Source organism: Heterodontus francisci, chromosome 15 (genome assembly GCF_036365525.1).
Source record: "Heterodontus francisci isolate sHetFra1 chromosome 15, sHetFra1.hap1, whole genome shotgun sequence".
Taxonomy (NCBI): Eukaryota; Metazoa; Chordata; class Chondrichthyes; order Heterodontiformes; family Heterodontidae; genus Heterodontus; species Heterodontus francisci.
Window position 1 is genome coordinate 84,715,284 of NC_090385.1, and position 72,089 is coordinate 84,787,372.

General features: G+C 44.1%; 1 protein-coding gene and 1 long non-coding RNA gene across 7 annotated transcripts; one reads left to right on the top strand and one right to left on the bottom strand.

The window, feature by feature from the left end:
- Nucleotides 1–2,452: 2,452 nt before the first annotated feature.
- On the bottom strand, nucleotides 2,453–27,515 carry LOC137377934 (uncharacterized). 2 transcript variants are annotated; one of them, XR_010976521.1, is made up of 5 exons: nucleotides 27,444–27,515; nucleotides 26,999–27,118; nucleotides 15,496–15,732; nucleotides 9,151–9,261; nucleotides 2,453–2,991 (listed from the first exon to the last, which is right to left on the bottom strand). It is a non-coding gene; the product is annotated as an uncharacterized lncRNA (long non-coding RNA). The 2 variants fall into 2 exon arrangements; XR_010976520.1 differs by lacking the exon at nucleotides 27,444–27,515 and adding an exon at nucleotides 27,382–27,440.
- Nucleotides 27,516–33,712: 6,197 nt separating this feature from the next.
- LOC137377763 (TLR adapter interacting with SLC15A4 on the lysosome-like) lies at nucleotides 33,713–42,092 on the top strand. 5 transcript variants are annotated; one of them, XM_068047779.1, is made up of 4 exons: nucleotides 33,713–33,955; nucleotides 37,343–37,409; nucleotides 39,417–39,485; nucleotides 39,571–42,092. In XM_068047779.1, the coding sequence occupies exon 4, from the start codon at nucleotides 39,579–39,581 to the stop codon at nucleotides 40,500–40,502; it is 924 nt and encodes a 307-aa protein (XP_067903880.1). In that variant the 5' UTR covers nucleotides 33,713–33,955; nucleotides 37,343–37,409; nucleotides 39,417–39,485; nucleotides 39,571–39,578; the 3' UTR covers nucleotides 40,503–42,092. The 5 variants fall into 5 exon arrangements, with proteins under 5 accessions (XP_067903880.1, XP_067903879.1, XP_067903881.1 ...); XM_068047778.1 differs by lacking the exon at nucleotides 39,417–39,485 and adding an exon at nucleotides 36,367–36,441 and having other exon boundaries at nucleotides 33,714–33,955; XM_068047780.1 differs by lacking the exon at nucleotides 39,417–39,485 and adding an exon at nucleotides 36,370–36,441 and having other exon boundaries at nucleotides 33,714–33,955.
- Nucleotides 42,093–72,089: the final 29,997 nt, after the last annotated feature.

Consider the following 72,089-nt stretch of genomic DNA (forward strand, 5'->3'; position numbering starts at 1 on the left):
ACTCTCTCGCGCTCATTAATAAAATGTCTCTGAAACCTACAGGTGGTCTGCTGACTCAATCTGATCTTGTAACTGTGAAACTTGTTGAGACTTGGGGTTGTCAATTCTTATCCTATGACTTGTAGGTTTGGACTGACAATCATCTTTGATTTGAATGTGGCCTGTGTCATTTTTCTGAGCTACACTCTTAGGACTAGACATGTTCTTAATGCTATAGGAGTGTCAGGCCTGATGTTGCTAGATAATTCCCTCAGCTGACATCTGTTCCTTCTCAGCATTGCTTTGTTCAGGGTAGTAACTTCATATGATCGTGGATTGTTACAGGTCTTTGCCACTTCTGCAGGAAATCATCTTGCAGATGGATCACTCTGACATTTTGTCCAATCTGTAGAGAGGTAATTCCACATCTGCATGCTTGTCATGCGTGACTTTCATCTTTCACTGTCTCCCCAGTAGTTTGTCTTGAAGTGATAACTTGGAAGAGTTGCCCTAACTTGCCTTCCGAGCATGATCCCTGCTTTTAGCTTGTCCTTGATATGGACACTGCACTTCCATAGTGAATCTATGGAGGGAATTGTGTAGTCCTTTAAATGAAGAACAGCATCTCCTCTAAAACTGCCCTTGGTATCAAATCTGTCTGGATACTTTGTTGCAAATCCTGAATAGACTCAATGGGGTCACATTTCTCTTAATTGTGTTCCATTGGCGCATCACTAATCATCATGATCCAGAGTTCATTGCATGCTGGTAATGCTGGTAGTCCTGTTACCACTGGACCATTTGTGTCAACAATGTAGAAGACTTGTGGTGACCATGCAGAATTTCCGTATCTAAACTCCAACATCAGTGCTCCCACGCAGCATATTGATGAATTATTATATACAGTGAGTATGGTTCTCATTGGCTGCAGTATAGATTCACATTTTGCCAGGTACATATCCTTTAGTATCCGAAGTGGCACAATGTTGGCGCTTGACCTAATATCAACCTGTAGTTGCAGCTTGTGCTTGCCACTCTTATTTGGGCACATGATTTTGATTGTAGTGATGCGCAACTGTTACCATGTGAAAGGCTTGTTCCCCTTCGGTGCCTTTTTCACAGACAATGTCCTTTCCTCTCTCATGGACATGTTTATGTTTAAACAGGTATTCGGCAAACTCTTTCCTGTTTTTTCCACTAGGTAGTGCCTGTTTCTTATTAACCTGTGGCTTCTGGCTGTTTCCTCATTGCCAGACCCATGGTACAGTCTTGCCCAGTGCTCCATTAGAGCACACGCCTTGCAGGTATCCCTGAATGCAGGACAATTTTTTGGCTGGTATATCAGACCACACTTGCCACACGCCTTGCTCTGTCGAGGTGTCTTTGCTACCTTGCCTATGGTTGTAGCTGCCCGAAGCGCTTATATGCACTGCCTGCTTGCAGCTATGACTTTGCACTTCTTGCATTCCCTAAGGAGACTTTCGGTGTCGTATCCTTTATCTTTATCCAACAGGTCTTTTTGAAACTACTCTATTGGGGTTGACGCAATCACTAACTCCTTTATCCTTTCAGCATTTGAAAAATCACACTTTTTCATTCTCATGGCATCTGCTTACAAATTGATCAATGGTTTCCTTGGGCATTTGCCTGTATGCCATCAGCTCCAATCAATGGATCCTGAAATTAACCTTGACCTTCAGTTGGTCTTCTAACATTGTCCACAGTTTTGATGGGTCCTTCTGGTTTGCTTCTGACAGTCCAGAAGTGTTGATGCGATGGAGTCCTTCGTTGCCAATCGCAATTTTTATCTTAATCGCTTGCATGTCAAGCTCTGTGACAGCAAGATCCAAAAAGCACAATTTCATGCATTGTTTGACAAGTTGGAACTCGTGGAACCTTCCAGTTCATCACTGGGTATTTTGTGGTCATGGTGCCAAACGTCTTGTGTACAAGAATTCTCTGATGCAGCTTTTCCCTTTTATTGCTTTCTTTTTAAGACCTCTCCTTGCGATCGGGGAGATTCTGCCCACAAAGCACTTTCAGTAGCAAAAACGCGACACGCAATGGCGATGCCGTACCACAGCCCCAACTCGAACTGACTCTCTTTCCATTTTGGAGCTTGATTCTGCCCGATTACTGCCTTTTCTGCTGGCTGCTGTTCGAACAAACTAATCCTTCATCTACTGACACTTTCCCGAAATACCAATTTTTGAGGATGGTGGTCAAATCTGACCTTGTTGCATCACTGCCGCTTCCTCCAACAATCCGTAATGTTGTACCAAGCTTTATAGCTTTTCACCGGAGAAACCACCATCTTTGATATCGTGCTGGTGATCTCTGCCCTGCTTCTAGCATGCTGAGCACCTCTGCATCACTGCTATTCTTTTGTGTTCCACTGTCACCATTACTGATTTCTAAACACAAACGGACCAAACAATCTGAGGCTGAATGGTACGTTGAATGAGGAGTTCTTTATTACAAAATAACAGACTTACAGAATAGCTCTGAAACATGTTGGCTTACATTACTTCCTGTGATAATGTATGTTAGATTATTTACATCTTCAACAGTTAAAGCAATATCATAACAATTGCACCTTGTCTTACTTCTCGACCTGTCTGCCGCCTTTAACATGTGTTACAACCAAGGTTGCAGGAATGTATTGTCTTTCTCTAGTTCCACTGCTCCACTGGTCACAACATATATTTAAATGTTTTACCCAGTTACCAATACGGCCAATTATATACTTTATCTATATTAGTTTCAGAATAAAAATCTGCCAACCAGGTTTCTTTAACAAATAACAACGCTGTCATTGGGATCTTTCTGGAGCAGTTCTGTTCAGGAGACGTCGAGGAGTAGTCTTGCAGGCTTTTCAGGAGGATTACTACATCAGTGGTTTCAGCTATCATACTGGATTCTCAGCAGATTTTTCAAATCAGGTGGAAAAAGGATGAGCTGGTTGGCTTCTCAGCAGGCTGCACATCAACTGAGCATTCAAACAGTCCAGCCCTAAAACAGAAAGCCAAAAATTCCTGATAGCCATAAATCTAGACATGTGGCTTCTCTGTAAACAACTCCAATAGCCAACAAGGCTCCTTATGTTTATTTAACCTTCATTGTCTCTTCCAATAAGTGTTTTTAAAAAAATCCAAAGTCTCCTTCCAGTATCCTTTTAAAAAAACAAATCCAGCATCTCCTCAGTCTTTCAAATGAACCAATTTTCAAAATCTTTTAAACACGAGTCCTCAAAAAATGTTAATATTGAGCACCTTCATGACACATGGTTGACTATACCATCCTCCAGCATCACCTCTCTTCCATTGTCCTGTTGGGTGGGACTGCCCTCACCTCATATCTATCCAGTCATAGCCAGCGAATTACCTGCAATGGATTTTCTTCATGCTTCCCCATCACTATCTCTAAATGCCTCAAGGGTCTATGTTTGGTACCCTCCTATTTCTCATTTATATGCTGGCCCTCAGTGATATCACCCGTAAACCATATGTATGCACACAATTAGGAACATAAGGGCAGGAGTAGGCCATTCAGCCCATCGAGCCTGCTCTGCCATTCAATAAGATCATGGCTGATCATCCACGTCAATGCCTTTTTCCCACACTATCCTCATATCCCCTTATGTCATTTGTACGTAGAAATCTGTCAATCTCAGCTTTAAACACTCAATGACTGAGCTTCCACAGCCCTCTGTGGTAGAGAATTCCAAAGATTCACAACCCTCTGAGTAAATAAATTTCTCCTCATCTCTGTCCTAAGTGGTTTCCCCCTTATTTTGAAATTGTGTCCCCTGGTTCTAGACTCCCCAACCAGGGGAAACATCTTACCTGCATCTACCCTGTCTATCCCTTGAAGTATTTTGTAGGTTTCAATGAGATCACCTCTCATTCATCAAAACTCTAGAGAATACAGGCCCAGTTTCCCCAATCCCTCTTCATAGGACTGTCCCACCATCCCGAGAACAAGTCTGGTGAACCTTCGTTGCACTCCCTCTACGGCAATAATATCCTTCCTAAGGTAAGGGACCAAAACTGCACACAGTACTCCAAGTGCGTTCTAACCAAGGTTCTATACAATTGAAGCAAGACTTCACTACTCCGGTACTCAAATCCTTTTGCGATAAAGGCTAACTTTCCTAATTTTTTGCTGCACCTGCATATTAGCTTTCAGTGACTTATTGACAGGGACACCCAGGTCCCTTTGTACATCTACACTTTCTAATCTCTTACCATTTAAGAAATACACTGCACATCTATTCCTCCTACCAAAGTGGATAACCTCACACTTTTCTACATTATATTCCATCTGCCTCGTTCTTGCCCACTCACTAAGTCTGTCCAAATCCCCTTGAAGCCGCTTTGCATCTTCCTCACGACACACGTTCCCACCTAGTTTTGTGTCATCTGCGAGTTCTAACTCACTACCACCTTAATTGACTCCTCCACGATCTGATTTCTCATACTGCTTGCCTGATATCTAATATTGGATAAGCCAAAATTTCCTTAAATTAAATATTGGGAAGACCAAAGATATTGTTTTTGCTCCCCGCCACAACCTCCATTCCCTAGCCACCCACGGCAATCCTGTCCCTGGCGACTGTCTGAGAGTAAACCATACTGTTCATACTTGGGGATCCCATTTGACTCGTGCTGAGCTTCCAATCTCGTCCTTTCCATCACCAGGATGCCTGCTTAACATTTGTAACATCACCTGTCTCCTCCCCTGCCTCAGGTCATCTGCTACTGAAATCTTCATCCGTGCCTTTGTTACCTTGAGACTTGATTATTTCAACACTCTCTGGCCGACCTCCCACATTCTACCCTCCCATAAATTTGAGTTCAGCCGAAACTCTGCTGCCAACATCCTAACTTGCACCAAGTCCTGTTCACCCATTACCCCTGTACTCACTGACCTCTTATGGCTCCTGGTACTGTAACACCTTGATTTTAAAATTCTCATTCGTGTTTTTAAATGCCTCCATAGCTGTTCCCTTCCTATATCTGTAACCTCCCTGCCCACTTGTGCATCCCAGATTTTCATCACTCCACCATTGGTGGCCATGCCTTCAGCTGCCAAGGTCCTAAACGCTGAAATTCCCCCCTTAAAGCATTCCACCTCTCTATGTCTCTCCTTCCTTAAGATGCTCCATAAAACCTACCTCTTTGACCAAGCTTTTGGTTGCCTTTCCTAATATCGCTTTATGTGGCTCAATGTCAAAGTTTGTTTGACAACTGCTCCTGTGCAGCTTTTACCACATTGAAAGCATTATACAAATGCAAGCCTTATTTTTTTCAATTTACCTGTCCCTTTTTCATATTCTCTCTTTTTTTCACTCTTCCTTTTCTGCTGAGGTTGTCTATATGCTTCAAGTTATCTTTTTGTGAATTAACAGACAACATCAGGTAGACAAGGTTGCACATTAACATTAGCTACTGCGATGAATAAAAAATATTCTCACAAAAAGTCTACCAAAAATCAGTTCTAAAACCGATGTGTACAAATAATGTTGAAATAATAATATACTGTAAAACTACAAATTTGCAAGAAAGAAAACAAAATGCTTCTGAAAAGTCTATAAGATCACAATCATATATGGAGCTACCATTTGGTTCAGTGTAGAGGATGGGGATATTGTGCTATGCTTGCCTGTGTTGCCAATAGCATTATAGATGGTGAGATCTTTGCCTCGGTTTGGGCCCCTCTATTGCACATTCTGGCTGCTAACTCCAGCCACATGCAGTGGAACCTGATAGTATTGCCTTTCAAAACTGTTGTGTCGAGTTTTTAGGGTGGGAAGTGGGAAAAGTTTCAAAGCTCACAATCTTACACTGAAATAAATGTTCTTAATGATTCTTTGATTTTATAGATAACTGTGATGAAAAGATTATCACTTTCATTGAGTTATAAAGTCATAGGACAGGATTTTGCCCTTTGTTGGGGTCAAATTACCCCAAGGACTGCAACAATTCAAGAAGGCATCTCACCACCATTAGGGATGGGTAATAAATGCTGACCTAGCCAGCTATGCCCACATCCCATGAACAAATTAAAAAAATATGGGCCACAACCCTGCAATGTGAGGGAAACAGACACCTGGCAGTGACTTTCCCTGAATTAGCCAATCAGTAGCCAGAGGGTGGGCTTGCCGTCCAATTAAGGATAGCAGGCAGACTCTTGAAGCTGGAGGGCCAATAGGTGTCCCTCCAGCACTGAAGAAACAACAGCCTGCAGTTCAGGTAAGAGAGGGAGAGAGTGCCTCCATTTTTTAAATTTAAAAATGCCCTCAGCCTCCGGACCACAATTATGGGGGCGGGATGGGGAACCCCTCCACAGCATGGCCCATGGCTGCAGCTGAGGCCAGGCACATGGGGAGGGCCTCAAAGCCTGCAAGGAGCATCAGTCCACCAGTCTGCTGCCAGGAGGCCGGCTCCACCAGTAGGCCTTAAGTGACCTTTAAATACCTTTACTCTTGAACACCCTTGCAAGCGGGTAGCCCTGCTCGCCCTATCCCGTTTCTGGGAAAATGGTTCGGGGGCAGGTTGGTGTAGGCATGCTGGCCAGCAGTACAAATTTTTGTACCCGCCCACCTCCACACATGCCCCTATCAGGGCCTAAAAATCCTGCCCATTATGGCATTCCTGATTGATATTAAAAATAGGGGCCCAAAATTTCATATATGTTTGAATAATTCATTCATTGAGGTTTGCAATATTGCCTGCAGTCAGGTTATAATTTTCAGCAAACTGAAAAGCAGGAGCCCTTCCTTCACCCAGCTGAATTGACATTCAACAGCATTACCATCACTGAACCCCCACCATCAACATCCTGGGGGTCACCATTGACGAGAAACGTAATTGGACCAGCCATAGAAATACTGTGGCAACAAGAGCAGGTCGGAGGCTGGGACTTTTGTGGCAAGTAACTCATCTTCCGACTCCCTGAAGACTGTCTGCCAAATACAAGGCACAATCAGCAATGTGATCAAATACTCTCCACTTGCCTGGATGAGTGTAGCTGCAACAACACGCGAGAAGTTCAACACCATCCAGGACAAAGCAGCCCAGTTGATTCATACCACATCCACAACTTCAAACATTCACTCCCTGCACCACTGACGCATCGTGGCAGCAGTGTATGCCATCGAGAAATGCACTGCAGCAACTCACCAAGGCTCCTTCAACAGCACCTCCCAAACCTGTGACCTTTACCACCTAGAAGGACAAGGGCAGCAAACTCGTAGGAATACCACCACCTGCAAGTACCCCTCCAAGCCACACACCATCCTGACTTGGAACTATATTGCCATTCCTTTACTGTCGCTGGGTCAAAATCCTGGGACTTCCTAACAGCACTGTGGGTGTACCTACCCCACATGGACTGCAGCGGTTCAAGAAGGCGTTGCACTACCATTGTCTCATGGGCAATTAGGGATGACAATTATTGCTGGTTTTGCCAACAATGCCCACATCCCATGAATGAATATCTTTAAAAAAAGCTAAATTGAAGATTCATCATTCATCTGATCATGTTTGGCTGAATTTGTTTGGATTTCTGCTGCTGACACTTGTGCAAATCCTGTTTGGGAAGCAGTAGGTGGTGCTGTTTCACTGGAATCCGGAGCTTTGCTACCTCATCCATCCGTATAGAGTCAACAGATAGATTGTAGTATTTATGCTTACTTAGTGAATTATTTCTTATTTTTCCCTTGCGTTATGGTTCTCTGTTAGCTGGGAGGATGAGTCAGAGATCTGCAAGCAACAGCACTCGAAAGCTGTTTTTACATTGGCCTTGTTTTGCTTCAGATTCCAGCAGACCATGTCCATCAGCCAGATTTTGTCACTAAATACATCTCCCTTATTCTGACAGACTTGCAGACCCAGATTTTTATGAGACCATCTGTTTGCAGGAATCATCAGTACATAGGTACCAGACTTAAAGCAGAGAAGAATCAAGGAGAATTAATAGAAGTGTTTGAAATCATGAAGGGTTTTGATCAAATAAATAAGGAGAAACTGTTACCACCAGCCTAAGGATCAGTAACCAGAAGTTGCAAATTTAAGATAATTGTCAAAAGAACCAGAGGAAAGAGGAGGAGAATCCTTTTTATATTGTAAGTTATCATTATGTGTAATGTACTGACTGAAAGGGTGGTGGAAACAGATTCCATAGTAACTTTCAAAATGGAACTTCTTTTTATTCGATCATGGGATGTGGGCAGTGCTGGCCAGGCCAGCATTTATTGCCCATTGCTAATTGCCTTTGAGAAGGGGATGATGAGTCACCTTCTTGAACCGCTGCAATCCATGTGGCATAGATACATCCACAGTTTTATTAGGGAGGGAGTTCCAAGATTTTGACCAAGCAATGGTGGAGGAACAGTGATATAGTTCCTAGTCAGGATGGTCTGTGACTTGGAGGGGAACTTGTAGGTGGTGGTAGAGTCGTGGGTTTGGAAGGTGCTATTGAAGATTCCCTGGCGAGTTGCTGCATTGCATCTTGTAGGTGGTACACACTGCTGCCACTGTGTGCCAGTGATGAAGAGAATGAATGTTTAAGGTTGTGGATTGGTTGCCAATCAAACAGTCTATATTGTCAAGGATGGTGTTGAGCTTCTTGTGTGTTGTTGGAGCTGCCCTCATCCAGACGAATGCAGCACATTCCGTCAGACTCCTGACTTGTGCCTTATCAATGGTGGACAGGCTTTGAGGAGTCAGGAGGTGAGTCACTCGCTGCAGAATTCCTAGCCTCTGACCTGCTCTTGTAGCCACAGTATTTATATGGCTGGTCCCGTTAAGCTTCTAGTTAATGGCAACCCCCAGGAGTTTGATGATGGGGGATTCAGCGATGGTAATGTTGAATATTAAAGGGAAATATACTCTCTTTTTGGAATAAAAACAGAAAGCGCTGGAAATACTCAGCAGGTCTGGCAGTGTTGGTGGAGAGATAAGCAAAGTTAACAGGCTGGATTCTATAGGGGCCTCGACATTGGGATCTGTGGTGGGGGCGGGGGGCAAGAAAACTGCCCTGGATGAAGCCCCCCACCAACCTCGACGCCGGCAGGGTCCGTCCCGATCTTGCTGGTGGCGGCACCACCCACCCCCCCGCCTCTTGGCGACAGGACCTCAATTTAAATATTCAAATGAATTAATTTACCTGCATTCATGAAGTTCCCGTCGCCTCCTGAAGTGCCACCGCGATTTACATCCCGGCGGCCAGCACTGCCGCACCTTCGAATCCCCATCCGGGGAAAACAAAGCGCAACACCTGTGGGGAAGGGGGAGGAGGTACATTTCTTAGTACAGGATGGTAGGAGCAGGGTCAAACTCTTTGGATTGGTGAGGGGGATGGTGGGAAGAGGTTGAGGGTTAAAGTCATTAAAGGTCGGGTGGGAAAGGCTGGGATCTGCATAAAAGTTTTTTGGGGGGGGAATATCCAATTAATGAATCAATTCCTCCTTGGGGGTGTGGGTGAGAGGATTGAAAATGTAATTCCATGTTTAACTGCACTTTTCCACAATCTTTGACTTTAAAAATGCAAATACACCTAAAGGGCTTGAAGCCCTTTAAAAATGGCGCCGGCTCCTGCGCAGTGGCGCTGGACACTGTTGCCGGCGATGGATCGCTCGCCCCCTCCACATCATCGGGAGCTGGGCGGGGAGCGGTCAGCCCCGGCCATGTTAATGAGCTGCCGTGAATAAGATCGCGGCAGCTCTGTGGAGTAAAACCCGTGCTTGCGGGTGGCTATCCTTCATGGCCGCCGTCGTAATTGGCAGCGGCAACATAGCATGCAGCCTAATGTTTCAGGTCGATCTAAAATGTTAACTCTGTTTCTTTCAGCCCAAGCCAGAATGATGTCCAGGTCTTGCTGCATGCAGCAAGGAATGCTTCATCATCTGAGGAGTTGTGAATGGAATTGACCATTGTGCAATCATCAGCAAACATCCCCACATCTGACCATATGATGGATGGAAGGTCATGGATGAAGCAGCTGAAGATGGTTGGGCCGAGGACACTGTCCTGGGGCTGAGATGATTGACCTCCCACAACCATAACTATCTTCTTTTATGCTAGGGATGACTCCAACCAGTGGAGGATTTTCCCCCGATTCCCATTGACATCAATTTTGCTGGGGCTCCTTCATGCCACACTTGGTCAAATTCTGCCTTGATGTCAAGAGCAGTCACTTTCACCACAGCTCTGGAATTCAGCTCTTGTTCACCTTTTGACCAATCTGTAATGAGGTCTGGAGCCGGGTGGTCCTGGCAGAACCCGAACTGAGCATCGGTGAGCAGGCTATTGGTGAGTAAGTACTGCTTGATAGCACTGTTGACGACACCACATCATTTGCTGATGATTGAGGGGAGAGTGATGGGGTAGTAATTGGACAGATTGGATTCGTCCTGCTTTTTGTGAACAGGACATACCTGGGAAATTTTCCACTTTGTCATGTACCTGGATATTTGGACAATTAACTGAAAAGGAAGTTTTGTGGGACTATTGGGAAAGACTGAGATTCAATCGACACAGGCATGATGAGCTTCTGTGCTGTATGATTTTATGAGTCTAAGGGTGCAGAAATATGTTTACCTATAGGGGACAGTTTTGGTGTGTAGCGGGTGATGTAACCACAATGCACTTGAATCAGGAGGCTCAGATTAGGCCTCAGACCTCATTAATATTTCCGTATAGACTTGTGTAAAAATCAAATTTTTGAGACCAATCTTATAAGCTAAAATTAGGGGGGTCAAATTTTACATGAGAAATATTTTTGAGGTGTCGAAATCCATGCTCATTTTGAGCTCATAAACATGAAACAAAAGCCCAGTTGATAGCAAAGAGTGAGGGGTACATATTGGGGGCAGGGTGAGAGTTGGGTATGCGACTATAGACAAGGCAGAACTCACAACAGAAGGCCTACTTCCCCCTCCCTCCTTTAACATGACCTCCCTCCTCCTCTCTCCACCAATGTCCATGGGATTGTTGACTGCCATTTTCTTTTCTTTTTTTCTCGTTTTTATTATTGAAATTTTATTAACAAAATAATAGCCACCATGGAGATAGATATAATTAGTGTACACTTATTTTTTTTCTGCAACTTTATTATGTAATTGTGGTTACTTGCTAGGTTTTCCTCTGATGGCACATTTACTCTTTGGCACCTTCATGATCTGTGTGGAAAGCTTTCTCCAATCACTGACATTCTTCTCTGATATTTTGAATTCTCTTGCTTCCGCGCAATTATTTGTCTTCTCTGCAAATGCACCAACTTCCAGTTTAATATAAAATAAAAGCAAGAAATGCTGGAAATACTCAGCAGGTCTGGCAGCATCCGTGGAGAAGCAGAGTTAACGTTTCAGGTCAGTGACCCTTCTTCAGAACTGACAAATATTAGAAATGTGAAAGGTTTTAAGCAAGTAAAGCAGGGGTGGGGCAAGAGATAACAAAGGAGAAGGTTTTGATAGGGCAAAGTCACAGAGAATAACTGACCAGAAGGTCATGGAGCAAAGGCAAACAATATGTTAATGTTGTGTTGAAAGACAAAGCATTCGTACAGATAGGGTGTTAACGGACTGAAAACTGAACAGCCACAAGTACAAACATGAAATAAAACAGTGGGTAAGCAAACTGAGCAAACTAAGATGAAATTAAATAAAGCAAACACAAAAAAAAAGAAAAAAGAAAAAATAACGATAAAAAAGTAAAATGGGGGGCCCGTCATGCTCTGAAATGATTGAACTCAATGTTCAGTCCAGCAGGCTGTAGTGTGCCTAATCGGTAAATGAGATGCTGTTCCTCGAGCTTGCGTTGATGTTCACTGGAACACTGCAGCAATCGCAGGACAGAGATGTGAGCATGAGGGCCGGGCAAGGGGGGGGGGGGGGGGGGGGGTGGCGGGTAGTGTTGAAATGGCAAGCAACCGTAAGCTCACGGACTGAGCGGAGGTATTCCACAAAGTGGTCACCCAGTCTGCATTTGGTCACCCAGTGAAGAAGAGACCACATTGTGAGCAGCGAATACAGCATACTGCATTGAAAGAAGTACAAGTAAATCGCTGCTTCACCTGAAAGGAGTGTTTGGGGCCTGGGATAGTGAGGAGAGAGGAGGTAAATGGGTAGGTATTACACCTCCTGTGATTGCAGTTTAAACTGTGCTGTCTATTTGTTGTTCTTCCTTGACGTCATATTGACAAAATGTGGGGGCCCTAGTTGAACGTTTGGGTGATAGAATATTCTGTCTGTGTTCTGAAAGTATTGGGCTACTATCCCTGAAAAGCTAAAGTCGACTTTTACATGAGATATATGAAAAATTAAAGACTTTTTTGGTCAAAAGTCATGGGTCAACTTTTATCTGAGATCGGCTTTACTCGAGTATATATGGTAATTTAATATTGGCCAAAACACTGGGGGAAATCCCCCGTTTTTGCTTGAATAGTGCTATGGAATCTTTTCCATCCACTTGAGAGGGCAGATGAGGCCTCAGTTTAACATCTCATTTGAATTGTTACACTCCTGGATATTCTTGGAGTGTGAGTCTGGATTTTATGTTCAAGTCTCTGGAGTAGGATTCAGATGTGAGACTGCTACCAACTGAACCATGGTGATGCCTACCAACAGCTGAACACAACATAGCTCAAATTTACATTATATCGAGAAAGAAATCTTGGGGAAACTTCCTAATGTATCTTTATCTGTGACTTTTACTACAAAATAAATAATTTTTGAAGCACAATCTTTATCACAGCTTCATACAGAACAGATAGAGGCCAATTGGCCCATCGTGACTGCCCTTTATGAGCAATCTGCACTGTGGTTTGCTGGAGCTGTATCCAGAAGCAAAGTTTCATCTGTCCTCCCTGATATTATGAATGTGAAACCTGAAATCCCATCACCTTAAACAGTACCAACCATCATTTTCAATATAATTTGGATGCAATTGAGTCCAATTCATGGCAAAAGATGGATTTTTTAAAATAAAAAGAGCACCTCCGGTATGGGAAAGCTCACCTGTTATTTAGTTTACCATTACACTATGTGACATTTTTTGAATACTGCTTTCTTGGAAGAGGTATAAGTGTGATATGATCTTAATATTACAATCCCCACCATGGATAGCGAGCGTGTTGGTGTTAATGCGATTTGTCTGCTTTACATAGTAAAAGTAAACTAAACAGGTGAGTACCAAACATATGAAAAAACAGGTAATCTCCACTTTGCCTCTAATTGTTAGCAGCTGGATCCAGAATCTCACTTTTTTTATTCATTCATGGGATGTGGGCATCATTGGCATTTAATTACTTATACCTAACTTCCCATGAAAAGCTGGTGGTGAGTTGCCTTCTTGAATATAACTGAATGGCTTGCTAGGCCATTTCAGAGAGCAGTTATGAGTTAACCACATTGCTGTGGGTCTGGAGTGACATGTAGGGCAGACTGGGTAAGGATGGCAGATTTTCTTTCCTAAAGGACATTGGTGAACCAGATGGGACTTTATGACAGTCCAATAGTTTCATTGCCACCATTAGCTTTTTATTTTAGATTTATTTAATTAGTTGATTTTAAATTCCCCTTACTGCTGTGGTGAGATTTGAACTCATGTCTCCAAATCATTGGGCCGAAACCTTTTGATTAACATAAACACTATGCTCCCACAGCCACTAAGATAATTGCACTTTAACCAGGTGCAAACAGTTGATTGAAACAGTTTGAAGTCTCAACTTTACCTGAAGTCGGTCAAGCTTTTTAAATGGGTAAGTATAGGATAAGTACTGACTAACCTGCCTGAAATAGTTAGCCTGCTGAACACATTATAAGAGGCGCCTTTGTAAGTGGCTCCTATGGTGATGGCAAATGGTCAGCGCTACTGGCTGATTTGGACAGTTGCCCATGATAGGTAATATCCGATAACGTGTTGCAGTTTCAGATTGATAGAGTTTCAGGACTTTCCCTGATTGATATGTAGTTAGTTGGGGACTTCACCATGCTGTATTACAAAGTAGTTACAGCAAAAAGTAGTCCATTCGGCCCAACTGGCCTATACTTGTGTTTATGTTCCTCACAAGCCTCTTCCTGCCCTCAGTCATCGAATACAATTAATATTATTTTCCATACCTTTCTCCCTCATGTGTTTATCTAGTTTCTCCTTAAATGCATCTAAGCTAGCATCTCAGCTTCGCCTTAGTGTAGCGAGTTCCATATTCTCACCACTCTCTGTGTAAAGAAGTTTCTCCTGAATTTCTTATCAGTGACTATCTTATATTTATAGCCGCTAGTTCAGGTTTTCCCAGCAAGTGGAATCACATCTACTTTTGCACTTTCAAAACCTTTCATAATCTTAAAGATCTATATGAGGCCTGAACTGTCAATCTTTCCTGATAGGTATTACCTTTCAGTTCTGATATCATTCCAGTAAATCTTTTTTGCACCATCTCCAAGTGTCTCTGTATCCTTTTTATAATATGGAAACCAGAACTGTTCACAGTACTCCAAGTATGGTCTAACCAAGGTCCAATACAAGTTTAACATAACTTCACTGCTTTTCAATTCTATCCCTTTAGAAATGAACCCCAGTGCTTTGTTTTATTCATGGCCTTATTAACCTGCTTTGCTACTTTTAGTGATTTGTATATCTGTACCCTACCCTGCTGTTCTCCTATTCCCCACTTAGATACTTATTTTCGAAGGAGTACATGGCCTCCTTATTCTTCCTCCCAAAATGTACCACCTCACACTCGTCTATGTTGAAGTTCATTTGCCAATTCCACATCCATTCTACAAGTTTATTCACGTCTTCCTGTATTTTGTCATAGTCCTCCTCTGTATTAACTACACCCCCTAATTTGGTGTTGTTTGCATACTGGGAGTCATTTCTGATTGACCTTTATTTCTTTTAGAGACTTTTTAAGGCTACACCGTCTTGGGCTTTCTGATATTTTACACAATTTATTAAAGCTGTACCCCTATATAGCAAATATAGAGCTCTCAAAAGTCTGTGGCTCACATGTCGTTCCTCTCTCAGTCTGTTACGTATCCCTGCCCCCGCCAGCAAAGAGTCAGGGGCTTGAGCACGTACTGTCGCAAGACATTTGGGAGAGGCATCTGCATTCCCATGCACCGTAGGAAGCGTAGGTAATTTCTATGGGTCACAAAGATAACCCTGGCCTTTAAAATTACCAGTGATACATCCGAAATTCTTCTCTTCCATATTTTATAGCAGTGTTCTCCAAGAGAGATGAGATTTGTAATAATCTGCGAAATAATGTTTCTCTGTGGACTCATGGCGTAGAGGGAGCTGCCAAGAGTTGGCATTCAGTCTCAAACAGTTAGCGGTCTTTTTGTCCTATAAGTGGTATTGATGATGTGGGTTGAACTGAGAGAACAGAGCAATGCAAGTTCACAGGGAGATAGATTAGGGTGACAAAAGGGAGCACAGAGATTAAGGTGTCAGTGGCAGAAACTAAGAAGCTCAGGTTTTAGCCTTGGCTCAGTTGTGGCACACTTACCTCTGAATTTGTTGGGTTGTGGGTTCAAGTTCTACTCCAGAGACTTGAGTAAAGAATCTAGGCTGACACTTCAGTGCAGCATTGAGGGTGTTCTGCACTGTTGGAGGTGCACTTTCAGATGAAACATTAAATCGAGACCATGTCTGCACTCTTAGGTGGATGTGAAAGATCCACAGCAGTATTCAAAGAAGAATTCTCCGTGGTGTCCTGGCGAACATTCTATCCATCAACAAACACCTAAAACAGATTATTTATTTATTTTTATTTATTTAGAGATACAGCACCAAAACAGGCCCTTTGGCCCACTGAGTCTGTGCCGACCAACAACCACCCATTTATACTAACCCTACAGTAATCCCATTTTCCCTACCACCTACCTACACTAGGGGCAATTTACAATGGCTAATTTGCCTATCACCTGCAAGTCTTTGGTGGTGGGAGGAAACCAGAGCACCTGGCGAAAACCCACACAGTCACAGGGAGAACTTGCAAACTCCGCACAGACAGTACCCAGAATTGAACCCAGGTCCCTGGAGCTGTGAGGCTGCGGTGCTAACCACTGCGCCACTGTGCCGCCCATTATCTGGTCAGCTATTTCATTGCTGTTTGTGGGATCTGGCTGCGTGCAAATTGGCTGCCATGTTTCCCAGATTACAACCGTGATTATACTTCAGAGAGGACGTCATTGGCTGTAAAAGTGTTTTGTGACATCCTGTGGTTGTAAAAGGCGCTGTATAAATTCAAGTCTTTCTTTATAAGATGGCTGATATTATCATAGCAGTTCTTGATGATAAGATCAAGAGAAGGCCGGGGACCACGTGGAGAATCCAGGAACAGGTACAGGACATTCTGCAAGGAGAAGGGGAACAGCCAGAAGCATGGTCCATGTTGGAATTAATAACATATGTAGGAAAAGTGTTTCAGCAACTAGGAAAAAGATTAATGAACAGGACTTCAAAAATGGGAATCTCTGGATTATTCCTAGTGTCATGTGCTAGTGAATACAGAGACAGGAAGATAACGCTGCAAGATAGGCAGGATACGTTGAGCAGGAGGGATGGCTTCAGATTCCTGGGGTATTGGAACCAGATCTGGGGCCTGTTAGGAGACCTGTATAAGCTGGAAGGGTTGCATCTGAAGAGGCTGGAACCAATGTGCTGGCAGGGTGGCTAACTAGCGCTTTGAGGTAGGGTTTACACTAATTTGGCACAGGGAAGGGAATGAAGACCTAACAGCAGATGGAAGAGATAAGATGCACAGAACACCAGGTGGGACAAATTTACAATAAAGAATAGTGTAAAAGGAGGAGGAACTAGATGGAGGAGGAAAAAACAAAGCCGACTAGCATGACATTGGAATGCATTTGTGTTAATGTGAGAAGTGTTACAAATAAGATTGAAGAGCTGCAGGTTATGATATAGTAGCTATAACCAGAGACCTGGCTTAAATATGAACAGGAATGGGAGCTAAACATTCCTGGCTACAATGCATTCAGGAGGGAAAGGGAAGGAGAAAAGACAGGGGGTGTGGGGGAGGTGGAAGGAGATGGCAGTATTGATGAAGAATAATATTACAATTCTACAGAGGGATGATATACTAGAGGATTCAAAGACTGAATTAATTTGGTTACATTTAAGGAACAGAAAAGGAGCTGTTACATATAGAACGGCAAATAGCGAGAAGGAGATAGAGGAGTGAATCTGTTGGCAAATTTCAGAGAAATGTAAAAATAATAGTGATAATCATAGAATCATAGAAAAATTACGGCACAGAAGGAGGCCATTCATCCCATCATGTCTGCACCGGCCGAAAAAACTAGCCACCCAATCTAATCCCACCTTCCAGCACTTGGTCCATAGCCTTGCAGGTTACAGTACTTCAGGTGCATGTCCAGGTACCTTTTAAAAGAATTGAGGGTTTCTGCCTCCACCAGCAGTGCTGGTAGTGAGTACCAGACACCCACCACCCTCTGGTGAAAAAGTTTTTCCTCATGTCCCCTCTAATCCTTCCACCAATCATTTTAAATCTTTACCCCCTGGTAATTGACCTCTCCGCTAGGGGAAACAGGTCCTTCCTGTCTACTCGATCTAGGCCCCTCATAATTTTGTACATCTCAATTAAGTCACCCCTCAGCCTCCTCTGTTCTAAGGAAAACAATCCTAGCCTATCCAATCTTTCCTCATAGCTGCAACTTTCAAGCCCTGGCAACATTCTTGTAAATCTCTTCTGTACTCTCTCCAGAACAATTATGTCCTTCCTGTAATGTGGCGACCAGAACTGTACGCAATACCCCAGCTGTGGCCTAAGCAGCATTTTATACAGTTCCAGTATTACATCCTTGCTTTTGTATTCTATACCTTGGTCAATATAGGAAAGCATTCCATATGCCTTCTTCACTCTATCTCCCTGTCCTGTCACCTTCAGGAACCTGTGGACATGCACTCCAAGGACTCTCACTTCCTCTACCCCTCTCAATATCCTCCTGTTTATTGTGTGTTCCCTCTCTTTATTTGCCCTCCCCAAATGCATTACCTCACACTTCTCTGGATTGAATTCCATTTGCAACTTTTCCCCCACTCAACCAAACCATTTATATCTTTCTGGAGTCTATAGCTATCCTCTTCACTATCACCAACTATGCTGCCAATTTTTGTGTCATCAGCAAATTTCCCAATCATGTCTCCCACATTTAAGTTCAAATCATTAATATATACCACAAACAGCAAGGGACCAAACACTGAGCCCCCTGGAACGCCACTGGAAACTACTTTCCATTCGCAAAAACATCTGTTGACTAATACCCTTTGTTTCCTGTCGCTGAGCCAATTTTGGATCCAATCTGCCACATTCCCCTGTATCCCATGGGCTTTCATTTTACTGACCAGTCTGCCACGCGGGACCTTGTCAAATGCCTTACTAAAATCCATGTAGACCACATCCACTGCACTACTCTCATAAATCCTCCTTGTTATTTCCTCAAAAAACTCAATCAAGTTAGTAAGACACAACCTTCCCCAAACAAATCCATGCTGACTATCCCTGATTAATCTGTGCCTTTCTAAGTGGCAGTTTATCCTGTCTCTCAGAATTGATTCTAATAATTTACCCACCACCGAGGTCAGACTGACCGGCCTATAATTATTTGGCCTATCCCTCGCACCCTTTTTAAACAATGGTACAACGTTCACAGACCTCCAATCCTCTGGCACCTCACCCGTATCTGATGAGGATTTGATGATGATCCTCAGTGTATTCACTATTTTCTCCCTGGCTTCCTTTAACAACCTGGGATGCAATCCATCTGGCCCTGGTGACTTATCCACTCTCAAGGATGTCAGACCCTCTCGTACTTCCTCTCTCATTATGTTTATCGTATCTAATATTTCACACTCCTCCTCTTTTACTGCAATGTCTGCATTATCCCTCTCCTTTGTGAAGACAGAAACAAAAAACCCATTAATAACCCTGCCCACATCTTATGCATTCATGCATAAGTTCCCTTGTTACATCTCTGATAGGCCCTACCCTTTCCTTAGTTATTCTGTTGCTCTTAATGTACTGATAAAACATCTTTGGGTTTTCCTTGACTTTGCCTGCCAATAATTTTTCATGCCCTCTCTTTGCTTTTCTAATTTCCTATTTTACTTCACCCCTGCACTTTCTATACTCCTCTAGGCTTTCTAAAGTATTATGTTTTTTGTGATCATTGTAAGCTTTCTTTTTCTGCTTTAACTTACCTTGTATGCTTCTGGATAACCAGGGGGCTCTAGATTTGGCAATACCACCCTTTATCTTTGTGGGGACATGCCTACACTGCGTCTGTAGAATCTCGCTTTTGAATGCCTCTCACTGGTTTGCCACTGATTTTCCTTCAAGTGGCTGTATCCAGTCCACTTTCGCCAGATCACCTCTCAGTTTCGTAAAATTTGCCTTACCCCAATTTAGAATTTTTAATCCTGTTTTATCTTTGTCCTTTTCCATGATTATGTTAAAAATAACTGTATTATGGTCACTATCTCCAAAATGGTCACCCACTGCTACTTCATCCACTTGTCCAGCTTCATTAACGAAGACTAAATCTAGAATTGCGCCCCCTCTCGTACATGTGGCTAATAGAAGAAGACTTCAATTACCCTAATATAGACTGGGGTGTGAGGGAACCAATGTAAAGGGCAAAAGGGTGAAGAATTCATAAAATGTGTGGAGGACAACTTTCTTGCTCAGTATATTTCTAGCCCAATGAGGAAAGAAGCAGTGTTAGATCGAGTTCTAGGGAATGAAGTAGGGCAAGTGGGGTGTGTTGCAGTTGGAGAACATCTGGGTAATAATGATCATCATATAATTAAGTTTAAAGTAGTTATGAAAAGGAAGAAAGAAAAATCAATAGTAAAAACACTCAACTGGAAGAGAGCCAATTACAGTGATTTGAAAAGGGGTCTAGCACAGATGGACTGGAAACAAAGATTGTCCAGACAAACAGTAAATGAGCAATGCCAAGCCTTCAAGGCAGAGATAGATTGGGTGTATTCCCATAAGGAGGAAAGATGGGACAGCCACAGCTCGAGCTCCATGGATGACAAAGGAAATAGAGATTAAAATAAAACAGAAAAATGGGGTTTATGACAAACGTCAGGTACAGAATACAATGGAAAACCAGGCAGAATAGAGAGTGTGCAGGGGGAAATTGAAAAAGGATACAGGAAAAGCAAAGGTACAGGAAAAGCAAAGAGGAAAGATTAGTGGGTAACGTAAAAGGGAACTCAAAATCCTTCCGAAACATAAAATGTAAAAGATAGTTAAAGGAATGACGTGCTGATTGGAGACAAAAAAAAATCTTGTGGAGGCAGAGGGTATAACTGAAGTTCTGAATGACTTTGTACATGTATTCACAAAGGAGAGGATGTATTTAATGCTGCAGTAGAGAGGGGTTAAGGAGAAATATTGGATCGCATAAAAATAGATAGAAAGGAGGTGCTAAATCGGTTGGCGTTACTCAGAGTTGACTAGTCACCGGGTCCAGATGGGATGTATCCAATGTTGCTGAGGAAGGGTGGGGTGGGGCTGAAAGTGGGGTGGGGGGGGGAGGGTGGGATGGGTGTGAATAGCAGAGGTTCTCATCATAATCTTTCAACCCTCTTTTTATATGAGGTGGTGACAGATTGGATTGGAGGATTGCAAATGTTACACACCTCTTTAAAAAAAGGGGAGGGATAAACCTGGTAACTACTGGCCAATCAGCCCAATGTCACTGGTGGGAAAACTACATGAGAGTTTTGCCAAGGAGAACATTTTTTGATGAAGTAACAGAAAGGGTTGATGAAGGCAGTGCAGTAAATGTATATATATATTCTTCTTTTCTTTTGGGCCTCCTTATCTCGAGAGACAATGGATACGCGCCTGGAGGTGGTCAGTGGTTTGTGAAGCAGCGCCTGGAGTGGCTATAAAGGCCAATTCTGGAGTGACAGGCTCTTCCACAGGTGCTGCAGAGAAATTTGTTTGTTGGGGCTGTTGCACAGTTGGCTCTCCCCTTGCGCCTCTGTCTTTTTTCCTGCCAACTACTAAGTCTCTTCGACTCGCCACAATTTAGCCCTGTCTTTATGGCTGCCCGCCAGCTCTGGCGAATGCTGGCAACTGACTCCCACGACTTGTGATCAATGTCACACGATTTCATGTCGCGTTTGCTGACGTCTTTATAACGGAGACATGGACGGCCGGTGGGTCTGATACCAGTGGCGAGCTCGCTGTACAATGTGTCTTTGGGGATCCTGCCATCTTCCATGCGGCTCACATGGCCAAGCCATCTCAAGCGCCGCTGACTCAGTAGTGTGTATAAGCTGGGGATGTTGGCCGCTTCAAGGACTTCTGTGTTGGAGATATAGTCCTGCCACCTGATGCCAAGTATTCTCCGAAGGCAGCGAAGATGGGATGAATTGAGACGTCGCTCTTGGCTGGCATACGTTGTCCAGGCCTCGCTGCCGTAGAGCAAGGTACTGAGGACACAGGCCTGATACACTCGGACTTTTGTGTTCCGTGTCAGTGCGCCATTTTCCCACACTCTCTTGGCCAGTCTGAACATAGCAGTGGAAGCCTTACCCATGCGCTTGTTGATTTCTGCATCTAGAGACAGGTTACTGGTGATAGTTGAGCCTAGGTAGGTGAACTCTTGAACCACTTCCAGAGCGTGGTTGCCAATATTGATGGATGGAGCATTTCTGACATCCTGCCCCATGATGTTCGTTTTCTTGAGGCTGATGGTTAGGCCAAATTCATTGCAGGCAGACGCAAACCTGTCGATGAGACTCTGCAGGCATTCTTCAGTGTGAGATGTTAAAGCAGCATCGTCAGCAAAGAGGAGTTCTCTGATGAGGACTTTCCGTACTTTGGACTTCGCTCTTAGACGGGCAAGGTTGAACAACCTGCCCCCTGATCTTGTGTGGAGGAAAATTCCTTCTTCAGAGGATTTGAACGCATGTGAAAGCAGCAGGGAGAAGAAAATCCCAAAAAGTGTGGGTGCGAGAACACAGCCCTGTTTCACACCACTCAGGATAGGAAAGGGCTCTGATGAGGAGCCACCATGTTGAATTGTGCCTTTCATATTGTCATGGAATGAGGTGATGATACTTAGTAGCTTTGGTGGACATCCGATCTTTTCTAGTAGTCTGAAGAGACCACGTCTGCTGACGAGGTCAAAGGCTTTGGTGAGATCAATGAAAGCAATGTAGAGGGGCATCTGTTGTTCACGGCATTTCTCCTGTATCTGACGAAGGGAGAACAGCATGTCAATAGTCGATCTCTCTGCACGAAAGCCACACTGTGCCTCAGGGTAGACGCGCTCGGCCAGCTTCTGGAGCCTGTTCAGAGCGACTCGAGCAAAGACTTTCCCCACTATGCTGAGCAGGGAGATTCCACGGTAGTTGTTGCAGTCACCGCGGTCACCTTTGTTTTTATAGAGGGTGATGATGTTGGCATCGCGCATGTCCTGGGGTACTGCTCCCTCGTCCCAGCACAGGCATAGCAGTTCATGTAGTGCTGAGAGTATAGCAGGCTTGGCACTCTTGATTATTTCAGGGGTAATGCTGTCCTTCCCAGGGGCTTTTCCGCTGGCTAGGGAATCAATGGCATCACTGAGTTCCGATTTGGTTGGCTGTATGTCCAGCTCATCCATGACTGGTAGAGGCTGGGCTGCATTGAGGGCAGTCTCAGTGACACCATTCTCCCTGGAGTACAGTTCTAGGTAGTGCTCAACCCAGCGGTCCATCTGTTTGCGTTGGTCAGTGATTATGTCCCCCGATTTAGATTTGAGGGGGGTGATCTTCTTGATGGTTGGCCCAAGAGCTCTCTTCATGCCATCATACATTCCTCTGATGTTTCCGGTGTCTGAGGCCAGCTGAATATGACTGCATAGGTGTTGCCAGTAGTCGTTTGCGCAACGCCTAGCTGTTCTTTGTGCAGTACTTCTGGCTGCTTTAAGTGCTGCGGATGTTAAATCGCTGGGGGCTTTCTTGTAGTTCAAAAGTGCAATGCGCTTAGCGGCTATGACAGGTTCCAGCTCTTCATTATGAGATTCAAACCAGTCTGCATTCTCTTCGCACTTTTGCCGTAGGTGGTCAAAGCTGACTCATAGATGGCGTCTCTGATGTGGGCCCACTTGGTCTCAGCATCCCCTGTGGGAGTGTTTTGAAGGGCTGTTACAAGTGAATTTAGAAATTTTTGTAACAGCTGTGGGTGAGAAATTCTGCTCGTGTTGATGCGCGGGTGGCCCTTCTGCTTGGAATGATGCAACTTCTTTGGTCTGAGTCTAACCTTGCTGCACACCAGGGAGTGGTCGGTGTCGCAGTCCGCACTGTGGAAGCTGCGTGTGATTTGAACACTGTTTAAGGCGGCTCGCCTTGTGACAATGAGGTCTAGCTGGTGCCAACGACGTGATCTTGGGTGCCTCCATGAAACCTGGTGACAGGGTTTAGTGTGAAAGAACGAGTTGGTGATGCAGAGGTTATGATAGGTACACAACTCAAGCAGTCTCTGCCTGTTCTCATTCATCCTTCCAACGCCATAGCGCCCAAGGCAGGAGGGCCATGAGTCATGGTCGGCCCCAACCCTGGCATTAAAGTCCCCCAGCAGGAATAGGTGTTCGGTGTTGGGGATGTTGCTAATGATGTTATGGAGTTGTTCATAGAACTGGTCTTTAGCTTCAGGTGCGGAACAGAGTGTTGGAGCATAGATGCTGAGTAGGTGTACTGGACCAGAGGTGGTGAGCAGTCGGATGGACAGTATGCGTTCCGAGCCATTTGAGGGAGGCTCTATCATGCTGAGCAAGGAGTTTCTGATATATATATATATATCACATATCAGACTTATTCAGAAAATAGGAGCACGTGGGATTAAAGTGATGGTGGTAACTTGGGTACATAATTGGCTAAGGGATAGGAGGAAGAAAGTTGTGATGAAGTAAGGTTTTTTCTGACTGGATAGATGTATGCAGTAGGGTCCCCCAGGAACTGGTCTTAATATCATTGCTTTCCTTGTTATATTTAAATTAACTGGACGTGGGTGTAGGGAGAACAATTTTGGCTTTGTAAACAAGGGCATTGAATACAAAGACAACAAAGCAGTGGTCAGTGGACCATTTGGGTAGAGTCCCCTTGGGATGAGTCAAAGCTGGAGACAAGTGCAGAGAAGTGGCTGTAAAGGTAGATCTTAGTGAATACACAGTCACAAATAAAAAGGGAATGGAATAACAATGATGCTGAACAGGATGAAAGAGACAAATGGAAATCACAAAGAAGAGAGGAACAAAACTTCTTCAAGGTTATATTCCTGGAATAGAGAACTGACAGTAAATTAAACAATACAATAGAATGCAACAAAAAAACAAACTGGCAAAAATGTTGGAAAAGAACTGTCTGAAATAAAGATTGAAAAATACAAAAAGTCTGGCAGCTTCTGTCAAGAGAAACACAGGCTAACATTTTGGACAATGTCTTTCTTCAGTATTATATACAATATACAATTTTTAACAGTTAAGTAAAAATGTTTGAGAAGATTTAGTTAGGAGCTGTTTGTTGTAGCTCTTCCCTCCATTCTCTCTTCTCTCCTACCTCTTCACTATTTGAAATTTAATTTTACATTATTAATTAATTAGATAACTGACTTTTGCTCTTTTTTTCTTTATTTTCAGTTTAAGCTTGTTTCTTACATCTTTTGCAGCACATCCTCCAACCGTTTAAAATCTCACCAAGACCCACATCATTTTAAATTCCAAAGGTTATGAAAGTTCTCGTAGGTGTGATCAAATAGCTTTTAAAAGAGACATGGGTGTATATTTGCTGAAGAGAAAATTTTAAAAGGTGCAAGAAAGGTACAGGGCACTGAAAATAAATAAATAACTCTTCTGAAGAGCAGCAAGGTACAATGGACTGAATGGCCTCCTTCTTTACTAAAAATTCAATGATTTTATGTACCTGATTGGTGGAAAAATGCAAAATAAAAGGTACAACTCTAAAGGGAGTGCAGGAACAGAGAAACCTATGTGCAGAAAACATTGAAGGTGGCAAAGCAGATTGAAAAAGTCATGTTAAAAAGGCACAAGGAATGCTGGACTTTATAAATAGAGGCAAAGAGTACAAAATCAACTAAGTAATGGTGAACTTTTATAAAACATTGATTCAGCCTCAACTGGAATATTGGCTGGATTTTAAGGAGCCCTTGACGTTGGGATCTGTCGGGGTGGGGTGGGGGCTGAGGATGTCCCCGGATGAGGCCCGCCATGGACCTAGATGCCAGCAGGACCTGGCCCGATATTACTGGCAGTGGTGGCGAGGCCTCGTGGCGGCCCCCGCACCACCGCTGCTCGGCAAGGGGTCCGTAATTTAAATATTTAAATAAAGTAAAATAAGTGAATTAATTAATTTCACATCGCCTCTTGATGGCCCGCCGTGATCTTCAGCCCAGCGGTCAGCGCTGCCATGCCTTCGGATCCCCGTCCGGGAAAACGAGACGGAACACTTGTGGGAAGGGGGAGGAGGTAAGTTTATCAGTGCAGGAGCGGGGGGGGTGGTGAGTGAAACGGGGTCAGATTAAGTTAAAGAGTTTTTGGGTAATGGTGAGAAGGGTTGTAGTTGAAAGTTTGTGCAGTTTGGGGGGGGGGTGGGGGGGGGGAAGATCAGACGGTAAAGGTAAGTGTTTTGGGTATGAAATGGCAAATAATTATATTAATTGTTATGGGGGGGAGTAGGAGAGGGAAAAAAGAGATGTATTTATTTATTTCAATTCCATTTCTCTTTAAATATTTAAATTTTCCAGTAGAGCTGGCAGCCCTTGAAAAATGGTGTCAGCACCTGCTCACAGGCAGCTGATGCCATTGCTGGGGACAGACATCCCGTCCCCTCCCCGTCACTGGGGGGGATGCCCACCCCAGATATTTAAATGAGCTGCTGTGCTTGGAATCGCAGACAGCTCAGAGAGCAAAATAGGGCAATAACATTGGGTAGTATTTTATGCTCTCCCCTGTGGCAAATTTGGAGGTGGGGAGGGCATTTAATCTGGTGAGTGTGTGGCAGGTGTGGACCCCACCACCTTCCCACCTCCACCCTGATTAAGTCCGTGGCCCGTGGCAGGAAGGTCCATGGATAGCCTTCTCCACACCACCACCCACCCCCCCCACACCACTAATTGATGCCCTTAAGGGACAATTAATGCCCAATTAAGGGCCTCTCCCTGCTGTAATTTACTTGTTCCTTTGATATGTGAACTATTGTAAGACTCAAAGGACTACAAGTAATATCCAAAGAAAATATGGATTTTTATTATAACTTAACTGGAACATATATATGCAAACAGCTACTGCATGGGCCACATCTAAGCACATCTCACTCAGTTGGCTAAACCCACAGCCCTGTTGTGTGTGACGCGACATTACTTCCTCTGGTGATCTTCATTTACAGCTTCTTAAGGTGGTCTGCTCTTAAGGTCATCCCACAATCCATGTCACTGTGGGTATTAGCCCAGCGGCAGGTGGGCCTGTCACCACCCAGGGAGCACGATATGCAAACCCGTGCTGGGTTGCTTGTGGTCTCCCGGGGTTGGGGGGGGGGGTGTGTGGGGGGTTGGTCCCTGGTTCAAAGGCACTCATTGCCTGATCAAGTGTCCTGGCATTGAGAAGGGGGGCCTGCTGAGAGCCAACGCCCTGCCCTTGCTGCTGACCACCCCCTTCCTTGCGGCCCCCACCCCACAAAACCCCTCCCGCCATCACTTACCTCTGGCCTGGGTCACTCTGTGATCCTGGGCCTCCAGTGGGTGCCATTCTGGCAGCAGCCACTGCCCCCAGTAGGTGGACTTTCCATCCCTGGGGTCCTGATTCTGGCGAAGGCCCACTGGTGGTCTGTTAATTGCCTGAGTGCTTTGCAATATGGTGGGCCTTCCCCAAAGGAGGCAGTCCAGCCACTGACAGAGACCCCCGTCGCCTCCATAAAATTCCCCCAAGTTGTGCGAATTTTAATCATACCTTGAATAAAGGAATACACGCGGTCAAAGTGGGAAATTTGATTTTGAATGCAGGCAAGAATTCTTCTCGGATCAATTTGTTGCCAATCCAACATGGAAAGAAACATTTCTTGATTTAGTCCTGGGAAGCAGAATTTGTCAAATTAGCAATGTCAGAGTAGGAAAACAATTGAGTAATAGCAATAGTTAGGTTCAATGTGAAACTAGAATGTGGTAACAAAGCATCAAATGCGAAGTTGCTGGACTGGAAAAAGACAACCTTTCAGTGAGATAAGAGGCTATTTGGTATAAATTAACTGAGCAGAAAAGAAACAGGGCAACAAGTCAACAGTGAGAAATCTTGAAATATGAGATCGGTAGAGTGGGAAAATAAATAATTCTTACAGTGTCAAAAGGGAGTGCATCAAAGGGATAGTTGCGAGATTTGAGATATTGGCACAACTTACATCTGAACAGTAAAAGCTAAGTTGAGATACATCGAAGCTTTATAATAGCATGGAAGTGGAATCTATTAAGTCTTGTGTGGCGAAGGTCCACGTCAGGGAACTTACAAAATTAGACATCAGGAAGCCACAAATGTACGTTCTTGCATACTATGATTATCATGTGACTTCCTGCCTTGAAAGCTGACATTTTTGGATTGTATTGTACATTGTTAATTGTTGTTTGCTGTCAGGCTGTCTTCTGGAAAGTAATGAAGTGGAGTCACTTATAATGTAAGAAACAAGTATAAACGGGTTTATATTGTCCTAATAAACAACAGCTTTAATTAGGAATATCTAAGGAATTTTTGTGATTATGATTTTTTCTTAATCCGTTCATGGGATATGGGCGTCGCTGACCAAGGCCAACATTTATTGCCCATCCCTAATTACCTTTGAGAAGCTGCCTTCTTGAAATGCTGCAATCCATGTGGGATAGGTATACCCACAGTGTTGTTAGGAAAGGAGTTCCAGGATTTTGACCCACTGACAGTGAAGAAACGGCGATATAGTTCCAAGTCAGGTGGTGTTCCCATGTAACTGCTGCTGTTGTCCTTCTAGGTGGTAGAGGTCGCCGGTTTGGAAGGTGCTGTTGAAGGAGCCTTGGTGCGTTGCTGCAGTGCATTTCTCGAAGGTATACACTGCTGCCACTGTGCGTCGGTGGTGAAGGGAGTGAATGTTTGTGGATGGGGTGCCAATCAAGTGGGCTGCTTTGTCCTGGATGGTATTGAGCTTCTTGAGTGTTGTTGGAGCTGCACCCATCTAGGCAAGTGGAGAGTATTCCATCACACTCCTGACTTGTGCTTTGTAGATGGTGGACAGGCTTTGGGGAGTCAGGAGGTGAGTTACTCGCCGCAGGATTCCTAGCCTCTGACCTGCTTTTGTAGCCACAGTATTTATATGGCTACTTCAGTTCAGTTTCTGGTCAATGGTAATCCCAAGATGTTGATAGTGGGGGATTCAGTGATCTTAATGCCATTGAATGTCAAGTTGAGGTGGTTAGATTCTCTCTTGTTTGAGACAGTCATTGCCTGGCACTTGTGTCGCACAAATGTTACTTGCCACTTATCAGCCCAAGCCTGGATATTGTCCAAGTCTTGCTACATTTCTACACGGACTGCTTCACTATCTGAGGGGTCACGAATGGTGCTGAACATTGTGCAATCATCATCAAACATCCCCACTTCTGACCTTATGATCAAGGGAAGGTCATTGAAGCTGCTGAAGATGGTTGGGCCTCAGACACTACCCTGAGGAACTCCTGCCGTGATGCCCTGGGACTGAGATGATTGGCCTCCCAACAACCACAACCATCTTCCTTTGTGCTAGGTATGACTCCAACCAGTAGAGAGGTTTCCCTCAGTTCCCATTGACTCCAGTTTTGCTAGGGCTCCTTGATGCCATACTTGGTCAAATGCTGCTTTGATGTCAAGGGCAGTCACTATCACCTCACCTCTGGAGTTCAGCTCTTTTGTCCATGTTTGAACCAAGGCTGTAAGGAGGTCAGGAACTGAATGGCTCAGGCAGAACCCAAACTGAGCATCACTGAGCAGGTTATTGCTAAGCAAATGACGCTTGGTAGCACTGTCATCAACACCTTTCATCACTTTACTGGTGATTGAGTGTAGACTGATGGGACGGTAATTGGCCGGGCTGGATTTGTCCTGCTTTTTGTGTACAGGTCATACCTGGGCAATTTTCCACATTGGAGGGCAGATGCCAGTGTTTTAAACGCACTGGAACAGCTTGGCTAGGGGCAAGACAAGTTCTGGAGCACAGGTCTTCAGTAGTATTGCCAGAATGTTGTCAAGACCCATAGCCTTTGCAGTATCCAGTGCCTTCAGTCATTTCTTGATATCACGCGGAGTGAATCGAATTGGCTGAAGTCTGGCATCTGTGATGCTGGGGACTTCAGGAGGATGCCATGATGGACCACCCACTTGGCACTTCTGGCTGAAGATTGTTGCAAATGCTTCAGCCTTATCTTTTGCACTGAAGTGCTGAGCGTCCCCATCATTGAGGGTGGGGATATTTGTGGAGCCACCTCCTCCATTCAGTTGTTTAATTGTTCACCACTAATCATGACTAAATGTGGCAGGACTGTCAGTATTGTGATTATAATTATCTTTACAACAACACTTGCATTTAAATACTGCCTTCAATGCCCTAAAATGTCTTAAGATGTTTCAAAGGAGCACTATCAACAAAATTTGACACTAAGCTACGTAAGGAGATGTTAGGAAAGATGATCAAAAGCTTGGCCAAAGAGGTAGGTCTTAAGGAGCTTCCTGAATGAGAAAGCGAGGTAGTAGAGAGGTGGAAAGGCTTGTGGGGGACGGTCAGGGCGGGGACTTCCTGAGCTTTGGCCTAGGCAGCTGAACGGAAAGGGAAGCAACATTATATATAGAAACAGTGACCTGATTACAAACTGATGTCAGACTCCATACCTTAAGTTGTTAATTTCAACATGACTGTTTAAAGTGAGCAGTACATTCTTTCTTGAGCTGTTACTTTTGAAATAACAACAACTTGTATTTATAAAGTGCCTTTAACATAATAAACATCCCAAGGCACTTCATACTTTAAAACAGAATATGGTGTTGAGCCACATAGGGAGATTTTAGGGAGATGACCAAAACTTTTGTCAAAGAGGTAGGCTTTAAGGAGTGTCTTAAAGGCGAAAAGAGAAGTAGGGGGGCAGAGAGGTTTAGAGAGGGAATTCCAGAGCTTGGGACCTAGGCAGCTGAAGGCACAGCCAGCAATGCTGGAGTGATTAAATTCGGGGATGCTCAAGATTTATAGCAGCGTAGATATCTCAGATGATTGTGGAGCTAGAGGAGATTACAGAAATAGGGAGGAGTGAGGCCATGGAGGGATTTGAAAATAAGGATGAGAATTTTAAAATCAAGCTGTTGCTTAACTGGGAGCCAATTTAGGTCAGCAAGCACAAGGGTGATGGGTGAATGGGATTTGGTGCGAGTTAGGGCACAGGCAGCAGAGTGTTGGATGACCTCAAGTTTATGGAGGGTAGAATGTGAGGCTGGCCAGCAATGCGATAGAATAGTCAAGTCTGGAGGTAACAAAAGGCATGGATGAGTTTCAGTAGCAGATGAGCTAAGGCTGGGTGGAGTCAGATGATGTTATGGAGGTGGAAATAGGCGATCTTAGTGACGGTGCAGATATGTGGGTCAGAAGCTCATCTCAGGGTTGAATATGACACCAAGGTTGTGAACAGTCTGGTTCAACCTCAGATAGTTGCTAGTGAGAGGGATGGAGTCAGTGGAAAGGGAGTGGAGATTGTGGAGAGGACTGTAAACAATTGGTAGCTGCAGAAATGTCATGGTGAATAGAGGGCCAAAGGCTAGACAATTAAGATTTTGAAAATGGTGAAAAGCTAGATACAGTGCAGGTCCAGTCATACTTGGGTGTTCCAGATACACTGATCATTAAAATGTCATGAACAAGTACAGAAAACAATCAAAAAAGACTCATGGAATAATGGCATTGATATCTAAAGGAATACAATGGGGTAGAAGTCATGCTTCAGCTATATAAAGCACCACACCTTAGGAAGGATATATTGGCTTTGAAGGGAATGTAACTTAGATTTACTAGAATGATGCCTGGATTTCAAGGGTTAAGCTACGACCAGAGATTAAACAAACCAGGTTTGAATTCCCTGGAATTTAGAAGGTTGAGGTGTGATTTGATGGAAGTTTTCAAGATATTTAGGGGAACTGATGGGGTAGATAAAGACAAACCATTTCTGCTAGTTGGGGGGAGGCTAGAAATGAGGGGGCGTAGTCTAAAATTAGAGCCAGATCTTCCAGGAGTGAAATTAGGAACACATCTTCAGGCAAAGGGTGGTAGAAGTATAGAATTCTCTTCCACAATCAGCAATTGATGTAATATTACTTGTTCCTTTGATATGTGAAGGAATATAAGTAATATCCAAAGAAAATGTGTGTTTTATTATAACTTAACTGGAACATATACGTACAAACAGTTACTGCATGAGCTATCCAAACACTTTTCACTCTTTGGGCTACACCCTCAGCTCTGTGGTCAGGTGTGATGTGACATCACTTCCTCCAGTGACCTTCACTTACAGCTTCTTAAGGTGATCTACTCTTAAGGTCGTCCCACAACAATTGATGCGAAATTAATTGTTAATTTTAAATTTGAGATTAATCGATTTTTGTTAACCAAAGGTTTTAAGGGATATGGGGCAAAGGCAGGCATATGGAGTTAGGTCACAGATCAGCTGTGACCTCATTGAATGGTAGAACAAGCTCAAGGGGCACAACTATATAACCCTAGGACCACATGGACCTCCTGAGTCCTGCTAATCTAACCCTTGAGGCCCACCAATATGTGCTAGTTGCATTCCTATTTTTCAGTGGCTGGTTTTGGGGGTCTGGGGGCTTGGGAAGACTGTTCTTAGAACTAAACCTCACTGGTGAATTTTAAATTCTAAATCAGAAGACCAAGTTCTTTTAGCCTGAAATATATGAAAATTATTGGGAACATGGATTTAAACTTAACATAGGACTCCAGAACTGAGGTAAGTGTCTCAAGCATTGCTCCTCACTGAAGTTGAGGTAAAAACATTGTTCCCTAAAGACCCTACCTGACAGCCCTTCTCGCCCTGCTCCTCCTCCCTCTTTTAGCAGCTTGTCCTGCACTGCATGCCCTCTCCTCATTCTCCCAGTCATGCTCAATACAGGGAGGCGGTGGTGCAGTGGTATTATCACTAGACTAGTAACCCAGAGAACCAGGGTATTTCTCTGGGGACATGGGTTCGAATACCACCACTGCAGAAGGTGGAATTTGAATTCAATTAATAAATCTGGAATTAAAAGCTAGTCTAATGATGGCCATGAAACCATTGTCGATTGTTGTAAAAACCCATCTGGTTCACTAATGTCCTTTAGGGAAGGAAATTTGCTGTCCTTACCTGGTCTGGCCTTCATGTGACTCCAAACCCACAGCAATGACTCTTAACTGCCCTCTGAAATGGCCTAGCAAGCCACTCAGTTGTATCAAACCGCTACAATGTCAATGAAACCGGACGGACCACCTGGCATCAACCTAGGCACCGGAAACAACAGCAAACGCAGCCCTGTCGACCCTGCAAAGTCTTCCTTACTAACATCTGGAGGCTTGTGCCAAAGTTGGGAGAGCTGTCCTACAGACTAGTCAAGCAACAGCCTGACATAGTCATACTCACCGAATCATACCTTACAGACAATGTCCCAGACACTGCCATCACCATCCCTGGGTACGTCCTGTCCCACCGGCAGGGCAGATCCAGCAGAGGTGGCGGCACAGTGGTATACATTCAGGAGGGAATTGCCTCAACATCGACTCCAGACCCCATGAAGTCTCATGGCATCAGGTCAAACATGGGCAAGGAAACCTCCTGCTGATTACCACCTACTGCCCTCCCTTAGCCGATGAATCAGTACTCCTCCACGTTGATCACTACTTGGAGAAAGCACTGAGGGTGGCAAGGGAGTGGAATGTAGAATTGCACCAGCAACCAAAGGAAATAAGAAACCAGTCAGTAGTTCATCATCCCTTTAAATAGCACTGGTAGGGTGTTCCTTCATTACATTCAACATCGTGTTCAGCTGTGTGATGTTAAGACAGGATGTTGGCTGGAGTGCGCAGTTGGTAAAATGTAACACTGGAGTTAAATCATCATTGAACACTGATTCTCCTCTTTACCTACTTGCTCTGCATGTTGCTGGCAGTATTTAGGTGCACACACATCAACCCCTTTCCCAAGATGGCATCCTCTACACTTCCAGCCAAAAGTATGCACACGTATCTCGATTTAGATTGCTATGTAGTGCCTAAAAAATGGGCACTGCATATCCCAGTTCAGCTCCTAGATATTGTAACTAACTATTATGATCATATACTCCTCCCTGAACATACAGTGGAGGGACATAATGGTGATGTATGAAACTTCTTCAGTGGCTTCCACTAGTCTACTTGGCAAAGCTTTCGGTGCATCAAAAAAAGATGATAACCTGTTTAAATTGAAACTATTCTCGCTTACAGTCAATGGACAGTACCTCTAGCCTATGATGGTTGATACATTGGAAAAAAATTGGGTCTGAAGGGTTAAAGTGTCAGTGGTGTAATTTCTGATGCTTGCAAAATAAGGGGAAGTTAATTATAACAAGTCATGGGAACAGTTTCATTTTGAGCAATGATATAGTTGCAACAAATGCATCATTTTTTTTATTGGATGTTGACTTATCGAACAATGAACATGTTTAAATAGCACAGAGTGAAAAAGAGTTTCTTCAGTCCATATAACTGAATTATTGACTGCTGCTGGAAAGGATTGATAATTAATAAATACACTGTAGTCACGTATGATGTCTGTTTTGAGATTGAATGCTTATTAATACTTCATTGACAGGAAGAGCTGAAGAGCTGAATTGCAGAACTGCATAAATCAAGTAAGTGCAATTTGCCAATTTTGTTTAAAGTTTTTTTTGGTAACATTTTGGTGAAGATTTCAACTAAGTTGGTATAACAGCAATAAGAAGCTTTTTCTCAGTTTCTCTGTTCTTTTCACGGCTCCGATACATACTGGTGAACACTTCCAGTGCAGGACCTGCCGTAGAGTTTAAATTGTTGCATTACTTCAAAGCAATGTCATTCTGGCAAGTTAATTGGCAAAATAAGCAGCCTCTGCTATAATGTGATTGTAAGAGCTGCAATCTCATCTCATTTGGCAGCTCCTAATTCAGCATGACACGCTGCAAATGGAAAGCATATGGAAGTTAAAGGGAGGCACTCTTCAAGCTTGACAATGACGGGCCTCACCACTGCTGGCACAGGCAGGCAAATGCCACCTCACAGAATCAGTACACTTTCATGACAAATTCTGTGATGCATTTGCATTGCTGATCATTCACTAATGCTTCTAATTATTGGTGACATTTGGTCTATAACTTGTCCCCTCATGTGGGCTGGTAGTCATGGAAAAATGTATAATATTTCCACAGTTGCAATATTACAAATGAGTCAGTGATGCCACCCAATGAGTCAGTAGACAGTGTAGATTGGCTTGGCTTTGATTTTGCAGTGTTGCAGAATGAAAAGATAAGCTGAAAAATTGTAGCAGGTGTATTACATGGCATGCTCAAGCATCCTGTGAAATGTTTTCTTAATCATGGGGCTGAAAGAATCTCACTCAACCTCTTGATTTGCTCTTGGAAATAAAAGAAAAATGGTGTTTCACAGGAAAGTTTTCACTATCCTAGTTGTTCTCTAATATTGGATTAACAATCTTCTGTAAAATGCTCTGCGATCATCTTCTGTTGAGTCCAATAAAATAAGAATTATTGCTCTTGCCTTATCCATTTTTTGCATTTCTCGCTCAGGAGCAGCTGTTAATTTGGTTGAAATCTGGTGTTGAGTACTTAAGTTAGAAGGACCAATGACACAATTGCACATAGGAACATTGGATTGGCTAACCAAAAAAGACCAAAGTCCATCCAGTTCACCTCCTACCATTCTGGAAGTGGCATGATACAATGATAACAGCAATCTTGACAACCAATTAATTTCTATCAATTTGTCTACAATAGACCCAACCATGAGGCAGTGGTGGCAAGCTATGGGAACCATAGGTGCAAAGGTACCTGTGCCCCCCATTACTACACTAACTCAACAGATCTCAAATTGCTCATGTACTGAATTCAAAATATTCGTCTCTGAAATAAATCTGTCTAATTTGTATTTGAATAATAAACATTATCTGCTTCTTGAAATCTGCATGAGGATGGAATCAGTTTGATTTTAGTTTTATTTCACTGTAAATTGCTTGTTGGGTTTATATTGGATGCCAAATAAGGCATCAAACTATGGTGTTATGTAATCACAACTAGAGGAAATTGGATAAATACTCGAAGGAGATAAAATGGCAGTGTTATGGGGTAAGACTCAGGGATTGGGATTAACTGGATTGTTCTTCTAAAGAACTGGCATAGATCCGATAGGCTGAATGGCCTCTTTCTGTGCTGTACTTTTTTTTTTAGAGATACAGCACTGAAACAGGCCCTTCGTCTCACCGAGTCTGTGCCGACCAACAACCACCCATTTATATTAACCCTGCAGTAATCCCATATTCCCTATCACCTACCTACACTAGGGACAATTTACAATGGCCAATTTACCTATCACCTGCAAGTCTTTGGCTGTGGGAGGAAACCCACGCAGTCACAGGGAGAACTTGCAAACTCCGCACAGACAGTACCCAGAATTGAACCTGGGTCCCTGGAGCTGTGAGGCTGCAGTGCTAACCACTACGCCACTGTATTCTAATACAGTATAAGGTAAAGTTCATTATGCTTTAATAGGGCATAATGGAGAAAGTGGTCCTTTTACTTTGCTAAATTCTTCGATTAATAATTGAAACATATGATTCAAGCTGAGTTGATTGGGCAGGGACCCTGGAGGTAATTTTCAACTTGGCCCCTTGGGTAGTAACCTACTGGAGTGGATTAACCACCATTAGACAACTCACCTGATTTTTGTTCTACTGATTTCAAATGAATGACAACAGTACAGGTTTATAAGGAGTGGTTGATCCTGCCCATTGACCAAGTTGAAAATTACCCATGGCTTGACCCCAGATCCCAACAAGACTCACTCAGCCTTTCACTCCTCCAGTGAATGAAATCAGCAAAGTGAACCAAAATCTGCAGGAACTGTGTTCAGTGCTTGCCACAAGTGCCTTCTTTGGACTATTGAAAATAAAAATGGAGCTCAACACTGCATTATGCTTCTCTCTGATTGACATATAAATAAGTATTGCCCTCCCTTTGATGGGTAATATTAACTTCAAATTACAATTCTTCAGCAGCAACTTCTACCACACAGAAGGGCAAGGGCAGCAGATGCAAGGGAACACCATCACCTCCAAGTTCCCCTTCAAGTAACACACCATCCTGATTTGGAATTGTATCGCTGTTCCTTCATTGTTGCTGGCTCAAAATCCTGGAACTTCCAACTTAACAGAAACATGAGAGTACCTACACCACATGGATTATTGCCCAGGTCCCTTGCACCTGGAATTTGATGTGTAACTGTCCTTTGCAAGATTTCATTCCAATCACTGATTTAAATGAGGAAGTTACCTTATGATAAGGAAGTCAGAGCTAGCCCCATTCCACCACTGTAACCATCGCTAGGAGTTTGATGATGACTCCGCTTACTCACTTCCGGCAAAGTTACATCAGTGGAGCCGGAGAAGATCTGAGGAAATTCCATGCCCCAAGAATTTGGAAGGCATCAATTCCTAAAAAGAAAATGGAATCAATAATATTCTAAGGCGGTATACTGCTAAATCTCACTGATTGGGTATATGGAGAACTCTTTGCATCCAACTGTAGAAGTTCTTCCCGCCCTAATAATCTATTGTTTGCTGAGGACAGGGTAATCCTTTGGTGCCTCTCTCAACCTCCACTATCATTTTGACTCATTTCTGAGCACTCTTGCATTCAGGTCAGAAGCTTTTGGGTTCAAATCCCATTGCAAGGCTGATACCTCACTAGTGAAATGCTGTATTGGGAGAGAGGCACTGTCCTTCCGATGAGATGCCAAACCACAGTCCTGTCCACCTGATCAGGAAATTTTTAAAGATCCCATGGCACCATTTGAAAAAGAGCAGGGAAATATCCTGGATAACCAAAACCACCAACAACAAAAAGGGTTATCTGGTCTATTTACAGAATCTTGCTTTGTGCAAATGGTTGCTGTGTTTGCCTACAAAGACACATTTAAAGGAATTGATACTCTGCGCTATATAAATGCTAGTTCTTTATTTCTTCTCATAGGTGTCAACTTGCATGAAACGTTAGGGGAGGAGCACATGTGCAGTCAGACCCGATGCTGCTGGGCCTGGTAATTGACTTCTCCTCACCCACTCACTTGCCCTGCTATGACACAGGCTGCCTGCTTAATTCCCAATGTCCTGCCTCTCCCTGTCTACCTTTCTGATTTGTAGTGCGCTGCCTAACTCCTGATAATTGGACCTGCCATGTCCACTGTTGTTGAAGTCTATGGCTGGTATTTTGCCCACCCCCCCACCCCCCAAAAGAGCAGGAAGGCGGCGGGGGGTGGGGTTGTGGGTGGGGGGGTAAAATGGAGCGGGAGGCTTGGGGGGCCCTTCCTGAGTCACTCCTGCCTCCACCGCCACTTTACGCAGGACGGCAGCGGTGAAAAACAGGCTGCCCTGTTAACAACCACTTAAGGGTCTCCACCCATTGCCACGGGGATTTTATCCATGGCTGGTCAGGCGGCCCAGAGCTGAAAGAAGCCGCTTGATAAAAGCAGGCGGCTTTATCACGGCTTGTGGTGGGAGGAGGGGGGGTGCCCTCATGATCAGGCACCCTGTGCCCGATGGAGGGCCACCCCTGCTGCCCCAACCACCCCCAACACCCAGCACGCACCCTTGTCCCTCCCAATCGACCACCCTTGCCCGACCGATCACCCCCAGCGAGGCCCCAAAAACTTACTTTCGTTCTGGGGCTCCCTGACATTTTCCTTCCGATGGCTGGGTTGCAGTCCCAGCAGTGGCCACCACTTCTGGCGGGGCTGCTAGGACTAAGAGCTGCCAGCCCGCTGGCTGGCCAGAATTTCCATTAGACAGGACTTCTTGCTTCAATGAGGTAGCAGTCCCACCTCAGACCAATTAAAGTCCTGGAGACTGCAAAATGTGGATCGGATCCTCAGGCCAGGCGGAGGCGGGTTCAGTCATGTATGGCTCCCGTCCGTCGAGGGTAAAATTCCGACCTATGTGTTGCAGTTGCTAGTCAGGATGCATATAAAACTAAACTGCAATGTTATCCATTTGCAAGATGCTTTTCTACTGGCTGAGCCAATGGTTCTCTGGTATGTGCTATTTCAAATTTCCTATACTGTACTGAGTCTCTCAGCAGTCACCATTGCACCCCAGATCTCAATCAGCTGACTTAACTGAATGAGACATTAAACCAGGGCCCCATCTGCCATCTCAGGTGGATGTAAAAGAACCCATGGCACTATTTTGAAGATGAGCAGGCAAGTTCATTCTGGTGTCCTGACCAACATTTATTTCTCAACCCAATATAACTAAAACAGATTATCTGATTATCACATTGCTGTTTGTGGAAGCTTGCTGTGTGCAAACTGGCTGCTGCATTTCCTACATTACAACACTGACTACACTTTGAAAGTACTTCATTGGCTGTAAAACAGTTCGGCATATTCTAAGGACATGCATGTGCACTATAAATGCAAGCCTTTCTTTTCTAGGTTGTTGGTGGAAGCTGAACTTGATTGTCTTTGCCTCAGTTGAGCAGGTTTACTGCCATATCTTGCTAACCTGTAATCCACATGTTCACACTTCAAGCGAATTGAATGTATTCTTCAAATCTTCCGTGCTCTAGGAGCCCTGTTGATGAATCAGGCGGGTCCCTGGAGGGTGGCAAATTTGAATATGCTAAATACAGCCATAAACCCATACAGTACAAAATAAGCTTCAAAGGTTGGGGTGCTTTGAAATAGTAACAGTGAAGGAGCAATTACTGCACCTCAGTGGCCATCCTTGACATCTGATCTTGAACAGCAAATATTCATGTGCGCTATTCGACCCTGGGGACACCAGGATGGAGAGTGATCTTGTCCTCTCTCAGCATTCCTGAAGGGCCATTATTTAGTGGTTAGGTTTGTGGATCCTGCGGGGTAAAGTTCAGCAGGAGCTCCTCCCACTAGCTTAGCCGCTGTGACTTGAGCTGAAGTTCAGCAGAATCCTGGTTGAGACGTGTAAGTGGGGTTCCCGTTGAAGTTCCAATGGCAGAATGGGAGAAACTCCAAGAAAATTCATCACCCTGGTTATGTTTTGTCTTACATGATTTTTGTACTCCCTAGCCTTGGAATGTTGTCACCAAATTTCATTACCCTCAGTGCCACTCAAGATCATTAAAAAGTCTTACAGATGTAAGTTGCATCATGTAATAGATTTTTGATGACTCATTTCTCATTGACTTGCATTTAGTTAATAAACAGTTTTGTGTCTTAACAGCTCCTGTCATGTTAGCCGAAGGATTCCTCACAGGGATTGGTTATAGCCATCACCAAAGGGAGTGCACCCACCAGCATAACTGCGCAAATTCCAGGAAGACACCTAAGACCAGCACTAGCTCTTGGGAAGAGCTCTTCAGCTCTTTGGAATTCACAGAAAGCATTGAAAACAAGCAGCACAGTGCAGAAGAAAACATTCAAAGCAGTTTAGCTACCTTGGGCAGCACCAGTCACGAGAAGGGAGAACCACTGCAGGTTCAAAGTCAAGAGGAAGTAACAGGCGTGAATACCAGGGTGCCCATGTTTGAAAGAAAGTCATCCGACATTTTAGACATACCAAATAACTCCAGACACAATGTAAGTGATTTGGATTTGTACCGATCTTGGTCCACCACTTGCCAGAGTTACACAGATTTACAGATTGCAGGAGATAATGTTACACCCAGCAGTCCTACAAGCTCATGCTGCTTTATGGATCATGATTACAAAAGCTGCAATTGGCCCACCATTCAGATAGAGAACCAATCTATATGGTCATCCATACCTGGCTGTTGTTGTGAAGGTCAGCAACCTTTTGGAACAGATGCATTCTTTACCAGCGACAAAAGCATTGCCCTTCTGAAAGAACCGTTGTCCAATTCTGTGCTCAACAGATACATGGAGCAAAAGATTACAGAACTGTATAAGCAGTACCTTGAGGACAACATGACAAAGTGCGCATCTCCAACAAAAATACTGGGCTCCCACTTCCTGATGACCAACATTGATCAAATTAGCCTGCAGATCTCTCATGAGAAAAATATGGAGCCTACAAAAGCTAAGGACATTGTTCTAAACTGCCTTTTTAGTGTTGCATGTGCAACCAATTCATCTGATATCTGTACCCCTAACTTGCAGATATCAAGCCAGCAAACTGATGAGTTAGTCCTATGATTTTAAACTTGCTTATGAACAGAATTGTAATCTGGATGATTTTTTTTTGGAGCAACTTTTGAACTCTGTCTTGTATTTCTAATTTAAATGGATGATCTGCCCAAAACTGTTCAGTGACGTTGAAGAATGCCATTAAGTAACATTCAACACAAACATGCCCTTTGGCTCTAAGCACTGGAACCAGACTAAGCTGCTCAATCCGCCATTAAATGAGGAATGATTTTTTTTTACTGTAGGAATTAATTTTAATGTATTGCACTAAATTGGATTTTTCAATGTGACTCATTTCCTGCTGATTTAAATCCAGCATATTAGATAATAATTTAAAACTAAGTGTTAGATATATACACTGTGCTTCGGACTTTATCTTATTGTTCCAGTCAAAAAAAAATCTAATGAGTAGAATTACTAATAATTTTTAAATGTTACCATGGACTACAAGTGTGCAAATACTTAATGAGTTCTTCTGAAATTTTTTCCACCACAGTTTTAGTCAAGATAATTTCAAGTGACTGTGCAGGTGATGTTCTGCGCCTCAGGAATTTTTTCTGACGTCAACATTGATTAACATGTTTGGTGAGGTCATCACATATGGTTGCCGAAACAGTTCCGAAAACACTAACTGATTAACAGCAGGGGCGAGTTTGGTGGGGGAGATGGGGTCGGTGGTGAATTCAATTCAATGGTTTAGGTTGCAGCTTCTTTTTATTTAATGAGATTCAAGACTCTGTTGCCTATAAGACTAGCTCAAAGCTGGCAAATAAAGGGGTACTCAGGGCTGCAGGATATCAGAGGAGATATATCAGCTGACGTAGGCTCCAACATTCAGCCTAAGTGGTACCCAGCTTCACCACTGGTTCTATTTTATTCATTCAGGACACTGAGTTTCCACTTCAGCCAACTTGGTCCAGTATTCCTCCAATGTCAGAGCTGAAGGTACTTATCTCCAAGGTAAGCAGCTGGGGTAGCTGTGTCTAGGGGATCATCACACTGTGAACATATTGCTGGTGTTTCACCGCCATCAGTCTACAGGTTATTGGCCTCTCCAACCAGCCTTCTCCACTGTAAGCCTTGCTTCCTCCATGCTTCAGGCCATGGAGATCCAGGTGACTGTCTCTGTGCTGCTGCTCGGCAGTGGCAGTTTGTGATCCAGTTCTGTCTGGGGTCTGCATGGTCCAGTTCTGTGGAGCGAACGCAAGGCTTGATAATATTTTGCTACTGTACAAGTAGCATATAAGACTCTAAAATGTGTACATAATACATGACAGATAAGGTTGCCAACACTGGTTTGATGTATTCTTGGAGGTCGTGTGACATTGTATCATGTGACATCGCATTATGTAACATTGAGTCACATGGCATTCGATCATGTGGCATCATTCTTCAGCCTGCAGTTTGCTATTGTTATTACATTATTGCCCCACTGTTTCTAACACAACCTTGACAAGTAGAGGATGCACACCATTTGTAAATGTAATCTTTGCCTCTGATTTCAAAACTCAGACGTTGATTACACAAGAAGAAATACTTTGGGTCTGGCACTAGAGATAATAAAATTGTATTTCAAAATTAAACAAACAAGTGTTATCAGTTAATCAGGCTGTGCAGTTTCAGTGCTCTGCTTTTATGTATTTCCTGACATTTAGAGCATTCTTGGCCATTTCTTCATGAGTTAAGTGGTCTTCAAACCACTTGAGAAGTGCAAAAGGAGTGTTTTTGTATGTGAATCCTGATTGGTCAGATCTCTGTTGCTAAGGATGCAGAAATCCTACAGTGTAGACCAAACTCACCGAGCAGAAACTGAAGTTAGCATTTATATCAGTTATCATTAAAATAAAAGTGGCAAGGTAAGAATTTCCATTTTCTAAATTATCAGTCAAATCTCAATGGTGCTTTCAAAGATTATGGGTTTTTTTGTCTCTCACATCAACCTGACACAGAGTCAGTCACTGTAGCATCAGAAGAGGGTTTGGAAAAAGCCTGTCAGCTTTAGCATTCAGATACCGCAACACTAAGAACAACGGTGGGCCTTTTCTGAAATGCCTGCTAATTTTCTCACTGACGTCTTGAAGAAAACCTTCACTTTTTTTTCAAGGGTAAATGGAAATTGTTGTAGACATGTGGTGCGACATGGGTGATTCCCACTCTTCAACTCCCCACCTGACCGCAGCAGGTTTAGCCTTTCGGTGTTCTATTTTTCAAATAAACAGAGAGCGACAGGTTTTCTTGTTTTTTTTAAAGAAGAAAATTGTTTATTGATCAATACACTTTATCGCAAAATTGTCACAACCACATCCACTCACGTAGTCACTCGCACACACACACACGTACACACAAGAGACAGATAGAGATGGGAAAAAGGAAGGCATGTTTTAATAGGGTGGGGGGGGTGGGGATGGTCACAATAAACCTGTTGAATTCTCTAGGAAATCAAGTTCTTGATGGGTGCAGGCCTGAGATGATTATAGATTTCTCTCTTGATTGAAGGTTCAGATGAGGACAGTGGGTCACTTGTAGTTCTCACTGCCGTACAATGTAGATGTAGGATTCTGCAGCAGGGCACATGTCTTCTGGATTGGCTCGAACACAAGCTGTTAGGATGTTGCTCCTCTCTCCCTCCCTACCTCCAGCTGTCCTTTTTGAAGGTAAAACTATGTCGACTCTCATCTCCTGGTAGGAGACGTTCTCATCTCTTCCCCATGGTGATTGTACAATGGCCCAGGACATGGCTACCTCACACCTCTTTGTTTCAGAAGAAGACATTCAAATCTGGCATGTTTTTAGGATGGGGTGAAATTGACACCTCTTAGCTTTGAAGGTTTGCCCTTTGTCTTTGTCAGACAGTTTGAATACACAAAAAGCCAATTCTTTTTCTTTGGTGGCCATTTTGGACCATTGTTCACTTTTTAAAATAAAACGTCATTTTTTAAAAGACAAAGTCACTTTTTCATAATGCTTCAGAGTTAGTCCATAATTTGTATCATTGCACTTCCGGTGTGTGTGACAAAATGCTTCTCTACATATTTTGAAATTCTCTTTCCTGAAATGCAATGCTTTCCCAGTATGCAACCTTTTTGAGATGCAAGATTTTAACTGACAACTTATTCAGTGAGGCGACTGAATAAACTCACTAAATTCATCAGACGTACATACTTATGTCATTTGAAGTCTGTGATATGCGAGACTGAATAGCCTAGAGTTTCTGCTAGGGTTCCAATGGGAAAATATGCTGGAAATTGTACTGTTTTTGCTGGGGTGAAGTTTCCTTGAACTGAAGAAACCGGCCAATCATCAGTTTCCATTGACTGCTGGTTAGAGGCCTGCTTTAGGTCAGGAAAAAGAACCTGACCCAAACCCGACCGAACTACAGCGGACCCGAGCCCGACCCGGCCCAAGTCCCTCCAATTTTGCCCCGATCCCGACCCGTCCCGAACCTGCCACTACTCGACCCGACCCGAGCCCGACCTGACCATCCCTTTACTTATCTTCCTGACACCGAACCTGCCGGAAGCTGCAGCGCATGCGTGATGACATCATAGCGACGTCAGTCGCTCACTGCGCAGACTCAGTTTCATCCCGGACTCTCAGCTCAGGTAAGTTTTTTTAACTCCAATACTTACCAGTAGAGCACTTACCGTGTGTGTCTGGCCCGACCCGACCTGACCCGACTCGACCTGGACTTGGTCTGACCCGACCCGAACCTGACACATGTCACAGATCTAGTATACTAAGGGCAGATAAATTGACTGAATTTGAACTTATTTAAAATTAATTTAAAGTAACTGCAGCATCAATATGAGAAACAGAATTCTGGGTGCAATGTGATGAACATCCCAAATGAGTGCAATTGGCAGTTTGTGGAGCAGTTCCTGCAGATTGGAAGGTAGCAAATGTCACCCCACTATTTAAGGTGGGAGGGCGAGAGGAAACAGGGAATTACAGACCTGTTAGCCTTACATCAGTCGGCTAAAGCATGTGATAAATGGACACTTGGATAATAATGATCTGATTGGGCATAGTCAACATGGATTTATGAATGGGAAATCATGTTTGACGAACCTTTTGGAGTTTTTTGGGATGTAACTAACAGAATTGATAAAGGGGTGTCAGTAGGCATGGTATAACTGGGATTTTCAGAAGGCTTTTGATAAAGTTCCCCACAGGAGATCGGTTAGCAAAATTAAAGCACATGGGATAGAAGGTACTATACTGGCATGGATTAAGGATTGGTTAACAGGTAGAAAGCAGAGAGTAGGAATAAATGGGTTATTCCAGCCCTGTCGGCCCTGCAAAGACCTTCTTAATAACATCTGGGGGCTTCTGCCAAAGTTGGGAGAGCTGTCCCACAGACTACTCAAGCAACAGCCTGACACAGTCATACCCACCAAATCATACCTTACAGACAATGTCCCAGACACTGCCATCACCATCCCCAGATGTGTCCCATCCCACCAGCAGGACAGACCCAGCAGAGTTGGCAGCACAGTGGTATACATTTGGGAGGGAGTTGCCCTAGGAGTCCTCAACATCAACTCCAGACCCCACGAAGTCTCATTGCATCAGGTCAAACATGGACAAGGAAATCTCCTGCTGATTACCACCTACCGTCCTCCCTCAGCTGATCAGTTAGTACTCCTCCATGTTGAACACCACTTGGAGGAAACACTGAGGGTAGCAAGGGCGCAGAATGTACTCCAGGTGGGAGACTTCAATGTCTATCAGCAAGAGTGGCTTGGTAGCACCACTACTGACTGAGCTGGCTGAGTCCTAAAGGACATAGCTGCTAGACTGGGTATGCGGCAGGTGGTGAGAGAACCAACAAGAGGGAAAAACATACTTCACCTCATCCTCACCAATCAGCTGGCTGCAGATGCATCTGTCCATGACAGTATTGGGAAGAGTGACCACCACACAGTCCTTGTGGAGACAAAGTCCCGCCTTCACATTCAGTATACCCTCCATCGTGTTCTGTGGCACTACCACCGTGCTAAATGGGATAGATTTCAAACAGATCTAGCAATGCAAAACTGGGCATCCATGAGGCGCTGCGGGCCATCAACAGCAGCAAAATTGTACTCAACCACAATCTGTATCCTCATGGCCCGGCATATCCCCCACTCTACCATTACCATCAAGCCGGGGGACCAACCCTGGTTCAATGAAGAGTGCAGGAGGGCATGCCAGGAGCAGCACCAGGCATACCTCAAAATGAGGTGTCAACCTGGTGAAGCTACAACACAGGACTATCTACATGCCAAACTGAGTAAGCAGCCTGCGATACACAGAGCTAAGCGATCCCATAACCAACGGATCAGATCTAAGCTCTGCAGTGCTGCCACATCCAGCCGTAATGGTGGTGGACAATTAAACAACTAACTGGAGGAGGTAGCTCCACAAATATACCCTCAATGATGGGGGAGCCCAGCACATCAGTGCAAAAGATAAGGCTGAAGCATTTGCAACAATCTTCAACCAGAACTGCCAAGTTGATGATCCATCTCAGCCTCCTCCTGATATCCCCAGCATTACAGATGTCAGACTTCAGAAAATTCGATTCACTCCACATGATATCAAGAAACGACTGAAGGCACTGGATACTGAAATGGCTATGGGCCCTGACAATATTCTGGCAATAGTACTGAAGACCTGTGCTCCAGAACTTGCTGTTCCCCTAGCCAAACTCTTCCAGTACAGCTACAACACAGGCATCTACCTAGCAATGTGGAAAATTGCCCAGGTATTCCTGTCCACAAAAAGCAGGACAAATCCAACCCGGTTAATTACCGCCCCATCAGTCTACTCTCAATCAGTAAAACGATGGAAGGTGTCATCAGCTCCTGACCTCATTACAGCTTTGGTTCAAACATGAACAGAAGAGCTGAACTCAATCGGTGAGGTGAGAGTACCCTTGACATCAAGGCAGCATTTGACCGGGTATGGCATCAAGGAGCCCTGGCAAAACTGGAGTCAATGGGAATCGGGGGAAAACTCTCCAGTGGTTGGAGTCATACCTAGCACAAAGCATGATGGTTATGATTGTTGGAGGTCAATCTTATCAGCTCCAGGACATCATGACAGGAGCTCATCAGGGTAGTGTCCTAGACCCAACCATCTTCAGCTGCTTCAGCGATGACCTTCCTTCAATCATAAGGTCAGAAGTGTGGATGTTCGCTAATGATTGCACAATGTTCAGTACCATTCGCGACTCCTCAGATACTGAAACAGTCCGTGTAGAAATGCAGCAAGACCTGGACAATATCCAGGTGTAGGCTGATAAGTGGCAAGTAACATTCACGCCACAGAAGTGCCAGGCAATGACCATCTCCAACAAAACAGAATCTAACCATCTCCCCTTGACATTCAATGGCATTACCATCGCTGAATCCCCCACTATCAACATCCTGGGGGTTACCATTGACCAGAAACTGAACTGGAGGTGTCATATAAATACCGTGGCTATAAGAGCAGGTCAGAGGCTAGGAATCCTGCAGTGAGTAACTCACCTCCTGACTCCCCAAAGGCTGTCCACCATCTACAACGCACAAGTCAGGAGTGTAATGGAATACTCTCCACTTGCCTGGATCGGTGCAGCTCCAGCAACACTCAAGAAGCTCAACAACATCCGGGTCAAAGCAGCCTGTTTGATTAGCACCCCATCCACAACATTCACTCCCTCCACCACCGACGCACAGTGGCAGCAGTGTGTACCATCTATAAGATGCACTGCAACAACCCACCAAGGCTCCTTAGAAAGCACCTTCCAAACCCACGACCTCTACCAACTAGAGGGACAAGAGCAGCAAATGCATGGGAACACCACCACCTGTAAGTTCCCCTCCAAGTCACAAAGCATCCTGACTTGAAACTATATCGCTGTTCTTTCAGTGTTGTTGGGTCAAAATCCTGGAACTTCCTTCCTAACAGCATTGTGTGGTGTACCCACCTCATGTGGACTGCAGCGGTTCAAGAAGGCAGCTCAACACCACCTTCTCAAAGGCAATTAGGGATGGACAATAAATGCTGGCCTAGCCAGTGATGCCCACATCCCATGAATGAATTTTTAAAAATTCTTTCATTGGCAGGCTGTGACGAGTGGGGAACCACAGGGATCAGTGCTTGGGTACCAGATGTTCACAATATATATCAATGTTTTTGATGTGGGGACCAAATGTATTATTTCCAAGTTCACAGATGACACAAAACTAAGTGGGAATGCGTGTTGTGAGGACGATGCAAAGCAGCTTCAAGGGGATTTGGACAGACTTACTGAGTGGGCAAGAATGTGGCATACGGAATATAATGTGGAAAAATATGAGGTTATTCACTTTGGTAGGAGGAATAAATAGTCCACAAATCTCCGAATCGGCAAGGAATCTATGTCCCTTGAAATCTGGTGTAGGTCTTTGTTCTTGACCTGAGTAAGGCCCCAAAGTTGCTTTTAAGAAAACAAATCAATCCCAAAGGGAATGAATATTATCTTTTAAATGATGATCCTCTGCTTCTTTAGGAGTGTTCAAAGAAACACAGGCCTTTTTGTCCTCAGCTCCTCCTAGGCCTCGTAGTTCTCCTCGTGGAATGGGTCCAACTACTGCCTGCTCCTCAAGACTGACAGCTTTGCTGCAGATCTACAGGTGCGGGCTGCTCACTCTGAGAATGGAAATACCTTATCCGTGAGATTTAGGGTAGTGTCAATGCCCTGAAGAGTCGGTGGCCAGAGACCCTCTTTAGTGACCTAACACCAGTCACTGCACCGCAACTTCATTGTACGTGAAGCACTATGGGACATTTCTGAGAGACGGGATAAGGCGCACTTTAAATACAAGCTTTTCTTTCAACCCAGTAAGCAAGGAACATGAGAGGAGGGATCTTTTCAGTCAAAAACATTTGTGCAAGAGCATTTGCAATTTTGAGTGACTGGGCTGCTTAAAAATTATGAACAAGTTAAGAAATCCAATATTTATGAATTCTGAGAAATTTAGTTCAATTTTCTCCCTCCCTCAATAACAACTTGCATGAACTTTTACATTGTTTAAAAAAAAGTCCAAAACGATAACGTTATCAAACAAAATTTAACAGTAAGCCAAATACGGAGATAATTAGGACAGGTGACCTAAAGTTTGGTCAAATAGATAGGTTTTAAGGCTTTCTAGGTAGGGGTAATTGGGGTCAGCAGTCCTCCGGCACATCACTGATTCGTCATTATTCAGGGAACCCAGCCAGTGAATGACAGTAGGTTATTCATCTACAAACCTGTCCTCATCCTATTTAGACACAAAAACAGGCAATGACCATCACACATTTGCACAGACGGGGACACAGACACAAAGTACATATATGCACACACACACACAAATACCTTTCGGCAAGAATCACTAGATCGGGACCAGAAGCAAGAAACAAGAAAGATGATTTTCCTTCTCCTCCCAAGCCTCACCAGATTGGTGAGGACATTAACCATTTCACTGCCACTCAGGTGACATAGAATTACATTGATATTACAATGCAAAAAGAGGTTGTGCAGTCCAACCGATCTGTGTTTGCGCTTATCCTTTACATGAATGGTAGTCCTAAACCCATGTGACACCCTGTTCCCATATCCCTCATGTTCCCTTTCCTTCAACCATCTTACTTGTTCTTAAATGTTGACAGTTTTAATTACTAATTCTATAGCCTTGCAGCAAACTTCAGATCAGCAAATTTAGCAAGGAATGAGAATCAATCGTAGGACCTTTGTGATCCACAGACTCAAATGCTGAGTAGGTAGTGCTGAGCCATTTGGGTAGTGAGTTTGATTTGGATAGTGCCAGCATTTGGTGGGGAAGTTATATTGTGATAGGTCCATGCAGTCAAACAATATTATATGGATGCCATGCAGTGGTGGAGTTCTGCCCAAGGGCAGGTCCTCTATTCTTTCTCTCCATGCAAGGGAAATGAGCGCGACTAGGGAAGCGGGTACATAAAGTGGTTTTCCATTGCCTTCCTCAGACTAGGACAGGAATTGAACCTGCGCTGTTGACATTGTTCTGAACCACACGCTAGTCATCCAGGCTACCAGGTCCCCCACACAAAGAATCACACAGGTTAAAATACCATAGTGAGAGAGAACAAGCAAACTCTTCGAATGCATTACAATATTAGGCTTGGGTTAGGAATTTTATGGAATGGGATTCAGTAGGAAACGACTTGATACGTGGGAATTTAATATCTGGATCAGTTGTAGCTGCTTATCTAGAGTTAGCTTTGAAGAGTAACAACACGAAGATGAAAGTCCTTGAAACAGCTGAACACGATTCAGGTTCAAGTTCTTTGGTTTTCAATGATGGCGTTTTAATTATTTCAAGATGAAGGTTTTCTTTTTAGTTCTTTGATTGCCAACAGCAGTGAGTGCAGGAGTGTTTGTACATGGTGTTCTTGATGACCCTCACTGGCTCAACACAGTCAGGAATGTGGGCACCTATCAGCTTTTCACTTCAGAGCAGGGCAGGGAGATAAGAGGGAGTCTCTGTGCATTTATTGGATCAAATGCAATTTTGTGAATGTAACAACATCTCCCTGGGTTTACCTTGTATGGACATGTGATGAATCTCAGGCACTACAATGGATTTATTCAGGGTTTATGTTGGTTACCTTAAAAAGGGAGGCAGTGTGCCAGTTTGATTCATTTCTGTACAGAAAAAAAATACATTGAGTTGCAATAAAATTAAATGTTGTCCACCAGTTCCATGAAAGAATGAAAGATTTACATTTATAGAGAGATGTTTCAAAGCACTTTACAGCCAATAAAGTACTTTTGATGTGCTGTCACTGTTGTAATGTAGGAAACGCCACATTCAATTTGCACACCGTAAACTCCCACAAATAGCAGTGCGATAATGACCAGATAATGTGTTTTTGTGTTGATTGTGGGATAAATATTGGCCGGGATACCAGGGAAAACTCCCCTGCTCTTCTTCAAAATGGTGCCCTGGGATCTTTAACATCCACCAGAGCAGGCAGATGGGGCCTCAGTTTAACATCTCATCCAGAAGACAGCACCTCTGATAGTGTAGCCCACCCTCAGTACTGCATTGGAGTGTCAGCCTTGAGTTTCGTGCTCAAGCCCTGGAGTGGAACACAAACCCAGAACCTTCTGACTCAGAGATGAGACTCCTACCAACTGAGCCATGGCTGACACTAATATGAAATAAACTTCAGGGTAAAAACACGAGTGATACTAATTCAAATCAGCCATGATCAAATTGAATAGTGGAATGCGTTCGAGGACTGGAATGGTCTAGTTCCAATGAATGCTGCTTTCAATAACTCAGCTCTGATTCCCTTTATTTTTATCGCTGTGATTTCTGTTGTGACACTGTCCAAATTTCTACCTTTATGCTTTTCATTGGTAATAAGTGATGGTGTTGACTGCCATTAAAGGCAAGTAACACAGATGGCAACATAAGGAACGGATGAAGGCCATTCAGCTCCTCGATCCTGCTCCGCCATTCAATTAGATCATGGCTGTTCAATACCTCAACTCCCTTTGCTCCTTATCCCTTGATACCCTTACCAAACAAAAACGTATTGATCTCAGCTGTGAAAGCTGCAACTGTCCCAGCATTCACAGCCTTTTAGGGGCGAAAGTTCCTAATTTTTACTACTCTTTGTGTGAAAAAGTGCTTCCTGATTTCACTCCTAAATGGCCTAGCTCTACTTTTAAGATTATATCCCCTCATTCTTGATTTCTCTACCAGAGGAAATAATTGTTCTGCGTCTGCCCTATCAAATCCTGGCAACAATGTAAAAACTTTGATCAGATCTTTGAATGTGTAAAATAATTACTTGAACTATCTTCCCAGTTCCTTTCATTTTCTCCCAGTCATGATTTGTGTTAGTTATGTTGTTTACAGAATCTTTAAGTTGTGTCATAAAATGGCTGGTTCAGTAGGAAAGGTAAAGGTTAAGACAGCAAGAAGGAAAGTATTTCAAAATGGCAGCCACATGTTCAAATGGCCTCTCTGTGAAGAGATTTAATATTATTTTTTGTACAGATTTCTAACAGTTTCAATGATCCATTTGTAGATGAGAAAATAGCAGAGGATAAGGCTATAAATCTGTACTCTATAAAGAATGGCAAGAGGCTGCTATATAGATAAATGAAGGACAAAAACTGTTGCCAGACAACCTTAAGACTGGATCACCTGAAGGACTGCAAGTGCAGGTCATCACAGGACATGATGTCGAGTCACACATGACCAGGCAGTTGTGGGTGGAGTCTGAGATAGTAAGATAGTTTAAATGTGCACATGCAGTAACTCTTTATGTATATAAGTTCCAGTTCTGTTATAATAAACCCCATGTTTATTTTGGATATTGCTGTTGCGTGATTGCCTTCTCTTTGCAATTACTTGTAGTCCGGTGACTCTTAACAACAGATCACATATCGAGGGTCACGTAATATTACAACAACAAGCCAACAGACGCACAAAGGTAAAAGCAAAATACTGCAGATGCTGGAAATCTGAAATATAAACAAGAAGCGCTGGAAATACTCAGCAGGTCTGGCAGCATCTGTGGAGAGAGAAGCAGAGTTAACGTTTCAGGTCAGTGACCCTTCATCAGACGCACAAAGATGCCTGACAGCTGCAGCTGTTTCCTGATGTGCTGCCCTCCTCTTCACCTGGCGATGGGTCCATTGAAAAACTAAAGGGATAATTTTGACTTTAGAGGGTAGTGTAAATGATACAATATCAGCTCGGCCACTCATTAAATACTGCAATAGAAAGACAAACCAGGAGAGGTGTTTAACTGATGGATGAGCTAATAGAGCGCATTTTACATGTTGGTCCAAAAGTCAAAATTATCCCTTGAAGAGTCTGATCATTGGGAAGGAGCCACCTGGAAAAGAATGGAGTCTGAGTGGATACCCAGTTGTCTTTTCTTTTTAAGCAAGGTGAAGAAACAGGTTCCAAACTCTCTTACTTTCTACTACACTGAGGAGACAGTCCAAGGTTTTGTTGTTCCAGCTTCCTTCAGACTGTAGTTTGAACCTGGACTGCTGTGGTCACAGCTGGAAGGAAAGAGCTCCTGACTGCAGTTTGAGCAACTTGTGTAAAATCAGAATTCAAGTGTTCTGCCAACAACTTGTATTTATATAGCGCCCTTAATGTGAGTAAATGTCCTTTGGGGCTTCACAGGAGCGCTCTAAAGCAAAATTTGACACTGAGCCACATAAGGAAATATGAGGTAAGATGACCAAAAACTTGGTCAAAGAGGTTTTAAGGAGTATCTGAAAGCAGGAAAGAGAGGTGGAGATCATTAGAGAGGGTATTCAAGAGCCTGGGCCCTTATCAGTTGAAGGCACGGCCACCTTTGGTGGAGCGATTAAAATCGGGGATGCTCAAGAGGGTAGAATTCGAGGAGCTCAGATATCTCAGACGGTTGTGGGCTGGAAGAGATTAGAGTGATAGGGAGGGGGCGAGGCCATGAAGGGATTCGAAAACAAGGATGAGAATTTTAAAATGGAGGCATTATTTAACTGGGAGCCAAGGTAGGTCAGCGAGCACAGGTGTGATAAATGAGTGGAAATGAGTGAGGACTTGGGCAGCAGAGTTTTGGATGACCTCAAGTTTATCGAGGGTAGAGTGTGGAACATGAACCAGGAGTGTGTTGGAATAGTCAGGCTGAACCTTCCAGACCTTTGGGGACGGGCTGGGAGGAGGGAGTGCTGGCAAAATGGAGGGGAGCCCGACATCTTACTGCCACCATATCATGTTGCCAGCGGTGTGAAAGTTGGTGGATCCAACGCTCGCCTGGAGGCCAATAGAGACCCTTAAGTAGCCAATTAAGGGCCATTGCCTGCCTTCCCGGGTATTTTGCCCACGTTGGAAGAGCCCACTGCCCCAAGGGGAGATCATCCAGTGAAACTTGGTGTCCTTCCAGCAGGTTTCGGTGGGAGACGCCCTCTTTTATAGGCACTCCATAGCCCATGGAAAGGCCGTCCAGCAGCAATGGCTGCCCTTGGAACAATGGCGCCGCTGTCGCTCAGTGATATCTCCCACCCCTAATTGTCAGGGCCTGCCTGCCTGGCACCAATACCTCCCAACCCAATTTACCTGTCTTCGAGGAGCCCAGCCATTGAGGTGCCTTCTCCTTGGATCTGCAGCTGTAGCACTGACCACCACTAGTGGTGGCACTACTGAGGCTGCTGAACTCTGATTGGGCTGGCAGCTGTTGGGGGCGGGCTGCCATCCTTAATTGGCAGCCCTGGAGGCAGCTGCTTTATTGGCTGCTAGCAGAAATATGCTTCCCGGGTCCCGCCACCGGTCAAAGCAAGGTCGTGCCTCTCTTTCGGCCCTAGCGGCAGGATTTCCCCATTAATAGCAAAATTCAGCCCATCAAGTGTTGAGGGAACAAAGGCATGAATGAGGTTTTTAGCAGCAGATGAGTTGAGTCAGGTGTGGAGTCGGTTGGGGGTCTTTGTGATGGCGTGGTTGTGATGGGAAGCCACCTCAGGGTAAAATATGACACCAAAGTTGTGAACAGTCTGGGTAAGACTCAAACAGTTGCTAGGGGGAGGGATGGAGTCAGTGGGTAGGGAACAGAGTTTGTAGTGAGGACCGAAGACAATGGTTTCGGTCTACCCAACATTTAATGACAGCAAGTTTCTGCTCATCCACTACTGGATGTTGGCAAGAAGCCCAACAATTTAGAGACAGTTGAGTGGTTGAGAGAGGTGGCAGTGAAGTATAGCTGGGGATCATCAGCATACATGTGGAAACTGACTCTACGTTTTCAGATGATGTCACTGAGGGGAAACATGTCGATGAGAAGGTGGAGGGGGCCAAGGATGGATCTTTGGGGGACACCAGTGGTAATGGTGTGGGAGCAGGAAGAGAAAGCATTACTACAATTAAGTAGATAATAATGGAATTGGGTAAATCCAGTGCCACCCAGCTGGTTGACAGTGCAGAGGCGTTGGAGGAGGATGATGTGGTCAACTGTGCCAAAGGCTGCAGACAGGTCAAGAAGTATGAAGAGGGAAAGTTTACCTTCGTCAGAGTCACATGAGATGTCATTTGCCGTTTCGATAATGTGGCAGGGACAGAAACCTGATTGGAGGGATTTAGCATGGAGTTCTGGGAAAGATAAGCACACATTTGGGAGGCAACAGCACCTTTCAGGATATGGTGTGAAACCTGTCAAAATGGGCTGAACCAGATGTATAATTGCAAGTATATCTGTTGACTGTGCTGATTGATAACTATGTTTCAGAACATGGCTTCCAACTGAATGTTGTAGTGAAAAGTGTATAAGGGTGTGTCCTGACAGAGTTGGACTGTGCAGGATTTCCATTACATCACTATTTGGTTAGTGTGATTGAATAGGTTCCTGAAAGGAGCACCTCACCAAGTTCGACTGTGTGCATCATTCAAAATAACAGATAGAAACATAGAAAAATAGGAGCAGGAGTAGGCCATTTGGCCCTTCGAGCCTGCTCCGCCATTCATTACGATCATGGCTGATCATCCAACTCAGTAACCTGTTCCCACTTTCACCCCATACCCTTTGATCCCTTTAGGCCCAAGAGCTATATCTAACTCCTTCTTGAAAACATACAATGTTTTGGCCTCAACTGCTTTCTGTAGTAGCGAATTCCAAAGGCTCACGACTCCCTGGGTGAAGAAATTTCTCCTCATCTCAGTCCTGAAAGGTTTATCCCGTATCCTTAGACTATGACCCCTGGTTCTGGACTCCCCTACCATTGGGGAAATCCTTCCCACATCTACCCTGTCAAGCCCTGTTAGAATTTTATAAAGTTCTATGAGATCCCCCCTCACTCTTCTGAACTCCAGCGGATATAATTCTAACCGACTCAATCTCCTCATATGTCAGACCTGCCATCCCAGGAATCAGTCTGGTAAACCTTCGCTGCACTTCCTCTATAGCAAGAACATCCTTCCTAAGATAAGGAGACCAAAACCGCACACAATATTCCAGGTGTTGCCTCACCAAGGCCCTGTATAATTGCAGCAAGACATCCCTGCTCCTGTACGCGAATCGTCTCGCTATGAAGGCCAACATACCATTTGCCTTTTTTACCGCCTGTTGCACCTGCTTGCTTACCTTCAGCGACTGGTGTACGAGAGCACCCAGGTCTCGCTGCATATTCCCCTCTCTCAGTTTATAGCCATTCAGATAATAATCTGCCTTCCTGTTTTTGCTACCAAAGTGGATAACCTCACATTTATCCATATTATACTGCATCTGCCATGCATTTGCCCACTCACTCAACTTGTCTAGATCATCCTGAAGCCTCTCTGCAGCCTCCTCACAACTCACCCTCCCACCCAGTTTTGTGTCATCTGCAAATTTGGAAATATTACATTTAGTTCCCTCATCTAAATCATTAATGCATATTGTGAATAGCTGGGGTCCTAGCACCGATCCCTGCGGTACCCCATTAGTCACTGCCTGCCATTCGGAAAAAGACCCATTTATCCCTACTCTTTGTTTCCTGTCTGCCAAACAATTTTCTATCCATCGCGGTATACTACCCCCAATCCCATGCGCTTTCATTTTACACACTAATCTCTTATGTGGGACTTTGTCGAAAGCCTTCTGAAAGTCCAAATAAACCACATCCACTGGCTCCCCCTCATCAACTCTACTAGTTATATCCTCGAAGAATTCTAGTAGATTTGTCAAGCATGATTTCCCTTTTGTAAGTCCATGCTGACTCTGCCCGATTCTACAACTGTTCTCTAAGTGCTCTGCTAGAAAATCTTCGATAATGGACTCTAGAATTTTCCCCAAAACCAACATCAGGCTGACTGGTCTATAATTCCCTACTTTCTCTCTCCCTCCCTTTTTAAATAGTGGGGTTACATTAGCTACCCTCCAATCTGTAGGAACTGTTCCAGAGTCTATAGAATCTTTGAAGATGACCATCAATGCATCTACTATTTCTAGGGCCACTTCCTTAAGTACTCTGGGATGCATACCATCAGGCCCTGGGGATTTATCAGCCTTCAATCCCATCAATTTCCCCAACACCATTTCTCTACGAATACTTATTTTCTTCAGTTCCTCTCTCTCAATAAGCCCTGTGTTCCCCAACATTTCTGATGATATTTGTGTCCTCCTTTGTGAAGACAGAACCAAAGCATGCATTTAGTTGGTCAGCCATTTCTTTGTCCTCCATAATAAATTCCCCTGTTTCTGACTGTAAGGGACCTACATTTGTCTTCACCAATCTTTTTCTCTTCACGTACCTATAGAAACTTTTACAGTCAGTTTTTATGATCCCCGCAAGCTTGCTCTCGTACTCTATTTTCTCCTTCTTAATCAATCCTTTGGTCCTCCTTTGCTGAATTCTAAATTGCTCACAATCCTCAGATCTGTTGTTGTTTCTGGCGAATTCATATGCCTCTTCCTTGGATCTAATGCTATCTCTAATTTCCCTTGTAAGCCATGGTTTGGTCACCTTTCCTGTTTTACTTTTGCACCAAACAGGGATAAACAATTGTTGCAGTTCATCCATGCGCTCTTTAAATGGTTTCCATTGCCTATCCACCGTCATCCCTTTAAGTAACGTTTCCCAATCTGTCATAGCCAACTCGCGCCTCATACCTTCGCAGTTTCCTTTATTAAGATTCAGGACCCTAGTCTCAGAATCAACTATGTCACTCTCCATCTTGATGAAGAATTCTATCATACTATGGTCGCTCATCCCCAAGGGGTCTCGCACCACTAGTTTGTCAATTATTCCTCTCTCATTACACAATACCCAGTCTAGGATGGCCTGTTCTCTAATTGGTTCCTCAATGTATTGCTCAAGAAAACCATCCCATATACACTCCAAGAATTCCTCCTCTACGGTATTGAGACTAAGTTGATTTGCCCAATCTATATGCAGATTAAAATCACCTATAATTACAGATGTTCCTTTAATGCATTCGGCTCGAATTTCCTGTTTAATGCCATTCCCAACATCACCACTACTGTTTGGGGGTCGATGGCCAGATGAGTGTCAAGAATGAATCACTTTCTAGAATTGTATATACACCAGTGAGTATAATTCAATCTAGTGATATGCACACCTCAGTGACTGTATCATCCAAGCTAAAGGCCTGCTACCCGACCTGAACCCAACAGGTCCTGATGACATGTGTCGGGTTCCGGTCGGGTGGTTGCACTTCCGGATCCGGCATTCCAGCTTGGGTCGGGTCGGGCCGGATCGGACACGCTCTATCACCACCTCAGGTTAGTAACTCTAATGTTAATTTACTTTTTGGACTTTAAAGGTGGTTTTGTTAGTTATTTTAAGCTTGAGCAGGTAAGGAATAAAGTGAAAAACGGAAGGTAGATTAACTGATGGTCTGGTCGGGTCGGGTCGGGCACGGGAAAAAATGGAAGGAATCGGGCTGGGTCAGGCTCGAGCTCGGCTGGGGTTCTATCGGGCTTGGGTTGGGTCTCATTTGCAGACCAGAGCAGGCCTTTAATTCAAGCTAGTGTTTTATATACAACTGTGACTGTCATTCAGCTAACTCACCTCCTGACTTCCCAAAGCCTTTCTACCACCTACAAGGCTAAGTCAGGAGTGTCATGGAATACTCTCCACTTGCCTGGATGCCTGCAGCTCCAACTACACTCAAGAAGCATGACACCAAGATAAAGCAGCCTACCCTAACCTTCCAAACCCGTGACCTCTACCACCTAGAAGAACAAAGACAAGAGGCATATGGGAACGCAACCACCTGCAAGTTCCCCTCCAATTCACACAGCATCCTCATTTGAAAATCTATTGCCATTCCTTCATCGTCGCTGGGTCAAAATTCTGGAACTCTCTGCTTGCACCATACAGACTGAGCATAAGGTGGCTCACCACCACCCATTCAAGGGCAGTTAGGGATGGGCAATGAATGCTGGCTTTGTCAGCGACACCCACATCACATGAACAAATAAAAAAAAAGCTGGGGTTGTATACACAACAGTGTCTTTCAAATGTAAACCTGGAAGTAACATTAATCTGTAATTTTCCATGCATTAAAAATTACTGTTGATGCTAATATTGGGTGAGCACTGAATGTTCGTATGGAATTCCCCTATCTTCTATTTGAAACTGTTTTAAAGCTGCTTTAAAATCGTAAGTAGACAAATGAGAACAGAGTAAACGGCACCTGTTCGTCTCACCAGCAGTCACTGTTAGCTATCTACATTTGTACTAATGTGAAGAGGTCACTTGCTGGTGATCGAATGGATGAAAGTTTATATTACATGTAGGGCTTTCAAAACTGACTTATGACTGCCCTCCAATGTTACATTCTGCAGCCAGTGAGTCATCAAACAACACAGAACAACGCTTAGAGAAAGAAACAGACCTGTATCTGAGGCTTCTTTAAAATATTGCCTCAAAAATTCACTCCACCTGAACTGTCAAACAAGAAGTACCTTACAATTTAGCTTATCAAAATCAAATAACATGCATTTAACAGAACACCTTTAATGTTATAAATGCATTAATATAGGGAGGAGAGACAAGTTAATAATGGAATGATATTGAGTCATGTTGGAAGAGTTAGAAGAGATGACAGAACACTTGATCAAAAAACAAAATGGGTTTGAGAAGGTGGAGGAAGATGTAAAGAGCTGGAGGGATAGAATGCCAAAGAGAGGGACATGGGTGAGGCAGCTGACTGTTCTGACACCAATAGTCAGAAAAGGAACAAAAGACTTGCATTTATACAATGTCTTTCATGACCCAAGGACTTCCCAAGAAATTTACAGCCAATGAAATGTTGTAGTCAATATTGTAATGTAGAAAATTCAACAACCAATTTGCGCACAGCCAGGTCTCACAAACAGTAATGACACAATGACTAGATAATCTGTTTTAGCGATGTTGGTTGTGGGGTAAATATTGGCCAACACACTGGAGAGAACTTCCCTACTCTTCGTCAAAATAGCATCATGGAATCTTTTACATCCACCTGACAGGGTAGATGGGCCTGGGTTTAGTTCCTCATCTGAAAGATGACACCTCTGACAGTTCAGCAATCCTTCAGTTCTGTACTGAGGAGTTATCCTATATCTGGTGCTCAAGTCTCTGAAATGGCACTTGAACTCATAATGCTACCAACTAACACATGATTGACATCAAGAAGGCAGGAAGATGCACAGAAGCCTGGAATCAGAGGACTGTGAGGTGCAGGAAGGAAGATAAGGCTGGAGGAATTTGGAGAGATAGGGCAGAGCAAGGCCAAGGAGGGATTTGGAAATGAGTGCAAGATTTTAAATTCAATGCATTAGGAGACCCAGAACCATTGCAGGTGGAGCAAAAACAGGGGCGATGGCCCATTGAGACTTACTTTTGTAGCTTTCCAAATACAGACCATGCTGATTCATGTTCTAAACAAAACTGGCATTATGTTAATGTAGGTTGTAACAGCAATATTGGAGTTCAGCTGTAGCTGAGTTGGTACCACTTGTGCCTTTGAGTTAAAAAGTTGTGTTTTCAAGTCCCAGTCTAGGAACTGAAAATGTCTAGGCTGATACTCCAGTGCAGTATAGAGGAAGTGCTGCAGTGTCAGAGGTGCCATGTTTCAGATGAAAAATTAAATTGTGGCCCTCTCTGTCTTCTCAGGTAGATATGAAAGAGAGAGTTGTTATGCCACAGAAGGAGATCATTCTGCCCATTGAGTATATGAGGGCTCTCAGCAGATCAATCCAGTCAGTCCCATTATCCTGCTCTATCCCTGAAGCCCTGCAAGCTTATTTCCCTCAAGTGCCCATCCAATTTCCTTTTGAAATGATTAATCATCTCTGCTTCCACTACCCTCATAGGCAGCCAGTTCCAAGTCATTACCACTGGCTGCTTAAAAAACTTGTTCCTCATATCCACCCTGCATCTCTTGCCCAAAACCTTAAATCTGTGTGTACCCTAGTCCTTGGGAACAGCTTCTCTTTGACTACCTTATCTAAACCTGTCACAATCTTGGACACTACTATCAAATCTTTCCTCAATCTCCTTTGCACCAAGGAGAACAACCCCAGCTTCTCCAAACTAACCTTGTAGCTAAAATCCCTCATCCCTGAAATCTTTCTGGTAAATCTCCTCTGCACCCTCTCAAGGACTCTCACCTCCTTCCTACTCCAGTTGTGACCTAACCAGAGCTTTATAAAGGTTCAGCATAACTTCCCTGCTTTTGTACTCAATACCTCTATTTATGAAGCTCAAGTTCCCATTTGTTTTGTTAACTACTCTCTCAATACATCCTGCCACTTTCAAGGATCTATACACATGTACCCTCAGGTCCCTCTGTCCCTGTACCAGGGATAGGCACCAACATGCTGCACCACAGACATTTGACAAAATTATTGACACAAGCACAAACATGGGGGCGATTAATCTGTATATAAAGTATATAGGCAATCTAATGCCATCGAAACACGGTCCAATTTAAAATGCATTTCTCCCTATAAATAAAGTAGCTAGGCATACAAATATCAATGGAGCATAGCACAACAGTATTAGTTAGCTAGCAAGCAAAATAGTATGTAATGCCAATGCAAATTACTTTTGCTGCGAAGTTATTTTGAAACACAAGTTAAAGGCTTGAAGCAGGGGTGCCCAACTTTTTCGCGTGGGGGCCACATTATTATTTTTGTCTTACATAGGGGGCCAGTGAGACAATTTCGGAAAGATAAAGACATTAAAAATTTATCTTCCTATTAATCAAAACAACAACAAAGATGCATTTTTGTGAAGAAGCTTTAAATGAGAAGACTAATACATACAGCCAACAAAATCGGAACGCAGTGATGCCATTGATTCTCTAGCCAGCGGAAAAGCCCCTGGGAAGGACAGCATTACCCCTGAAATAATCAAGAGTGCCAAGCCTGCTATACTCTCAGCACTACATGAACTGCTATGCCTGTGCTGGGACGAGGGAGCAGTACCCCAGGACATGCGCGATGCCAATATCATCACCCTCTATAAAAACAAAGGTGACCGCGGTGACTGCAACAACTACCGTGGAATCTCCCTGCTCAGCATAGTGGGGAAAGTCTTTGCTCGAGTCACTCTAAACAGGCTCCAGAAGCTGGCCGAGCGCGTCTACCCTGAGGCACAGTGTGGCTTTCATGCAGAGATCGACCGTTGACATGCTGTTCTCCCTTCGTCAGATACAGGAGAAATGCCGCGAACAACAGCTGCCCCTCTACATTGCTTTCATTGATCTCACCAAAGCCTTTGACCTCGTCAGCAGACGTGATTTCTTCAGACTACTAGAAAAGATTGGATATCCACCAAAGCTACTAAGTATCATCACCTCATTCCATGACAATATGAAAGGCACAATTCAACATAGCGGCACCTCATCAGACCCCTTTGCTATCCTGAGTGGCGTGAAACAGGGCTGTGTTCTCGCAACCACACTTTTTGGGATTTTCTTCTCCCTGCTGCTTTCACATGCGTTCAAGTCTTCTGAAGAAGGAATTTTCCTCCACACAAGATCAGGGGGCAGGTTGTTCAACCTTGCCCGTCTGAGAGCGAAGACCAAAGTACGGAAAGTCCTCATCAGGGAACTCCTCTTTGCTGACGATGCTGCTTTAACATCTCACACTGAAGAGTGCCTGCAGAGTCTCATCGACAGGTTTGTGGCTGCCTGCAATGAATTTGGCCTAACCATCAGCCTCAACAAAACGAACATCACGGGGCAGGACGTCAGAAATGCTCCATCCATCAATATTGGCAACCATGCTCTGGAAGTGGTTCAAGAGTTCACCTACCTAGGCTCAACTATCACCAGTAACCTGTCTCTAGATGCAGAAACCAACAAGCGCATGGGAAAGGCTTCCACTGCTATGTCCAGACTGGCCAAGAGAGTGTGGGAAAATGGCGCACTGACACGGAACACAAAAGTCCGAGTGTATCAGGCCTGTGTCCTCAGTACCTTGCTCTATGGCAGCGAGGCCTGGACAATGTATGTCAGCCAAGAGCGACGTCTCAATTCATTCCATCTTCGCTGCCTCCGGAGAATACTTGGCATCAGGTGGCAGGACCATATCTCCAACACAGAAGTCCTCGAGGCGGCCAACATCCCCAGCTTATACACACTACTGAGTCAGCAGCGCTTGAGATGGCTTGGCCATGTGAGCCGCATGGAAGATGGCAGAATCCCCAAAGACACATTGTACAGCGAGCTCGCCACTGGTATCAGACCCACCGGCCGTCCATGTCTCCGCTTTAAAGACGTCTGCAAACGCGACATGAAGTCCTGTGACATTGATCACAAGTCATGGGAGTCAGTTGCCAGCGTTCGCCAGAGCTGGCAGACAGCCATAAAGGCGGGGCTAAAGTGTGGCGAGTCGAAGAGACTTAGCAGTTGGCAGGAAAAAAGACAAAAGCGCAAGGGGAGAGCCAACTGTGTAACAGCCCCGTCAAACAAATTTTTCTGTAGCACCTGTGGAAGAGCCTGTCACTCTAGAATTGGCCTTTATAGCCACTCCAGACACTGCTTCACAAACCACTGACCACCTCCAGGTGCTTACCCATTGTCTCTCGAGATGAGGAGGCCAAAGAAGAATTTACTGACTTATGTTCTGGTCACTATGTTGGACACTGATTTAGTGAGATACCTGGCATTTTTTTGCTTGCACAAGTAGTCAATGTTTGCCTGCACACTAGTTGTAGTGATGCAGAATATTCCAGATAGATATCCATTATCAGGAGTGATCTTCATCACTCTCTCTCCCTCCTCTCTCTGTCTGTCTCTGTGCATGTCACTCTCTCTCCCTCACCCTCTTTGTGTCTCCCTCCTCTCTCTCTCTATCTGTCTCTGTGCATGTCACTCTCTCTCCCCCACCCTCTTTGTGTGTCCCACCCTCACTGTGCATCCTCCACCATGCATCTCCTCCCTCTCTGTGTCGTCCTCCACCCTGTATCGTCCGCTTCCCGTGTCATTCCCACCCCCCCTCTCTCTCTCTCTGTCCCTCTCATTCTCTCTCTGCCCCTCTCTCTCTCTGCCCCCCCTCTCTCTCTCTGCCCCCCCTCTCTCTCTCTGCCTTCTTTCTCTACCCCCTTCTCTCACTCTCTGCTCTCTCACTCTTTGCTTTCTCACCCTCTGCTCACTCACTCTCCGCTCTCTTTCCCTGCTCTCTCTGCCCCCTCTCTCTGCCCCTATCTCTCTGCCCCCTCGCTCTCTCTTCCCCTCTCTGTCTTCCATCTCTCTCTGTCTCTCTCCCCCCTCCCTCTCTTTGTCCCTATCTCTCTCTCTCTGAGTCTCTGTCTCACTGTCTTCCCCCCTCTCTCTCTCTGTCTCCCCTCCCTCTCTGTCTTCCCCTTTTCTGTCTCCCCTCCCTCTATCTCACCCACTCTTTCTATCCCTGCTCTCTCCCCTCCCTCTATCTGACCCCTTCTCTGTGCCATTATATTTATATTGCCTCTCCCTATCCCTTCTGCCAAAATGCATCACCTCACACTTCTCTGTATTAAATCCCATCTGCCACTTGTCTGTACATTCTGCTAGCCTATCTATGTCCTGTTGCAAATTTTGAAATTTTACTCTGTATTCCAATATCCAAGTCATTTATATATATCAAAAAAGCTGTGGTCCAAGCACTGAACCCTGGGGAACACCACTGTCTGCCATCCTCCATTCTGACAAAACAAAATTACCACAAGTCACAAGAACACAAGAACACCAGTTTGAGAGTGAGACTCCTGTACTTCCTCCCTCTTCCTACTCTTCTTGATGGCCATCTACTATCCTGAACTTGTACTGCCTATAGGGTGACCACCTCCTGGAGCATACAATCCAGGAAACTTTCATCTTCCCTGATGCTCCACAGTGACTCCAGCTACCCCTCAAGCTCAAAAATCCTGAGCTCACGATCAAGTAGCTGGAAGCATTTTCTACACACATGGTCCTCAAGACACATGAAGTGTCCTGAGGTTCCCACATGGCACAGGAATTGCAAGCAAGAGGTTTCAGCTGCCCATCCATGGTCTAAACAAAATCTCTATTCCTTCGTTTAGAATCTAGTTATCACCTTGTATAAACTGTTAATTTTAATTCATGCCTCTAGACCTGCTCTGTGCTAATACTCTTATTAATTCACTTACTGTTATACTTACCCCATTTGTAATTTTTAATTTCACAGCTCCTAGTTTAAACGAATGCCCTCATTTCGAGAGGAAAAAGAGAAATACTCGTCAACAAATCATTTAACTGCTGTCCTCTGACATCAAACTTTAACGTTTTTCACTTTTTACAAACATATTTTATCTGATTCCTGTTGACTCCCCGCTGCCACTTTTAACTGTGGGTTTGTGCCTTTGTTTGTTGTGGTACACCTTTAAGTGTGGATACCTTTAAGAAGGTGTGGTTATGTTTTTCAATGTACCACGTGACTTCTACTAGGCGGGAGTCTGTGGAGAGTAGGCATCCAGACCAGACTTGTCTAAGATTGCTCCTAGTTGCACACCTGCAGTATCGTTACAAATAAACAACCTATGGTAATTGTTAACCAATCCCTTATACATGGTTGATTTTTGTGTATAGTTGACACTAACACAAAAAGAAGCAAACATAATATGGTGGCAGCAGTGGAGATTTTTCAATTTTGAACTCCACCATCTCCAATGAGGTTCAAGTTCATAGACTTCGGAATATCCTCGAGGAGACAGTGGAACCTGACTCTCAACTACATTGTTTGCAGCACGGCCTGTGTCGGCAGCTCTGCTTTTGTGTAGGGTAAGATTGTTTGCACTTTTGCTGTGAGATTGGGCCCTCGCAGACTCGAGTAAAGGGCGCAGTTCTGAAAGGGAGTAAAGTTCCCAGGAGCGTATCAGGGTTATTCTGGACCTACTAAGGAAATCTGTAAGTACTACAGATCCTCCGCACTTCACGTCGAGACAGCGCCACGCACTCAAAGCCTCACTATACTGCTCCACTGGACTGTGGCACCCTGTGGAAGTGACATTTTCAAAAACTGCAAGGAAGTTTTTCTGTTACAAAGAAAGCTTATACTGCCAGTTAAAGTGCAAGGATGATTTCCAAGTTTCCATCCATCAACTGGAAAGTGGCTGATCTTTTCTCAGAGTTTAAGTTGTTTAAACAATGAGTTGAGTTGCATTTCATCGATCTGGCAGTCTCTGAGCCTGGAAAGCAAGCTATGAAAATTTACCTCGCTATAAAATTCACATCGCTATAGACAACGAAGGTTTGCACCGGTTGAATACATCGGGGCTCACAAAGGAGGATGAGAAAGATCCAACTAAGATTTGGTATACACTTGAAATCAACTGCAGATCAAGATCAATTTCCACGTTCACCGTCTTGAGTTCTTGTTATTCCGTCAGCAGCCGCATGAATCAATTGATATTTCATTAGCTGGTGACGTGACAAGGAACGCGACTCCAACTTCTCAGAAACTGAACTCACAGAGCCGATCACAAAATTAGTCATTGTGTCAACGCCAATTGAAGCATACCAGAAAGGTCTCTTAGAGAAACCTAAAGGTTGCACTATTGATTCACTTGTCAAGGATGGACACAAATACGAAACAATGATTGCAACACAACTAAGTTTGCAATGTTCTACCCTAATGATTAGCACATTAGCCAAAAGTTCCAAATCTGCAACAGCATGTCAGAGATGCAAACTCCTACATGCGCCAAGGAGCTGGCCGGAATTCTACGTTGTATGGAAAACATGCTGCGCAAAAGAGCACTGGAAAAGGCAGTGCAAGAGAGCCAAGCCTGATGGGAGGAGCAAGGTTTGTAGCAAAAGTCAAATGGTCAACAAAAGGTACAACACCCTTACAAGCAGAGGGACCCTTTTGGATACAACAAAAAACAGATGCCTGAGGTAGCCAATGGAAGTGACCAGAGTGATGATAACGACAGTGATTCAGGCTCCACAGAACGTGAGGAACAAACGTTTCACACAATGAATGTTACTGGGTCCATTGATGCCATCACACCATTGGAAGCATTTGCATCCATATAGATCATGTGCCCCAAGAAGCAAAGCAATCATATGTTATCGGCAAAAGTTAATAGAGGGGCGAGTGGAACACACTCCCTCTGCAGATCCTCAAAAACATATACCCAAAGACATGGAAAGCCATGATGAAAGCTACATGAACCCAGCTTACAGCTTATAATAGCTCAGCAATTCCATGTTTAGGTTCCATTGGGATTGATTGTCAATACAATCCAACTCTTTTATATTGTTCAGACTGGTGGGCCAGCAATTGCAGGCCTACAGGCATGTAGGGACCTAATCCTTGTTACAATACATGGGATCAACCATCAAGAGGGAAGCAGAGCAAATGTGGACAACTGACCAATCAGTTCCATCGGTGATCTCACCTCACAGTACCCCGACTGCTTTGACAAAATTGGAAGCTTTAAAGGGGACGCCACATTGCATCTACATCATGGTGCAACACTGTCTATTGAGCCACTCCGCAAGTGCAGCGTGCACATAGATAGCATACTCAAGAATGAGCTTGACAAAATGGAAGCAGGCGGGATCATTAGAAAAGTGCAGGAGCACACAGATCGGTTTAGTTCTATTACCTGCATGGTCAAGAAAGATGGCATCATTCATGTCTGTTGGGATCCTTGTTGATTGAACAAGGCACTCAAACGCGGCCCTCACAAGATCGCCACGCCGGAAGAGCTAAACCCGAAATTTGCGGGTGCGCAGTTCTTTTCCAAACTGGATGCAAAAAATGGGTATTGGTCGGTCCACCTGGCAAAGCACTCCCAAGAATTGACAATGTTCCACACTCCATTTGATTGTTACTGATTTCAGCAGCTTCCTTTTGGCCTCTCCGTAGCCAGGATTCTTTTCAGCAACATATGGATCCTATTCCCAGTCAAATACCAGGATGTATCTGCATTGCTGATGATATAGCTGTTGTGGGAAAGACCAAACAAGAGCACGACTGTAATCTACACTCTCTCATGCAGGGAGCATGGAGAAAAGGCCTTGCATTTAACAGCCAAAAGTGTGAGATCAATGCATGCCAGATTAATTTATTTGGATCGATTTATCCCAGCCAAGGCATTCGACCTGATCCCAGTAAGGTAGAAGATATTCCTGTCATGTCTGTACCTCAGGACGAGGAGAACCTTCAAAAATGTTTGGGTCTTTTCAAATACCTATCGCCATACATTCCTAACTTTGCGCAACAAGCTTCATTGCTTAGAGATTTGTTTAAAAAAGATTATCCCTTCCTTTGGAAGGAAGAAGTCATTGTTTGAAGATGTGTCAGTTTTCCAATTTTATGACCCTGCTGAGGTGACCACTCTGCTTCCCAGAAAGGCCTCACAGTTTGCAGAAAGGGTGACCGATAGCTTTTAGCTCCAAAGCGTTGTCAACGGTTCAATCCAATTATTGCAACATTGAAAGAGAAACGTTAGCTTTAGTCTTGGTGTCATGCACTTCCATAGTTACCTATTTGGGAAGAGATTTGTGGTAGAGACAGACCACAAGCCACTCAAAATGATCTGGAAGAAGCCATTAACGAGTGCACCGCCAAGACTGCAAAGGCTTCTTGTCAAGATACAGGTTTATGACTGCAAGGTGAAGTACAAACCAGGCTGTTGGTTGGCCAATCCTCTATCCAAGCTAATAAATTTCCCCTAACCCCATGTGATCTTACCTTGTGTATTAACCTTTTGTGCGGCACCTTAACAAATGCCTTCTGGAAGTCCAGATAAACTACATCTACAGGATCCCCATTATCCACTTTGCTTGTTACATTTTCAAAGAACTCTAGCAAATTAGTCAAACACAATTTACCCTTCATAAAACCATGCTGACTCTGAAGGATTCCGTTTTGACTTTCTAAATGTCCTGTTATTACTTCCTTAATAATGGATTCTAACAATTTCCTGACAGATGTTAAACTGTTCCTACTTTAGTTTCCTACTTTCTGCCTCCCTCCCTTTTTGAATAAGGGTGTTATATTAGCTTTTTTCCAATCCACTGGAACCTTTCCCGCATCCAGGGAATTTTGGAATATTATAACCAATGGATCCACTATCTCCGCTGCCACTTCCTTGAAGACCCTAGGATGTAGGCCATCAGGCCTTGGGGACTTGTCTGCCTTGAGTTTGCTCAGTACTTTTTCCCTAGTGATGATGATTGTTCTAAGTTCCTCCCTTTCTATAACCTCTGCATTACCTGTTACTATTGGGATGGTACTAGTGTCCTCCACCGTGAAAACCGAAGCAAAATACTGATTTACTGTCTCTGCCATTTCTGTGTTCACCACTATTAGCTCCCCAGTCTCATCCTCCAAGGAACTAACATTCACTTTAGTTACTGTCTTCCCTTTTATATACTTACAGAAGCTTTTGATATCTGTTTTTATATTTTGCGCTAGTTTTCTTTCATAATTTACCTTTGCTCTTTTTATTACTTTTTTTTAGTAACCCTTTATTGATCTTTAAAAGTTTCCCAATCTTCCAGCCTGCCACTGGCCTTTGCAATATATGGTATGCCTTAGTTTTTGTCTTTATGTTATCCTTAACTTCCATGCTTAGCCGTGGATGTTTTTTCCCCCTCTCACAATCTTTCTTCCTCTCTGGAATATAATTTAGTTGGGAGGAATTGAATATCTCCTTAAGATGGGCCCTGCACGAATTGTCCTTAAAGGGGCAGGCATCTACATTGCATGTAAGGTAATTTTTAAGAACTTCTGCTTTTGCAAAGTGTTTGGAAGTACTCTGGAGTTTTTTGGGAGGTGTTTTGGTGAGTTCCTGATTTTGCCAGAGTGTGTTGCTGCATCCTCACAGTGATGGCAGAGAGAACAAGCTCTGAACGATGCCCTCTGCTAACTTGGAGCTAGACTCCTCCATGCTTCTTGACAGTGACAGGAGGCTGTCTGGCAGGCCAACCAATGCAGCCAGTATCTCAGTGTACATGCCCATCAGCACTCTCCTGTAAGCCACCCCGATGAGATCCTCATCTGAGTTCTCTGCAGCAGAACTTGGCTGTGACCTCACCCTCCGATGAGCTTGCAAACGAACTATCCTTTCCCTCCGGATGGCTGCATCCTGGATGACACACCACATGCTGATCCCTACTTTATACTTGCCTGGTTAGCAAATTCTGCTACCTTGGGTCCACGGTGATAGACAATCTGTCCCTTGATGCAGAGCTCGATACACACACAGGGAAAGCATCTGCCACCTTTGTCTGATTTGCGAAACGTGCATGTGACAACACCAAGCTGACCCTTAAAACCAAGCTGATGGTTTATAAGGCCTGTGTTCTCAGCACTTTGCTGTATTGCTGTGAAACATCGGTGACTTACAGCTACCAGGAAAAGAAGCTCAATAATTTCCATCTTCGCTGTCTGCGGTGCATTATGGGTATGTCCTGGCAGGGAAAAAATCACAAATGTGGCAGTCCTCTCAAAGGCAGAGCTCCAGATTGTGTTGGCACTAATCAAACAGAGGCGGCTTCGGTGAATCAGACACATCTGCAAGATGGAAGACAGCCGTATACCCAGTGTCAGATCAATTGATGGGCCTCTTCATCAATGTTGTGCTGTTGCTTTTCCTTTTCCTCCTGGGGCTCCTGTGGCTGAGCAAGTAGCAGTTCTTTGGTGTCTGAAAGCAGGAAACCAGATGGGTAAGGTTGGTGTGAGGGAAGGGGGGTTGTGTGTAAATTAAGAAGTCCATGGTTACACCAACTGCAGCTTGCCCAATAGCCAGACAGCAGGATGAGGGTGTGTTGGGAGTTGAGAAGGAGAATAAAGAAAGAATATACTATCATTCTTAATATTCTCAGCAATGCCAGATGCCACAGGCTCAGCCATAGCTGGCCCCATGATGCTGAGAGCCATTTCCTCCATAGGGCTCAGGAGATGCAGGCATCCTTGTTCGCCATTGGCTGCTCTGCTCCCTTCTGTTGTGTGTCACCTTGTCCTGCAAGAGAGAGGGCAGAATATTAGTGATTGTGTAGCACTGTGTTTGGGTGATGTGTCTGTCACAGCTGAATAGCTGGAGGTATGTGGAGGCAGTGAGAGGTGGTGTGTGAGGCTGGCGACATTGGTAGGTATATGAGAGTGAGGTGGAGTATTTGGATGGTAGGCATGAGTCCTGAGTGCCAGGGAGTGCTGCTGTGTGAGTGTTGGGGGTCTGGTGCATTGAGCAGTGTGAGAGACTGGTATGATGGGTAGGAAATGTCATGTGAAGATAAATTCACTGGCCTTGACCATGCAAGTGAGGTCATTAGATTTCTTCTGACACTGCGGCCAGATCCTCTGGTCCAGACTCCAGGACTCCATGGCCATCTGCTTCCACTCCCTTTTGAGGAAGGTCCTTGAGGACCTGCTGGTCCCTGGGGAATGAGCACATTCGGCCCCACACTACAATCATGGTAATGATGTGGGAGAACCAAATTGGATTTATGCTCACCTCCAACAGAACTGGCATGGGCAAGTTACGAATTGTGACCCCGTGCCCAAAAAATGGGGCAGGTGAATTTTTAGTCCCTTCTACCAACTTCATACTGGCCTGCTAGTGTGAATGAACTTTCGGTCTTGATAATCCAGGCCACTCGCTTACAGTGACTGAATAAAATTAAATTCCCCTTTTGTTATTAGATGAGATGAGGAGATTTTTCAGGGTTTTATAAGTGTTTCTGGATGGCATTGCTCAATTCCATCAGTTCCTAACAAAGCACATTGATTCATGTGCAGTAATCCTCATGTATAAATGCCCCAATGTTCTCTTATTATATTCCTGTGGCCAAAACAGTGTTTCAGGAATTTTATTCCACCAGTCTAATCATTTCACCATGTAAACCGCCAATCGATGGGATTTTCTAACATTGTTGCAGTATTTCCAGTGTGGCACACAAAGGATAATTGATCTTTAAGTTTAAGAATAAACAGATTAGGTTTGTTCTCATAACATTTACTTGACATATGGTTATAGTTTCTTAATTCAGCTCAAAGGGTCTGAATGGACAATGCCAAGTATCAATTAACTCCATATTTGTATCAATATTTACAAATATTATCTTTCATGTTTCAAAACAAACAAATTATTATCACTGTCATAGCAAAATAATACTAATAATATTATTCCAGTTCACAGTGTGATGGAGCTTACACATGCACAGTTTGGCCTCATTATGATTGAAGTTTCATAAGAAAAAATGACTTATTTTATTTAGAGATACAGCACTGAAACAGGCCCTTCGGCCTACCGAGTCTGTGCTGACCAACAACCACCCATTTATACTAATCCTACATTAACCCCATATTCTCTACCACATCCCCACCATACTCCTACCACCTACCTACACTTGGGGCAATTTACAATGGCCAATTTACCTATCAACCTGCAAGTCTTTGGCTGTAGGAGGAAACCAGAGCACCTGGCGGAAACCCACACAGACACAGGGAAAACTTACAAACTCTGCACAGGCAGTACCCAGAGCTGAACCCGTTTCACTGGAGCTGTGGTGCTAACCACTGCGCCACTGTGCCACCCAGCACATTTATCACAGCACCCAGGAATCGGAGTACATCATTCAGCCTTTTGAGCCTGTTCCGCCTTTCAGTCAGATC

Coding starts and splice junctions, on each gene's coding strand:
- LOC137377763 (XM_068047779.1), top strand. CDS start 39,579: ATGTTAGCCGAAGGATTCCTCACAGGGATTGGTTATAGCCATCACCAA.